General features: G+C 42.9%; 1 protein-coding gene across 2 annotated transcripts; it reads right to left on the bottom strand.

Annotated features, from left to right (window-relative positions):
* Positions 1-21,540: 21,540 nt before the first annotated feature.
* LOC120300360 (cytochrome P450 2K1-like) lies at positions 21,541-68,532 on the bottom strand. 2 transcript variants are annotated; one of them, XM_039326284.1, is made up of 10 exons: positions 68,201-68,532; positions 62,484-62,646; positions 52,905-53,054; positions 39,624-39,784; positions 38,757-38,930; positions 38,126-38,273; positions 26,238-26,422; positions 24,180-24,321; positions 21,849-22,050; positions 21,541-21,716 (listed from the first exon to the last, which is right to left on the bottom strand). In XM_039326284.1, exons 1-9 carry the CDS (start codon positions 68,381-68,383, stop codon positions 21,866-21,868), a joined length of 1,491 nt encoding a protein of 496 aa, XP_039182218.1. In that variant the 5' UTR covers positions 68,384-68,532; the 3' UTR covers positions 21,541-21,716; positions 21,849-21,865. The 2 variants fall into 2 exon arrangements, with proteins under 2 accessions (XP_039182218.1, XP_039182217.1); XM_039326283.1 differs by having other exon boundaries at positions 21,541-22,050.
* Between the last annotated feature and the right edge of the window lie 3,557 nt (positions 68,533-72,089).

The raw sequence follows: 72,089 nt of genomic DNA, 5'->3' as shown, positions 1-72,089 counted from the left end.
GTCCCAATTTCTTACCAGGCAACTTGAGGGGTAAATATTTTGTGGAAAAGTAGACTATTTCCCCAACCTGAAATTATCTCTGGGGAGCCCGTTTTTTGTCCGCTTGCTTTTTATACGTCTCGGAAGCTTTTTTCAAAGCGAGTTTTGTTTTGTCCCAAACCTCTCCCCACCATCTCCCGCCTCGCAGCCATGAGGAATCCCTTTCAGCGGGACCACTCACATGGTATAGGAATGGTCAGCAGCAGCATATTAGTGCTGGCAATCTCTCCCCCTCCCATCACCCCTTCCTGAGCACGGGGGAAGGAAAGAGATGAGAAGGCAAAGGAAGGAACAGAGGGGGGAAGGAAGGAAGGGTGGAAAGGAGGGAGGGAGGGAGGGAAAAGGAGGGAAGAAAGAAGGAATAGAGAAGGAACAGAGGAAAAGGAATGGAGGGTGAGATGAATAAAGGAAGGAACAAAGGGAGGAAGGAAGGAAGAGAGGGAGGGAGGGAAAAAGGGAAGGAGGAAGGAATAGGGGAAGGAACAAGGGAAAAGGAATGGAGGGTGAGAGGAAGGAAGGAAGGAAGGAACAAAGGGAGGAAGGAAGGGAGAGTGGGAGGGAGGGAAAAAGAGAAGGAGGAAGGAAGGAACAGGGAGGGAGGAATGGGGGATGGGAGGAAAGAAGGAAGGAACAGAGGAAGGGAGGGAGGGAGGACGGAAGGAACAGAGGGAGGAAGGAATGAAGATGGGAGGGAGTAAGGAAGGAACATAAAGGGAGGGAGGGAGAGTGGGAGAGACCATGTCCTGGCACTCGCCCCAGTCCCACCCTCCTCCACCGGAGACCCTCAGATCTGCCCCAGTCCTGCCCAGGAACCCATGAAGTGAGTGATGTTGAACTGGCCATGCCCACCCAGTAGACCACACCCACCCCAACCACACCCACCCAGGAGGCCACACCCATCCCAGCCACACACACCTGCCTCCCCAAAGGCAACCACAATGCTGATGTGGCTGTCAAGCCCCTGGGCTTGCCATGGGCCGGGTGATGGGGAGCACGCAGCCAGCAGCCCGATGGACATCCGTGTGGAGTCTTGCACACTGCCCGACTCCCGATGGTCAGCTGGGAGTCGGGTCGGCATCTGGAGTTTGGCGGTGAACCAGCGAGGCCGCTACACACCGCCCGCCTCCCGACAGCCAGCTGAGAGTCGGGCCAGCATGTGCAAGTCAGCTGGGGGCCGAAGGTTGGCTGGGAGCCGGCTCAGCCTCTACGTGCAAGACTGGCTTCAGGGTGTCAGCTGGGAGTCAGCCCGGCTCCCTGCCAGCAGCTGAGGCTCAACATGGTTGTCAGACGCCACGGGTGCCTTCCCCTGAAGAACGGGACACTGGGACTGTTCCTTCCGCTGGCTGGACATTCAGGCCAAGCCAGCCAAGCGAAGGGGGGGATTGTTCCTCACCTTGGCTGCCTCTCCCTCTCACCGGACAGAGGGGGGAGGAGGCAGAGCACTGCCTGCTTGTCGATGAAGGCACCTGGAACAGCAGAGGCTATGTGGATGCATTTGAAGGAGGGGAATGCAGACATTGAACTGCGCCCTTTCTCCATATGGACCAGATGCTGGTTGGCTGATTGGGGTGGGGTGGGGTTGGTGGGTGGGGCACATCCATCACTCCCAGTGCTGATTTTTTTCTTTGCATTAAAGTTTGCTGGTCACCTGTTCCTTTTGTGTCTGGAGTTTGTCGGCAGCAGCAAAGGACATCTGACACTAAGTCAGCACTCATTTCTTTTCCTGTTCCCCTCTTATTGCCTGTCGTTGTGGGACTTTTTACTGAGATGGCAGAGGGTAAACAGGAGGCTCCTCTGGTAGCAGATGAGGCCGACCCAGCTGGAGCAACAGGGCCTGAACCTGAAGCCCGGGACACGCAACCAGTGGTCAGGCCCAAGGTGGAATTGCCACGGCCTGCAGCCCTTGCAGGTGAGACCCAGGGCCCTGGGGCTCCTGTAGCATCGGGGGACTTGTGGCACAGCCCTGTATTGGCCCATGTGGAGCCGGGACGGGTGACCACACCGGGGTTAAGGGCTTCTTTGCTGGACTGGCAGGAGAGATGTCTGATGGGAGAGGATGAGGATGAGTGAAGCTATTCCACCGCTCCCAGCCAATATACCATGGATGTTTTGAGGGACCGTTCGGGGAGGTAGGGTACCAAGACACCTCCTCATGGCCATGACGGATGGCTACAGGAGAGGACATCTCATGGCGTCGGATGGAGGTACCAGTTCGACATCCCGACTCAGGCTGGTTCCATTTGGCTCGCCTGAGACTGTGACGTCCTCCTGTTCCAGATGTCTCCACGGTAGGAGGGTCTACTCTGGGTGCCCTGTAGGCCCAGTCTCAGCCTGCAGGGACAGGCCAGACAGTGCCTGACCCATGGGGGTTGCCTGGTGGAAGGGGCTCCAACTAGCAGGGCATGGGTTCCAGGACCCAGGGCCCACCAACTACAGCTGACACCTTACGAGGCCCGGCCCAATCTATGGGCCCTTGGGGTCAGGGAATGATGTGGGCCCACCACCCGTCCCATTCACGTTCGATAGACATCCAGATCACCTGGCAATGTTCCTAAGCCATGCACTCAGCCATCTGGATAGATATGCTCAGCTCTGGGCCATGGTGGTGGCAGTTTCGGTGGGACTGCAGAGTGAGGCAGCGACATGTGCGGCGGATCTGTATAGCAACCATGCCCGGGACCTGGCTGACGCTGGGTTGTTCCTGGAAACGTTATGCTCCTGCTTTGAAGACACCTCCCGAGTTCAGCGCGCTGAGGCGGAATTGCTCACGCTGAGACAATGCCCGCCGGCGTGCAGCCGAATATGTCCATGACTTTCGTAGAGTTGTGGAGCAGCTGCGCTCCTGGCCTGAACACCTATTCGTGCACCATTTCCGGGCAGGTCTGGACTGAGAGCTGCCCCAGGCTTGTGTGTTTCGGGTGGTTATACACCTGGACACTGGTCTACAGGAATTCCAGGGGAAGGGAGAGGAGCCGGGCATACCAGGAAGACCGGTGGAGAAGTTATGGGAGGAGGGGAGACGGGCTCTGCCTCTTCCTCTTTAAAAATCCCTCCCCAAGTGCCCCACCATGCCGCCAGCGACCACGAAGGCCTCTGGAGCTCCCAACCTCTCTGCCAAATCTGCCGAGAGATCAGCGATAGTCTATAAAATTGATTGCATTTGATGCCAGAGTAATTATAGAGGTGAAACGTCGAAGAGATTAAAAACACGCCTTCATGAACATAAGGAAGGGTGAACAACATTCACAGATTTGGGCTCATGTAGCTGAGTATGATCATTACTTTGCTTTTGAGAACACCCAAATCTTAGCTAATGACGCTACAAAGGGAGGCTGCCTTCTGAAAGAAGCATGGTTCTCAGGAACAGATTCAATCAATCGACATGTAGACTTGTGCTCAGCACACCAGGCCCTGAGAACGTGGAATGCTAAAAGGAGATTCAATCACAAACCATATGGCCAGGTGAAAGACATCCTCCTGAGCCCCCATCCCTCGCTACTTGATTATACTGACGGAGCTCCGATTGACAGCTCCCCACCACCAGACATGCAGTTACCGTTTGACCATCTGCAGACCAATCCTGGCGAACGGTCACTGCAAGACTCCTTGCAACACCCTGAAGGTGGATTCCCCTTAGAACGGAAGGGTAGTATGCAGAGCAATGGAATAAGACTCGTGAGATCGGAAGATGAACGAAACATAGTGAAGTCTGAGGGTGGTGGCGAGAGTGAGCTGTCTTCCAGTCTTCCCGTTAAACATGAAATGACGACCCGATCAGGATCGAATAAAGGGAAACCCCCTCCCTCCCCCAGTATATCCGGCACGAGGACGGTCAGTTGAACAATGATTACAGCCAAGACGGAAGAGCCCCGCAAGAGATGAAGGTGGAAAACCAAAGACAATGTATATGTGTATGTATATGTATATGTATGTATGTATATATGTGTGTGTATGTGCACGTGTGTGTGTATGTGTATGTATAGATAGATAGATAGATAGATAGATAGATAGATAGATAGATAGATAGATAGATATAGATATAGATATAGATAGATATATATAGATATAGATATGTAGGTCTTTGGTTGTTCGGGTTTTCTCCCGCGTAAAATTGGAAGTGTCTTGGCGACGTTTCGACGAAGTCCCATTCGTCATCTTCAGGCTGGTGTTTTCAGCTTCGTGCTTCGAGCAGCAATGTGTGGTCTTAGCTGTTTCTTCCTTTTAACTGCCAGTGGGGGTATGAACTGATTGGGTGGGAGCTTGGCTGTGTTCTGATTGGGTGGAGGTGTGTTCTGATTGGTTAGGGGCTTGGCTGTGCTCTGATTGGCTGGGGGGTTGGCTGTGCTCTATTGGCTGGGGGGTTGGCTGTGCTCTGATTGGCTGGGGGAGTGTTCTGTTTGGTTGTGCTCAGGTTAGTCTGAGTTGCAGAGGGGTTTAAGATTTTGGGCTGCCTTTCTATTTTTTGGCTTCGCATTCGTGGTCGTGCCTCCTCTTCATGGAGGGTGTCAGTTTGCTTCATGTATGGATTGGAGGGGTTTAAAGTGGCTAATGATGCAGCTGTGGTCTGGCTTCTGGTTTGTGGTCGTGCCTCATCATCGGTGTGGCTTTGGGTTTGTTTTTTGCGTGGATGTGTGGTGGTGACATCCTGTGTGGTTTTTGTGAGTGTGGGTCTGGTATCATTTTTTGTGTTAGGGAGTCGTTTGTCAATAAGGGCGGGTTTCCAAATGGCTGGTAGGCGGGAGGTATCATCTCGCTTGTTCATGCTGTGTGGGCGTTTTTCTATCTCGATGGCTTCTCTGATTATTCTGTTATTAAAATGTTCACTTTTGGCAATGGTTCTGGTATTTTTAAAGTCAATTTCATGTCCTGTGGCTTTAAGGTGTTGGACCAGGGAAGATGTTGGTTCCTCTTTTTTGACTGAGTTCTTATGTTCTTCAATGCGTGCACTTATTCTTCTGTTGGTTTGTCCGATGTATGTGGTGGGACAAGTGGTGCATGGGATTTCGTATACTCCTTGATTTTCTAATTCAATTTTATCTTTGGGGTTTCTAAGGATGGTGGATATTTTTCTGTTTGTGCAGAATGCTGTTTTGATGTTGTGTTTATGGAGGATCTTACTGATTCTGTCTGTGGTGCCTTTTATGTATGGGAGGAGGGCTTTGCCGTTTTCTTGTTCTTTGTCTTGGATTTTAGTGGGGGTTTCTTTTTGGATTAGGTTTGTAATCTTATTTCTATGGAATCCATTGGATGTTAGTACATTGGTGAGAGTGTGTAGTTCGGTTTTTAGGTGTTGTTCGTCAGCTAAGCGTTTTGTTCTGGAGATGAGTGTCTTGGCTACAGAGTTGATCTGTGCTGGGTGGTGGTGTGAGAGAGCGTGCAGATAGCGGTTTGTGTGTGTTTTCTTCTGGTAGATGGTGTGTCCTAGGGAGCCATTGGATTTCTTGTAGACTAAGACATCCAGGAAGGGAAGTTGGTTGTTAGCTTCTGTTTCCATGGTGAACTGTATTTTGGGGTGTAGGCTGTTGAGGTGTGTGAGGAAGTTGTCCAGTTTTTCTTTCCCATGTGGCCAGATTATGAAGGTGTCGTCTACGTATCTGAGCCAGAGTTTGGGTTTGTGATCCGATTTTTCTAGAGCTTGGGTTTCAAAGTGTTCCATGTAGAGGTTGGCAATGACAGGTGAGAGGGGTGATCCCATGGGTGCTCCTTCTGTTTGTTTGTATTTTTGTCCATTATAGATGAAGTATGTGTTGGATAGGCAGTGGTTGGTCAGATCTAAGATGTGTTTGGGGGGGTTATATTTGTTTTGGATAGCTGTCAAGGCTTCTTTGATAGGCACTTGGGTGAAGAGGGATATGACATCGAAGCTCACTAGTAGGTCGCTGGGCTGTAAGTTTTGTTTCTTTATGATCTCTATAAACTGGAATGAGTTTTTTACGTGTGAGGTGATGGATTCTGCATAGGGCTGTAGTTGTTTGGCGAGAAATTTGGCTAGGTTTTGTAGAGGTGAGCCTATGTAGCTGACTATAGGTCTGAGTGGGGTTCCTTCTTTGTGTATCTTGGGGAGACCATAGAGTTTGGGGCATCTGGATGATTTCTCTCTGGGAATGATTCTTTGCTGGATCTCTTCGCTAATGGGGGAAGCTTTTATTTTGGATCTGGTGGTTTTTTCCAGGTAGGTGGTGGGATCTGTATTTAGGGTTTGTATGTGGAGTCTTGGAGTAGGTTGGTTAATTTGGTTTGGTAGTCAGATGTGTTCATAACCACCGTGGCGTTGCCCTTGTCTGCTGGTAGGATTATTATGCTGGTGTCTTCTTTCAGGTTACGTAGTGCTGTCTGTTCCTCTTTGGGTAAGTTGCTTTTGGGTGGCTTGCTGGTGCAGAGGATATTGGTGATTTCGAGTCTGATTCTGTTAGCGTCGTCGGGGTTGATTTTGGTCAGGCTGGTTTCAACTCCCCATATAATGGTTTCAGTGGGGATGTGTTTGGGAGCGACTGCAAAGTTGAATCCTTTGGAAAGGACATGGGTTTCGGCTTTGGTGAGGATCCTATCTGAGATGTTATGCACTGTTTGTTTCATGTGTGGCTGTGAGGGAGGAGGGGTTTGTTTCTGGCATTCTTGTAGTCTTCGGAGTTTGTTGGTGTGTGTATCTGTCCTGAGGGTGGTCTGTATTTCGGCTCTCCAGACGGCAAGTTGTTTGGATTTGTCCCAAACTATTGCTGAGTTTGAGGTGGAGTGTGAGGAGATCTTTGTTAATTCGGTCTAGGAGGAATCTTTTTGTGTGAAGTTCATTTCTGATTAGGGCCAATTCTGTTCTTTTCAGGATCCGTTTGGTGGCTGCAGAGTTGGAGTGGAATTTCAGTTGGAAACATGTGGGGATTAGATTTTGATCTCGGCAGTTGCGTAGGAATGCGAGGTCGCATAAAATGGAAGCTCTTTGGACTTCACATTTTTCATAGGTCCTGGTCAGATGGTGGATTTCCTCCCCGTAGAGGTTCGATATTTGTTTTCTGAGGTTTTTGCGGGTGTTTGTATGTAGGTCTTTGGTTGTTCGGGTTTTCTCCCGCGTAAAATTGGCGATGTTTCGACGAAGTCCCATTCGTCATCTTCAGGCTGGTGTTTTCAGCTTCGTGCTTCGAGCAGCAATGTGTGGTCTTAGCTGTTTCTTCCTTTTAACTGCCAGTGGGGGTATGAACTGATTGGGTGGGAGCTTGGCTGTGTTCTGATTGGGTGGAGGTGTGTTCTGATTGGTTAGGGGCTTGGCTGTGCTCTGATTGGCTGGGGGGTTGGCTGTGCTCTGATTAGCTGGGGGAGTGTGTTTGGTTGTGCTCAGGTTAGTCTGAGTTGCAGAGGGGTTTAAGATTTTGGGCTGCCTTGCTATTTTTTGGCTTCGCATTCGTGGTCGTGCCTCCTCTTCATGGAGGGTGTCAGTTTGCTTCATGTATGGATTGGAGGGGTTTAAAGTGGCTAATGATGCAGCTGTGGTCTGGCTTCTGGTTTGTGGTCGTGCCTCATCATCGGTGTGGCTTTGGGTTTGCTTTTTGCGTGGATGTGTGGTGGTGACATCCTGTGTGGTTTTTGTGAGTGTGGGTCTGGTATCATTTTTTGTGTTAGGGAGTCGTTTGTCAATAAGGGCGGGTTTCCAAATGGCTGGTAGGCGGGAGGTATCATCTCGCTTGTTCATGCTGTGTGGGCGTTTTTCTATCTCGATGGCTTCTCTGATTATTCTGTTATTAAAATGTTCACTTTTGGCAATGGTTCTGGTATTTTTAAAGTCAATTTCATGTCCTGTGGCTTTAAGGTGTTGGACCAGGGAAGATGTTGGTTCCTCTTTTTTGACTGTGTTCTTATGTTTTTCAATGCGTGCACTTATTCTTCTGTTGGTTTGTCCGATGTATGTCGTGGGACAAGTGGTGCATGGGATTTCGTATAGTCCTTGATTTTCTAATTCAATTTTATCTTTGGGGTTTCTAAGGATGGTGGATATTTTTCTGTTTGTGCAGAATGCTGTTTTGATGTTGTGTTTATGGAGGATCCTACTGATTCTGTCTGTGGTGCCTTTTATGTATGGGAGGAGGGCTTTGCCGTTTTCTTGTTCTTTGTCTTGGATTTTAGTGGGGGTTTCTTTTTGGATTAGGTTTGTAATCTTATTTCTATGGAATCCATTGGATGTTAATACATTGGTGAGAGTGTGTAGTTCGGTTTTTAGGTGTTGTTCGTCAGCTAAGCGTTTTGTTCTGGAGATGAAGAGGAGGCACGACCACGAACACAAAGCCAAAAAATAGCAAGGCAGCCCAAAATCTTAAACCCCTCTGCAACTCAGACTAACCTGAGCACAACCAAACAGAACACTCCCCCAGCCAATCAGAGCACAGCCAAGCCCCTAACCATTCAGAACACACCTCCACCCAATCAGAACACAGCCAAGCTCCCACCCAATCAGTTCATACCCCCACTGGCAGTTAAAAGGAAGAAACAGCTAAGACCACACATTGCTGCTTGAAGCACGAAGCTGAAAACACCAGCCTGAAGATGACGAATGGGACTTCGTCGAAACGTTGCCAAGACACTTCCAATTTTACGCGGGAGAAAACCCGAAAAATCAAAGACCTTCATACAAACACCCGCGAAACCCTCAGAAAACATATATATATATATATTAAACAATAAAATATACAAACACCAGGAAGTTGTAAAACTATAAAAAGTTTTAATAAAACCAGAATAAAACCAAGCTTTCGCTGGCCTCTGCCAGCATCATCAGGGTAGACTCCAGTCAATGGGAGAAGCTATTTATAGATGTGGCATTCTTTGCGCCCGGCTTCTTGACCTCGTCATGGGTCCCAGCCAATCCACCTGCATTTTGATCATAGTTTCTATGTTGCAAGCTGTAATTTCCTCACTTTCCTTACTTGTGCTGGTACTGCAGCTCTTCCTCCCTTCTTTGCATAACTGTAAGTCAGGGGGACTCCTTAATTCCACGTAATTAGATGTTCGCTGTCTGTGTTTATGTTGTTTATTCTCCTCATCCTCCTTCTTAGTACTCCCTATTTCTCTTCTCCTCCCCCTGTTTCTCTGTTTACGATCCTCTTTCAAAACTATATCCTCATTGTTTATCTCTGTAGCCCAAGATTCCGTTGTGTTTACATCATCCTGTTTCCCGATCCTCCGTATCACTTTATTAACTCCCCTTTCTATTTTCTCTTCAATGGGGGTGATTTTAACACCCTCTCCAGAATTCGTGGCACCCACAAATTGATTGCTGACCCCTTTTTTCGAGGGGGCTGTCCTTTCACTGTTGTTTGTGTATTCGCTCATTACTTGGGGGTTTGCAATCTTCCTTAAAAGGAGAGAGGCGGAATCCTTACGGTCGTGACTTGTATCTCCTTGTGCATTCCTACGGGGAGTCGTTCCTCTCAAATGTCTGTAGGAGCGTGTGGAAGCTCTAAGATTATAGTGAACAGGCTTCTCATCTCCCCATTGTTCTCCTGCGTTCCCAAGGCAATAACAGCTCAAACGGGAAATGTCATTAGTGAAGTTAGTTGCAGGATCGCCGGTGGAATTACACGTGGCATTCCAATCGTTTGAATCATGGGGGAGGGGCATATGTTTCAGCAGGTGGAGAGTTACTCTGCTGCTGATTATTCCCTGTCTGGGTATTTCCAAGGCTTGTCTCCTCCGTCAACCCTCTTTGCCGAAGGCACGTAATGTTACATCGTTTTTCTCCGGAGGGACGGTCGCGCATTGCCCATGCTCTTAATGTTACATGCGCTGGGCATAGGTCCACATGTCTGTTGATGGATTCTTCGTTGGAGAGCCAGGCCTCTTTAAGGAGCTGGCCCCCCTTTGTGCTGTCACTGGCCATCACCTGCACGTTGCTAAAATCGAACCTATGCCCAGATTCTAGCATATGCGCCCCGATTTGGGAATACTGGTCGCCTCTCCTTACCGCCAACTTATGCTCATGAATTCTAGTTTTGACACGTTTGGAGGTCTCCCCCACGTAATTGGCAGAGCAGCTTTCACAGTTGATCCTGTAAATGACATTGGACTTCTTTATGGTGGGGAGTGGATCTTTCAATCTCATCACCTTGGATCACAGCGTCTGGTTGGGGTTATGTGCCACCCTCACATCATAGGGTGCCAATATCCTAGCCATGGCTTCTGAGACGGTGTTAATATAAGGAAGAGTGATACGAAGTCTCTGTGATGTATGTTCTTCTATTTGAGACCTGATGGGGAGGGAGGGTCTGGATGATAGTCCATGGCGCCTGATGAACTTCATAGGGTAACCATTGTGCCTGCACACCTTAAAAAGGTGCTTCTTTTCTTTCATCCTAGCCTTGGCAGTGTTGCAGTGGGAGCCTACTCTCTTGAAGAGTGTTCCAATACAGCTGGCCTTGTGGGCCACTGGGTGGTTGCTATCATAGTGTAGAATTCTATCTGTGTGCGTGGACTTGCGGTAGACCCTGGTCTTCAGGGTTCCATTAGGTTGGCGATGGACCAGGACATCAAGAAATGCCAACTCACCCTGGTGCTCTTCCTCTTCTGTAAACTGCAAGTCCACACACACTGAATTGAGTATGCCCACAAAGCCAGCTTTTTGGCTCCTCCTGATGATGACAAATGTATCATCCATGTAGCGAGCTCAGAATTTAGGACAACACTGGGTCATCGCTACGTGCTCCAATTGCTGCAACACTGCCTCTGCTATGATGCTGGATATTGGTGACCCCATGGGGGTGCCCTTAACCTTCTCAAAGGTAGTGCCCTGGAATGTGAAGTATGTTTTTAAATATACTTCTAATAGATTTATGAGGTCCTGAGGCCGAAGGTGGTCCTGCTGGTGACCTAACCCTTTTTTCTCAAGAAGGTCTTTTATCGTCTTGATGGCCAAATCTTGTGGGATAGAGGTGAAGAGGGAGACGACATCAAAAGATATCATCACCTCATCATCCTCTATCCTCAAAGACCTGATCCTGTCAAGGAAATCCTCAGCAGATTTGACAGTGGTAGAACCACTCTCAACCAAATGGTTGATACGATATTGGTAAAAAAGGATATATGCAGTCAGCTCAGAGACTAGCCAAGATGTTTCTTAAACACATTTACAGACTGCACGGTGTGCCAAAGCGAATAATCTCTGACAGGGGATACAATTTATGGCCAAGTTTTGGAGGGGTTTTCTCAAGTTGATTGGCTGTCATCGGCTTTTCACCCATCTACAAATGGGGCAGCTGAAATAGCAAACTCAATGGTGGAGCAGTACCTTAGATGCTATGTAGATTATCAACAAACAAACTGGACTGACCTCCTCCCTTTTGCAGAGGTGGCATATAATAACACTGTTCACAGCAGCACCGTATTTACGCCTTTTAAAATTGCCATGGGGAAGGAATTCAACCCGATACCTAAGTATCCTCAGGCATCTTCTACCTTCCAGACTCTTGACCAGTGGATGAACGGGTGGGGAGAGGTTTGGGACAAAACAAAACTCGCTTTGAAAAAAGCTTCCCAGACATATAAAAAGCAAGCTGACAAAAAACGGGCTCCCCAGAGGTAATTTCAGGTTGGGGAAATATTCTACTTTTCCACAAAATATTTACCCCTCAAGTTGCCTGGTAAGAAATTGGGACCAAAATAACTCAGTCCTTTTCCCATCACAAAAATCATAAATCCAGTTACTGTAGAGCAGGGATGTCAACATCAATTTCATTGAGGGCCACTGTCAGATGTCCTTTGCTGCTGTCGACAAACTCCAGACACAAAAGGAACAGGTGACCAGCAAACTTTAAGAAAAAGTCAGCACTGGGAGTGAACTGCTCCCAGTGCTTTACATAGATGTGCCCCACCCACCAATCCCACCCCAATCAGCCAACCAGCATACGGTCCATATGGAGAAAAGGCACAGTTCAATGTCTGCATTCCTCTCCTTCAGATGCATCCACATAGCCCTTGCTGTTCCAGGTGCCTTCGTCGACAAGCAGGCAGTGCTCTGCCTCCTCCTTCCTGTGTCCGGTGGGAGGGAGAGGCAGCCAAGGTGAAGAACAATCCCCCCTTCGCTTAGCTGGCTTGGCCTGAACATCCAGCCAGTGGCAGGAACAGTCCTGGTGTCCTGTTCTTTAAGGGAAGGCACCCATGGCATCTGGCAACCATGTTGAGCCTCAGCTGCTGGCAGGGAGCCAGACCAACTCCCAGCTGATGCCCTGAAGCCAGTCTTGCACGTAGAAGATGAGCCGGCTCCCAGCCAACCTTCAGGAGTCGAGTGGCACATGCCATTTCTACCGGCCCCCAGCTGACTTGCACGCGCCGGCCTGACTCTCAGCTGGCTGTCGGGAGCCGGGCAGCGCATAGCAGCCTCGCTGGTTCGCCACCAAACTCCAAACTCCAGACTCCAGCTGGTTCGCTGCCAAACTCCAGACTCCAGCTGACCTTCAGGGGTTGGGCGGTGTGCAGGTTCCACACGGATGTCCACCGGGCTGCTGGCTGCATGCTCCCCATCACCCGGCCCATGGCAGGTCCAGGGGCTTGACAGGCAGCCCCCTCTACCAGGGCCCCTCCTTGAAGGCAAACAGAGACAGGTGAGCATGTGACAACTTTACCGGCCCCTTCTGCTGCCCCACCTCCCGGTTTCCAAGGGTGCTGGCTATGGAAGGCCCACATTAACCGTGGGGCGTTGACATCCTCCTTCCGCACCCATGACGCCTCTGAAACAAGGTACCCCTTCCACCTCACCAGGTACTGGACTCGTCCATAGCAGAGCCAGGAATCTAGGACCTCCTGTATCTTAAACTGATTGCCAGAAACCGGACCTGGTGGTTTGGTCACAGGACCCCTAGGGGAACTCATCAACAGCTTCAGTAGGCTCCCATGGAATACAGGGTGCACCTTCCCAAGGGCGCGAGGTAGCTGCAACCTCAGGTTACTGGGTTTATGACCTGAATCACCTTGAAGGGACCTACATACTTGGGACCCATTTTCTTACAGGGAGCCCCCGAACGTAGGTACTTGGTGGATAGATACACCCAGTCACCCACCTGAAAGGGCTTGTGCTCAGCCCTTTTCTTGTCAGCCTGTACCTTCACTTGTCAGCCTGTACCCCGCTTTCACCAATGCTTCCTTAACCTTGGCCCACAGACCTTCTACTTGCTCCATCCACTCCTGGGGCGTACACAGCAAGGGGGTCCCCTGGGTCCACTCAGTGATTGGAACGAAATCCACCCCATGCACCACCTGGAACGGGGTGAACCCTGTGCTGCTATGCACAGCGTTGTTATAGGCCACCTCGGCAAATGGGAACAGGTCTACCCAGTCTGTTTGTTGGTACGAGACATAACATTGTAGGTAGCGCTCCACCATGGCATTCACTCGCTCAGCCGCTCCGTTGGTGCTGGGGTGGTATGCTGAGCTGAGACCCTGGGATGACCCTATGTATCTAATGAAGTCCCGCCAGAACCGTGTGGTAAACTGCACCCCCCGATCTGATATAATACGTCGGGGGACTCCATGGGGATGGTAAATGTGGTCTATAAACAACCTAACCAGTCATTGGGTTGATGATAGCCCCTTGCAAGGAATAAAATGGGCCTGTTTGGAAAACAGGTGGATTACAGTCCAGATGACTGTACCCTCGGTTCTCTGGTAAGTCTACAATGAAGTTCATGGCGATGTCCTCCCATGGTTGGGTTGGATCTGCTACTGTCTGAAATAAACCTAAGGGCTTTCCAGTATGGGACTTGGCCATGACATAGATGTGGCATCCTTTCACATAGGTCTCTATGCCTGCTTTAACCTGAGGCCACCAGAATTGACGCCGCATGAGATGCAATGTTTTCAGGAAGCTGAAATGGCCTGCCTGCTTGGCGTTGTGGTATTGCTTGAGAACTGCGTGCCTCAGGAGTTCTGGGATGTACAATTTATTGCCTTTCCAAGCCAAATTGTCCCTCTGTGTCAGGAGGCCTGGGTGGTCCCTCAACCAGTGATCGCTCTGAACGGCTGTTTGCAGCTGTTGGTTCAGATCACCCGCCAACTGGCGAGGAACCGCTCAGGCTACACCCTGTTGGTAGGGAGGCGTGATCACTTATATGACCTCCTCCTGCCTGCTGTGATACTGGGGCATGCAGGACAACGCATCAGCCAAGCAGTTCCTTCCTCCCAGTACGTACTTCAGAGTGAATTGAAATCGATGGAAGTATTGAGCCCACCGGACATGTTTAGGCGATAGGCGTCTTGGTGTCTGTAAAACCTCGAGGTTTTTGTGGTCAGTTCACACCTCGAATGGTTTGGTTGCCCCCTCCAGCAGATGCCTCCACATCGAGAGAGCCCAACGTACCGCAAAGGCTTCCTTCTTCCAAATCGTCCATGCCCTCTCAGCAGCCGTAAATTTCTGTGAAGTGTATGCACATGGCTGCAACACCCTTTGCCGTTCCATTGTAACAGCACAGCCCCCACAGCTACATCACTGGCATCAGCCTGGACTACGAAAGGCCTTTCAGGATTTGGGTGGAGTAGGACCGGTTCCTTGGCGAACAAGACTTTCAGGTCCTCAAACGCTTTCCTGCAGGCTGTAGACCTTTCCAGCCGTTGTCCAGGACATGGCTTACTCACAGTGTGCTTTGTACGCAACAAGTCAGTCAGAGGAAGGGCTACCGCAGCAAAAGAGGGAATGAACTGCCCGTAGAAGTTGGCAAAGCCCAGGAAACTTTGTAGTTGGTGATGGGTGCGAGGTGCCTGCCACTCCAAGACTGCTCTCATCTTGTGTGGGTCCATCTCCACACCATCCCCCAATATCCTATAACCCAAATAGTCCAGCCGGGCCCGATGAAACTCGCATTTGGAAAGTTTCACAAAGAGGCGGGTGTCCAACAATTTCTTCAGAACCTGCCTGACCAAGTGGACATGTTCCTCCAAGGTGGTCGTATATATGAGGAAATCATCCAAATATACAAAGACCCTGCGGTATAAATGTTTGTGTAACACCTGGTTTATAAATTGCATAAATACCGCAGGGGGGGCCTGCAGGCCAAAAGGCATAACACGAAACTGATAGCTGCCGAGTGGGCAGTTGAAGGCTGTCTTCCACTCATCACCACTCTTTATATGGACTCTGTAGTAGGCCTCCCACAGATCCAGCTTCGTGAACACATGCCCCATACCCAGGTGGGCTAGAAGATCTTTCATCAACAGGAATGGGTATAGGTGCTCCACACAAACCGCGTTAATCCCATGGAAATCCACACAGAGCTGCAGGGAGCCATCTTTTTTCTCCTTAAACAGGCCTGGGGTGGCTATCTGTGACCAAGTGGGTTGGATGAACCCTCGGGCCAGGTTCTGGTCAATATAACATCATAGTTCCTCCAACTCCCTGGGCATCGTGGCATGCATCCGGGGTTTGGGCAATTTTGCCCCTGGTAGAATATCAACTGCGCAATCAGTGGTGCGGTGGGGTGGCAGAATGTTGCATTCCTGCTCACTGAAAACCTTGGCCAGATCACTGTACACTGCTGGAAAGGGGGCCTCCTCCCTGGATTCCCTCACCTCCGCTTCCTTTTCCTTGCACTGCATCCTCTTTTTCCGGGGGTCCTAGTTAGGGGCCTGAGGTCCCACACCGATACCCAGCCTCTGATATCCCCCTTCCCATCATATTGTAGAGCCCCACTTATCTAGCCAAGCCAAGCCCAATATCACTGTCTCAGTCATGGACTGGACGACTATGAATCGGAGGACCTCCCAATGGGTTCCCATATTCAGCCGGATGGGTTCGGTTATGAGACTAGCAGGTGCCCCTCCCAACAGAGATCCATCCACCTGCTCAAACCGTATAGGGTGGGCTAGCCGCTGTACTCTGATCCCACTCTCCACTGCCACCGCCTTGTTATTAAGCACTAGGTGCACACTGAATCAATGAAGGTTTGATAGCCTCTCCTTTGCCCTGTCTGCGGGTTAGTCAGTGTTATGGGCAGAACAAAGGGCAATATAGGCTCACTTACCATAGGATCATTAGCCACATCCTCCTTGCAGTCGTCAGCCACCAGACAGTATCTCGTTGCTGTTGTTACCTCCTCCACCGGGAACAATCGTCGGGGTGTAACTGCCTCCGGCTGCTGCACCGCCCTTGACCTGTCGGGTGTCCTACTAGCCCTGGGAGTGGGCTTTCCAGGTGTTGAGAAAGGAATCTGTGGGCTCAGGGCAGGACAGTCAGCTGCTCTATGACCAGTCTGGTTACACCAAAAACAGCGAAAGGGAACCCTGGTGGAAGGGGAGGAGGAGCCCAGACCTGCAGGCAGAGCCCGTCTCCCCTCCTCCCATAACTTCTCCACCGGTCTTCCTGGTATGCCCGGCTCCTCTCCCTTCCCCTGGAATTCCTGTAGACCAGTGTCCAGGTGTATAACCACCCGAAACACACAAGCCTGGGGCAGCTCTCAGTCCAGACCTGCCCGGAAATGGTGCACGAATAGGTGTTCAGGCCAGGAGCGCAGCTGCTCCACAACTCTACGAAAGTCATGGACATATTCGGCTGCACGCCGGCGGGCATTGTCTCAGCGTGAGCAATTCCGCCTCAGCGCGCTGAACTCGGGAGGTGTCTTCAAAGCAGGAGCATAACGTTTCCAGGAACAACCCAGCGTCAGCCAGTTCCCGGGCATGGTTGCTATACAGATCCGCCGCACATGTCGCTGCCTCACTCTGCAGTCCCACCGAAACTGCCACCACCATGGCCCAGAGCTGAGCATATCTATCCAGATGGCTGAGTGCATGGCTTAGGAACATTGCCAGGTGATCTGGATGTCTATCGAACGTGAATGGGACGGGTGGTGGGCCCACATCATTCCCTGACCCCAAGGGCCCATAGATTGGGCCGGGCCTCGTAAGGTGTCAGCTGTAGTTGGTGGGCCCTGGGTCCTGGAACCCATGCCCTGCTAGTTGGAGCCCCTTCCACCAGGCAACCCCCATGGGTCAGGCACTGTCTGGCCTGTCCCTGCAGGCTGAGACTGGGCCTACAGGGCACCCAGAGTAGACCCTCCTACCGTGGAGACATCTGGAACAGGAGGACGTCACAGTCTCAGGCGAGCCAAATGGAACCAGCCTGAGTCGGGATGTCGAACTGGTACCTCCATCCGACGCCATGAGATGTCCTCTCCTGTAGCCATCCGTCATGGCCATGAGGAGGTGTCTTGGTACCCTACCTCCCCGAACGGTCCCTCAAAACATCCATGGTATATTGGCTGGGAGCGGTGGAATAGCTTCACTCATCCTCATCCTCTCCCATCAGACATCTCTCCTGCCAGTCCAGCAAAGAAGCCCTTAACCCCGGTGTGGTCACCCGTCCCGGCTCCACATGGGCCAATACAGGGCTGTGCCACAAGTCCCCCGATGCTACAGGAGCCCCAGGGCCCTGGGTCTCACCTGCAAGGGCTGCAGGCCGTGGCAATTCCACCTTGGGCCTGACCACTGGTTGCGTGTCCCGGGCTTCAGGTTCAGGCCCTGTTGCTCCAGCTGGGTCGGCCTCATCTGCTACCAGAGGAGCCTCCTGTTTACCCTCTGCCATCTCAGTAAAAAGTCCCACAACGACAGGCAATAAGAGGGGAACAGGAAAAGAAATGAGTGCTGACTTAGTGTCAGATGTCCTTTGCTGCTGCCGACAAACTCCAGACACAAAAGGAACAGGTGACCAGCAAACTTTAATGCAAAGAAAAAAATCAGCACTGGGAGTGAACTGCTCCCAGTGCTTTACATGGATGTGCCCCACCCACCAACCCCACCCCAATCAGCCAACCAGCATCTGGTCCATATGGAGAAAGGGCGCAGTTCAATGTCTGCATTCCCCTCCTTCAAATGCATCCACATAGCCTCTGCTGTTCCAGGTGCCTTCATCGACAAGCAGGCAGTGCTCTGCCTCCTCCCCCCTCTGTCCGGTGAGAGGGAGAGGCAGCCAAGGTGAGGAACAATCCCCCCCTTCGCTTGGCTGGCTTGGCCTGAATGTCCAGCCAGCGGCAGGAACAGTCCCAGTGTCCCGTTCTTCAGGGGAAGGCACCCGTGGCGTCTGACAACCATGTTGAGCCTCAGCTGCTGGCAGGGAGCCGGGCTGACTCCCAGCTGACACCCTGAAGCCAGTCTTGCACGTAGAGGCTGAGCCGGCTCCCAGCCAACCTTCGGCCCCCAGCTGACTTGCACATGCTGGCCCGACTCTCAGCTGGCTGTCGGGAGGCGGGCGGTGTGTAGCGGCCTCGCTGGTTCACCGCCAAACTCCAGATGCCGACCCGACTCCCAGCTGACCATCGGGAGTCGGGCAGTGTGCAAGACTCCACACGGATGTCCATCGGGCTGCTGGCTGCGTGCTCCCCATCACCCGGCCCATGGCAAGCCCAGGGGCTTGACAGCCACATCAGCATTGTGGTTGCCTTTGGGGAGGCAGGTGTGTGTGGCTGGGATGGGTGTGGCCTCCTGGGTGGGTGTGGTTGGGGTGGGTGTGGTCTACTGGGTGGGCATGGCCAGTTCAACATCACTCACTTCATGGGTTCCTGGGCAGGACTGGGGCAGATCTGAGGGTCTCCGGTGGAGGAGGGTGGGACTGGGGCGAGTGCCAGGACATGGTCTCTCCCACTCTCCCTCCCTCCCTTTATGTTCCTTCCTTACTCCCTCCCATCTTCATTCCTTCCTCCCTCTGTTCCTTCCGTCCTCCCTCCCTCCCTTCCTCTGTTCCTTCCTTCTTTCCTCCCATCCCCCATTCCTCCCTCCCTGTTCCTTCCTTCCTCCTTCTCTTTTTCCCTCCCTCCCACTCTCCCTTCCTTCCTCCCTTTGTTCCTTCCTTCCTTCCTTCCTCTCACCCTCCATTCCTTTTCCCTTGTTCCTTCCCCTATTCCTTCCTCCTTCCCTTTTTCCCTCCCTCCCTCTCTTCCTTCCTTCCTCCCTTTGTTCCTTCCTTTATTCATCTCACCCTCCATTCCTTTTCCTCTGTTCCTTCTCTATTCCTTCTTTCTTCCCTCCTTTTCCCTCCCTCCCTCCCTCCTTTCCACCCTTCCTTCCTTCCCCCCTCTGTTCCTTCCTTTGCCTTCTCATCTCTTTCCTTCCCCCGTGCTCAGGAAGGGGTGATGGGAGGGGGAGAGATTGCCAGCACTAATATGCTGCTGCTGACCATTCCTATACCATGTGAGTGGTCCCGCTGAAAGGGATTCCTCATGGCTGCGAGGCTGGAGATGGTGGGGAGAGGTTTGGGACAAAACAAAACTCGCTTTGAAAAAAGCTTCCGAGACGTATAAAAAGCAAGCGGACAAAAAACGGGCTCCCCAGAGATAATTTCAGGTTGGGGAAATAGTCTACTTTTCCACAAAATATTTACCCCTCAAGTTGCCTGGTAAGAAATTGGGACCAAAATAACTCAGTCCTTTTCCCATCACAAAAATCATAAATCCAGTTACTGTAGAGCAGGGGTGTCAACATCAATTTCATTGAGGACCACATCAGCATTGTGGTTGCCTTCGGGGGGGGGCAGGGTTGTGTGGCTTGTATGGGTGTGGCCTACTGGGTGGGTGTGGCCTACTGGATGGGCATAGCCAGCTCAACATCACTCGCTTCATGGGTTCCTGGGCAGGACTGGGGCAGATCTGAGGGTCTCCGGTGGAGGAGGGTGGGACTGGGGTGAGTGTCGGGACATGGTCTCTCTCACCCTCCCTCCCTCCCTTCCTGTTCCTTCCTTCTTCCCTCCCACCCTCCATTCCTCCCTCCCTGTTCCTTCCTTCCTCCTTCCCTTTTCCCCTCACTCCCTCTTTCCCTTCCTTCTTCCCTTTGTTCCTTCCTTCCTTCCTTCCTTCCTTCCTTCCTTCCTTCCTTCCTTCCTTCCTTCCTTCCTTTATTCATCTCACCCTCCATTCCTTTTCCTCTGTTCCTTCTCTATTCCTTCTTTCTTCCCTCCTTTTCCCTCCCTCCCTCCCTCCCTCCTTCCTTCCAACCCTTCCTTCCTTCCCCCCTCTGTTCCTTCCTTCGCCTTCTCATCTCTTTCCTTCCCCCGTGCTCAGGAAGGGGTGATGGGAGGGGGAGAGATTGCCAGCACTAATATGCTGCTGCTGACCATTCCTATACCATGTGAGTGGTCCTGCTGAAAGGGATTCCTCATGGCTGCGAGGCTGGAGATGCTGGTGTGTGTGGGGGGGTGCTGATCCACAACCTGGTTGTATCCATAAAAGCCAGAACGTGCTCAGCCTAAGATCCACTGGAACCAGCAAGGAGATGCCCTGCCACCTCTGTCCTGCCCCCTGGGTGTGTGCACAGGAGACAGCCAGTGATGGTATTCTGATGAAGTCAGCCTGCAGGGCAAAACAGGCAGCAGGAACGCTGGACTCTACTTGCGCGCGCACCCAGGGGATGGGATGTAGCTGTCCTATGGATTTAAGGTTGAGTGCATTCTGGCTTTGATGGACGCAACCAGATTGTAGATCAATGCCAATCCCCCCACCTCATCAGCACCTCCAGCCTCACAGCCACGAGGTTTCCTTTCACAGGGACCCCCCCCCCATGCGGGATAGTAAGACCAGTAGCAACATGGCAGTGCTGACAATCTCTCCACCTCCCATCACCCCTTCCTGAGCATGGAGGAAAGAAAGAGATAAGAAGGAAGGAAGGAAGTGTAGTGGAGAGGGGAGTTGGGGAGAGATTGGTGCTGGCTGGGAGGCTTTGCCAGAGCTCTGCAGATTTGGCAGAGAGGTTGGGAGCTCCAGAGGCCTTCGTGGTCGCTGGCGGCATGGTGGGGCACTTGGGGAGGGATTTTTAAAGAGGAAGAGGAGATTGACTGGGGGAAGAAGATTTTATTTTCTCTTTTCCGGAGAGACAAGCCAGAAGGAAGGAGAACAAGGTAGGAAGTTTATTCTCTGGAATAAACTTTTCACCAACTTTTAATTCTTGAAAGTTGAGCAGCAGCGGCTTGAGTTTTTCTGCTCCATCTGAGTGGAAAGAAACAGAGGTGCACAGCAGGTTTGTTCTCAATAAGGGAGGCACCCATGTCTTCTTGAGATCAATCCTGCTCTGCACCTCCAGTTTCTTCCTTTTAGACGGAGCAGAGAAAATAATACCAAAAAAGTTAATACAATAAACAGAGGTATAGAATCAAGATCATGTGAAGTATTAGTACCGCTTTATAAAACCCTAGTAAGACCACACCTGGAATACTGCAACCAATTTTGGTCATCACAAAAAAGATCTTGAGACCTTGGAAAAAGTTCAGAGAAGAGTAATTAAGATGATCAAAGTCCTAGGGTCTAAAACATATAAAGAACAGCTACAGGACTTGGGTTTGGCTAGTCTAAAGAAAAGAAGAAATAGGGGAGACATGATAGCAGTGTTCCAGTATCTGAGGGGGCCAGGTTGTTCACCAAAGCACCAGAGGGCAGGACAAGAAACAATGGTTGGAAACTGACCAAAGAGAGAAGCAACCTAGAATTAAGGAGAAACTTCCAGACAGTGAGGACAATCAACCAGTGGAACAGCTTACCCCCAGAAATTGTGGGTGCTCCATCACTGGAGATTTTTAAGAAGAGACTAGACATTCACCTGTCTGAGATGGTATAAGTTCTCCTGCTTGAGCAGGGGGCTGGACTAGAAGATCTCCAAGGTCCCTTCCAGCTCTATTCTATTCTAACTCAAGCCACTGCTGTTTAAACACTCTTTATCTGAACAGAGACCTTGGGGAGATGGGGAGCTCCTTCTGTGATGGGATGGTTGAAAACACAGTGATTCACTGCGTTTCCAAGCATTGCATTCACACACAGAAGACGCTCCCCATCTCCCCAAGTTCTCCATATAAAGAGAATGTAATATAAAAAATGTATATATTGTCAGATCAGCGTAACACAGCACAGGTTTTGTAAGGCATTGGAGGGGAGGTAAGCCCAACACCAGGGCTCAGGTCCAGGTCATCTTTAGAAATTCCCGGGGGTGGCTGGAAGGTAAATTTCTGCAAGAGGCTGGTAAAGAAGAGGAAGAGCTCCATTTTGGCAAGGTTCTCACCAGCACATTTTCTCCGACCTGGAAGAAAGCATACATAGCGAAAACAGTGAGGGTTGATTAGTTTTTTAAAACCATTTCACAGGGTTTCCCAATGTCCTATGGCCATGGAGAGATCAGCACAGAGGTAAACAATGAAAGATCAAAGATATGGAGAGAAGGAAAAATTTATTAAAGAAATGGAGACAGAGTACAGGTATTCTTCGACTTACAATGGTTTGTTCAGTGACCGCTCGAAGTTACAACAGCACTGAAAAAAGTGACTTGTGACCATTTTTCACACTTAGGACCATTGCAGTATCCCCATGTTTATGTGATCCAAATTCTGATGCTTGGAAACTGGCCCATATTTATGATGGTTTCATATGATCGCCTTTTGTGACCTTCTGACAAGCAGGGTCAATGGGAAAGCCAGATTCATTCAATAACCCTCTTACTGTCTTAATTACTGTAATGATTCACTTAACAACTGTGGCAAGGAAGATCGTAAAATGCAGTAAAAGTCTCTTAAAAATTGTCTTGCTTAGCAACAGAAATTTTGGGCTCAGTTGTGATTGTAAGTTGAGGACTACCCACATTTTTCAAACTACCAAATGGCAGGAGATTTTTGGAATTAAAGATTAAGTCAAAAAAGATGGAAAATTAATGCCAACAAGTGGAGTAAAGCCTCTCCTTTAACTATCTAGATATCACATTTCATTCATCCTGCAAATGGAAAAAAGGTGTGGGCAACATCCTTAAGTTTTTGATTCCAGGAGGGCAAATTAAAATATTGTAGGGCAAGGTGATATCTGAGATATTTATGGAGACGAGATATGTGTTGGGATAAGTGGGTTATTACTCAATTGGACATAATCCAAAATAACTTCACAGGGAAGATTTGAGGCCTCCCCAGGGTATCCCTTCTACTTAGCTAATTCTCTGCTCTTTGGGGAAAATTTAGTTCTTGGAATAAAGAAAACTTCAGAAAAAGGCTTCTTGAAAAGGATGCTATTAAATGTTCTGTTGTGGCATAGCCATCCATATTTTCATCCTGGTGCCATTACAGGTAATATTTGATATACAAAAGTTCATTTAGTAACTGTTTGAAATTACAATGGCACTGAAAACAGTGGCTTATGACTGTTATTTCACACTTAACTTCCCCATGGTCACATGATCAAAAGGGTCTAGGATGACTCAATGCTGCTAGTTCAACACGGCCAGCTGGGGGTAGCCTTCTCGCCACTGCCAAGTCCCCTCTGCCAACTGACTGCTGCTATCTCTTTGCAGGACATCTCGACACCAGAAATTTTGCTGTGGGGATAACTTGCTTCCGGTGCTGAATGGAGAGCCAGGTGGGCGAGTGAGCAGGCTGTCAAAGGGGGGCAGTGATGGGTGGAGAGTGGAGGTGGAGGCAATGGCATGGAGGCAACGACAGGGAGTGGGGTGCCAAAATGAGAAACCACCCTGAAGCTTTTTTTTTTTTAAAAAAAAAAGCTGCATCGCTTAATGTTTGAGAGTGTCTTGCTCTGAAATGGGGAAGCAATGAGGTGGGATATCAGCTTTTTAAAAAAACTAAAAAGGTTTCTTTTGAGTTGCATTCAAATCCTTGCCTGTCAAGCACATTGCAAAGTTTGTAGCTGCATTTAACTGCGGTCTGATGCACTATGGACATGGGACTGTGTGAAGAGGAAAGTTCGGAGTCCAAGCTGAAAAAATACCTCTCTCCTCAGCATTACTCCTTTCACAGTGGTGGCTTTGGGGGGACTATTTGTGCTCTGCCACATTGCTTTGACCTAAGAATAAAAGCTTAAGAAAAGCTAATAAATGGTTCAAGCTAAGAAGACCCAAAGCTCTATGTCCATCTGAAGGCCCCAGTGAGCCAGGAAGGCTGAAAGATAAGATTCCTCCTGGACTGCCAAAATGCAGAGATGCTGAGGCCAGCACAGCAGGAGTAACAGTAACTCAGACACAGAGCTGAGGATTCCCCTGGCAGACTCTGGAATCAACATACTCGTCCCTGAATGAGCCTCATGGCCACACATGTTGGCCTAAACTTTTTCAAAACAAGGTCTATAAGATCAAACTTTTATCAACTGTTTTATTTTCAAAGAAGGCGTTAAGGGTTCCTTTTATAGAACATACTTTACGACATCAGAGAATCTCACCTGCGGAAAATGGCATGAATGCATCTCTTTTCACAAATTTTCCTTCAGAGTCAAGAAAATGCTCAGGATAGAAGTCGTGAGGCTTCTCCCACTGAGATTCATCATGGAGCACAGAAGTCAGCAAGGGAATGATGTGCGTGCCCTACAAAATGAAAAGATAAAAGGGATGATACGGAAAGTAGTATGTCCATTTAATGCACATCTACATAAATGAATACAGGGATGTTGTAAAGTGTTTATTGAGATATTGAACCTGGAGCAATATTTTATATTCAAAAAAATACAAAAACTATATTTCCATCTCCATGTTTTCCTCTCAGTGGTTTTTTTTAGACGTACCTCGGTTTTAAGCATCACTTTTTTGCTTTTGATTTACATGTTTAATTAATTATCTGGTTGTACACTGATTTATTTTATACCCCCTTTGCTAGTCTATAAATGTGAACTTGTTATCTCTTTTTACTGCTTTGCTTTGGAGTTATGAAACAGTTTAGCTTTCCAGCTATGGAAACCAATAGCTCAAAGAGTTTCTCTTTGGTAGTGAAAGTTATTTGATCTGACTTATATTTGTATCAGATTTCTACTGCAAGGATTTTGTGTTTTACTAGTTTTTAAAAGAACTTTGCTGTTTTATTTTTCTTTTGTATATATCTTTGGTCTTTCTTTTTATTTCTAAAAAAATGGGATTTTTCGCTTTCTTTTCTATTTTCTCTCCATTGAGGGAAATATTATCTTAATTTTTTCTATGGTCATTTTTTTTAAGGAACATCTACTTCTTTTGTCCTTGAGAGGAATTGCTTTTGTTTTGTTGTCAAAGTCCAAGTATAAACAAAATTTGGATTATATTAAAAATGAAAACTACAATAAATCAAGGATTTTGAATGTTATACATTAGATACTTTTTTATAATGTGCTTATAAAAACATGGATGGGGTGGCACTGCCACAAACAGACCCAGTGTGTAATCTGGGGCTTTTCCTTAAGTCATCCTGCTCAAAGATGACTTAGCTTATGCCCCTTCCTGGACCAACAATCCCTTTTCATGGTCACTCATGCCCTAGTCACCTCCTGTCTTGACTATTGCAATGTGCTCTATATGGATGTGTCCTTGAAGCTCAGTTAATCCAAAATGCAGTGGGCCACATAGTTTTGTGCAGACCTCAATGTGCGCATGTGTCACCTCTGCTGCAGGAGCTGCATTGGTTGCAATTTGCTTGGGACCAGGTTATCTGAGGGAGTATTTCTTGCTGGTTACATCCTTCCAACCTACTAGAGTGGGGAGGCAAGGAATGTTGTTGGTCCCATCTCTTAAGGAGGTACACTGGCAGGACCCAGAAGAAGGGTCTTCTCTGTGGTGGCTCCCTCCTTTTAAAACCCCTCCGGAAATTAGACTGGCCCCCAATCTAAAACTATTCTGAAGGGCCTGAAGGTGTAGTTAAGCCACTGGGCCTGGGCAATCCAGAGTGTGAGGAAGCCCATCAAATGGCTTATTTAATTGTGTGTTTTTTGCTGGGGTGGGTTGGTGGCATCATTGTTTTTTTAAATATTTAATTTAATTTTTATTTTTTCTCTATTATATTTCTATTGGTTGTAAGCTGCCTAAAGTCACCACGAGCAAGTAGATAGCTATATACATTTTTTAAAAAATAAAAAAATAAGAATAAAAAATAACCTGTATTTTACTATATTGAAACATTTTACCTTTCACTTGTAGAATCAAAATGCAGGGCTCAAAACCAATAATCAAGGCTTATGAAAGACAAGGAGGGGATATAAAGCAATAAAGTAAGAGAGAGAGAAATAAAAGAATAAAACAAGGGAGAAAAGCATCTCTCATAAATCAAGAGGTGGGGCAGTTTAGGAATGCCAGATGCCAAAGAAAAACATCTCCCATAGGCAATTAGAGAGGCATCTATGGAAATTGTTCTAATACAATAGCAGTCTGTGGCCTTATACCTTGATTTAGCCAATTCCATTCATTTAAGGACTGTTTTTTTCCCACCACACTGTACATGAAAGCCTAGATCTTACATAATGCATTAATTTTAGACTGATCACCTTGGGGATGAAAAAGCCTTTGAAAGTTACATCCATGGTGGTTGCATATGGCAAAGTGTATGGAGCAATATCACCAAACCTTTGAATTTCATGAATCACAGCATTAGTGTAAGGCATTTGGGCTTGGTGGTCTATCCTTGGCTGGGCATCACCAATCTCTTTTGCAATTTCTTTTTGGACCTTTCCTGGGAAAACAAAAATGATATTATCTAACAAGATGATTCCTTTTTTGAATTTTGCTTCAAATGGGAGATAATGCATAAATTCTATATTCTAAGTGATAGAGTACTCATTAATTGAGATTCTTGGATCAAGGCCCTTCAGAGAGTCATTCATACATTATTTACTTTACAAATAGAGTACTGTAATCTGTAGGCCACTAAAAAGATGATAGATTATGGATTATAGATAGTGATCTACATGCCTCATTATACCCATGTGAGCCTAGACATTGGACTAGTTGCTTCTGAGTGCAATTCAACTGCTGGTGTGATTAGGCAAGAGGGCACACTTTGGGTCCACCAATTAAAGGCATCTAGTGGCACTATGGGAAGCGTGCCTTCTTGGAACTGGTGCCTGCCCTCTGGAAAGGTACCACTTGGAGATCCAAATCGCTGGCACTCTGATGACATCCAGAAAACTATTGAAGACCTAACTATTCCCCTAGACTTTGTGATAGGTTAAGGTTGGAGCCTAGTTAGATAGGTTTTGGATTTTCTAGGTCCTCAGGCCATTTGAGAATCTTTTTTTTTTTTCTTTTTGTTCTGTTCTTTTTAAACTGTAAACAACCTAGAACAACCAGGAGTCATGTGGTCTCCAAATTGCTCAATAAATGTAAAAATAAAAATAAATCTTTGGAGAATTGGTGCTAAAACATAAAGGAACTTTGTCACATATTACAGGAACAAAGCAAATTCATACAGGAGGGAACGCCACAAATATACAGAGAACAAATTCATATATGACAGAACTATAACAAAGATACAGAAAATATCATTAGTGGTAATTTTAAAAGTGTTATCTTTTGTGGAGTTCATAATTTGCTTGGGTACATTCAGAAATATTTCATCTGCGCTATTAGAAGATAAGGTCATGAAGTTTGTGCTGCATATCTCACAATATTAAACTGTTATCTCCTGTGTGATCACTTTTTCCTCTTCTTTCTCCTTCTTTTAAGAATATTTCCATTCAGTTTTATTCTGATCTAGAAGCTCCTTCATTTCCCCTCTGATTTGAGTTACAGCATTTCCCATAATATCTTTCATATCTTGTACAGATATTACTGGCAGAGGAGGAGAAGATGGTGGTGTAGCTTTAGGTTGTTGTGCCGGTAAAATCGCAGGAGAAGAAGGCACCTTAGGAACTGTAGAGGCTGCTTGCCTCTTTGAAGCCATTTTAAAAAAAAGTTCTTATTTCCTCTTTCTTCCTTCTTAAAAAAAACAATAAAAAAATCCTCAAAGAATAAAAAACAAAGGAGAGTTTAAAAGATATTTCAAAAACACAAAACCACCTTCAGAAAAAGAAAAAAAAGTTTAAAAAGTTTAAAAAGAAAAAGCTATATAATCCATAACGTTCCATTTGACTCACTTTTTTTCCCCCAGAAAAAAACTTTCAAATCGCCATTTTACTTTCACTCTCCACACAAGCAAAAAAAAAAGATCAGCCTAAACTAAAAAGCAAATAATACTCAATAAATCCAATCTTTTATCCAGCTCTGTCCGCTTTTTTTTAAAAAAAATCACTCACCCGGTCCCTTTAAGCGCAGAGATGGTAGCGGCGTTTCACTTTGTTCCCAAAGGAAACAAAGACAGCTGGGAGGCGGAGGCAACCCGAACTCCGAGGGAGCTCTCTTTCCACCCCCCCCAAAAAATCCCTGGGGGGTTTGAGATGCTCTACCTCTATTCGGGTGGTTCTCTTCCCCCTCCCTTTGCCCGGGAGGGAGATTTCGAGCCGCGGGACAGCTGGTGACTGCTGTGCTCCGCGGTTCTCACGCTGTCCCAGGAGGACGGCTACAATGTAGCCGCCATCATTGATGGATCATAGTCCAGTTTGGATGGAGTTGGTTGATGAAAGAGAGGAGAGGAGATCGTGGAGGATGAATGAAAATCTATTTAGACAAGAAAAGAATGTTCAAAAATTAAAGGAGCACTTAAAGGATTATTTTGTCTTAAATATGCATAAGGGAACTTCAATGTCAATGGTATGGGATGCAGGTAAAGCTTTCATGCGTGGGATCTTGATACAAATGAATAATGTATTTTTATTATACTTTCTTTTATCTTTTTCTTTTTTCCTTTTCTTTATTCTTTTTCCTCTCAAGTATTATTCTTTTGGTATCTGTTTATATATATATATATATATATATATATATATATATATATATATATATATATATATATATTATTGTTAATTATCTTATAATTTGTTTAATTAATGTATTTAATATTTAGATTTATTCATGGTTTATATCTTTTTTTTAGATTTTTTGAAGAAATTTTAATTAAGCCTATGTTCAGCTCTGGGAAGGTCGGGGGAGGGAATGGGAGGGTTGGGGAGGGTTGGGGATGGGTTGTTTTGTTTTTGTAAAATTTCAAAAATTCAATTAAAAAAAAAAGAATATTTCCATTCAGAGAAGAGATGAACTAATGAGTGACTCTCAGTTTACCCTTTCAGCTCAGAGAAAGAATGAAATTTAAATTGAAGCTCATGGAGAGGCATCAAAGTCTAATCACAATTGAAATGCCATATTTTTAATAGAAAGTCACTTCACTTGCCTCATACTAGGGTGTGAAGGGCAAATTTTCCCTGATTTTATTTCTTATTAATTTGCTAATATAAAAGGGAAAATATATATACATATTTAAAATACATTATGCTAGAGTGAAGATTAAAATGAAAACATGATTATATTTAAAAGTGCAAAACAAATAAAAATGGAAACAAAACATATAAGAAACATTCTAATAATCCCTGTGTAGCTTTAAATGGTTTGAGTTTATTAAAATTCAATTTCATTTAGGAGGTAGGTTTATTTACCTTTAGTGAGTCAATGTTGTCCATTTGAAAAACAACTTAATTCTTGGTTCATCTCTTTCCCTTCACTCAGGTAACATTTCAGATGCCAACAATTCTTTTTCAGTTATTTTTTATAGATGTATTGCAAGCCCATGAAATGAAAGTGCTTTCCGGTGACATAGCTGAAGAATAGACCCAGGGGAAAGATTTTCCTCTTCCTGGGTCCGATTTTTGCCTGCCAGTGGGTCCATTTAAACTGAAAGCTGCCCGGAGAGGTGGCCACCAAGGGGTGAAGTTTTGGGGACTGCGGGTCAGTGTTAGCTGGCTCACTGGAGCCAAAGGAGCCCCCGGAATCAGCAGAAAGGCAGACTGCATTTATGTGGTCTGCCATTGCCATTGCTTCATCAGAAACGAAGAAGAAGCTTAGACTGACAGCAAACAGCTGAGCTGGGTGAGAATACTTTTCCTTTCTCACTGGAAGTGGATTCCTGTTTGGCAAATAGCTCCTTTACAGCCTGAGAGTGTGCTTTTTACTTTTAGGGAGGGGTGGAACTTCCTGATCTTTTACTTTCACCATTTTCCCCTCCTCTAAATGCGTTGGGAATGGATACTTAGTGGTTAAATTGAGAACTATTTCACTTTCCCTTGACTGAAGCTTTTTCAGATTAGAATATTGGCTGCATGCCCAGACAGTATTTATTTGAAAGTCCTTGAAACCTTGCTGGAGAAAAGACTTTATTTTGGTTTACCTGGCTTTATAAGATAGACTATATTTACAAATAGTATTTGGAGCCATCTGCCTCCCTGGATTATAACAAGCTGTCCTAGAAGAATTGAAAATTAAGAAACTTCCCAGAACAGATCTTGGTGGATTATAATTTTGATATTTCTGCTTTTTCCTTTTTCTTCTTCTTTTTCTGGGTATTTTGGGAGCATTTTTGCTCTCTTTTTTCCCCTCCTGTTTTCCTTGTTGCTATTTTTACTTTTGCTTTCTTTTACTATTACTTTTTTAACTACTTCTATGGATTTCCCCTCCTAATTAATAGGAGCCTATGAGATTATAAAAGCTGGCCTTTTGGCTACCTGGTGGATTACAATTCAAGAAGTAAAGACTAAGATGAGTGCTTCAAATCTATCTAAACTTGGGAAAAAGGGATCTTCTGCTCCTGCCTCGACTTCTGCAAGTCCAGTATATCAGAAATCAATTGTGATGATGCTGTAGCAGGAAAAGGTGGGTGTTCACCAAAAAGAGACTCAAGCAATTTTGCAAGCAATTGCAGCCCAAATGACAACTTCAACGAAAAATCATGAAGACTTGAAAAATGATCTTGACAAAATGAATAAAAAAAATTACTAATATAGATTCCCAAATTGAAAAGTTTAACCAGATGATTACAGACAATCAACAAAAATTTTAAAAAATGGAGGATACGTCAATTGAAGTTGACTAAAAATTAGAAGCTTTAAAAGATGAAAATGAAAAATTGGCCCAAATAAATGGAGAATTGGAAGACTCGTTGGCAGTCATAGAAATGGAACGGACCTCATATTTTTTAAGATTCCAAAATATAATAGAAGACAAGGAAGAGGATCTCTTGGATTTGATAACGGAGTTACTGGCAGATGTTCTAGTGATGGGGAAGACCCAAATGGAAGAAGAATTGGATCAGATCTATAGAGTCAACTCAAACTATGCTAGAAGAAATAAAGTGCCCAGGGAAGTCCATGTTAGATTTCTTAAAAGATCCATAAGAGATGACATTTTGAGAAAAGTAAGAGATCAACTGTTAAGATATAAAGGAAAAGAAATAGTAATTCTCAAACAAATTCCTAGAAGGACAAGAGAGGCCCAAAGAGGCTATCAGTTTCTAACCAGGAAATTGGCTGAAAAAGGAGTGAATTTTAGATGGTTGATTCCAGAAGGGATCTTAATCTACTGGGACATGAAAAGATACAGACTGGACACTTAAAGCAATGGATTTTTTTGACAACCACAGAGCTTTCCTGGAAAATGGTGATCCTGAACCCAAGAAGCAAGAAGAAATGGTAGGAGGAGCCACTAAAAAAACAGAGGAGGAAGAAGTCATAAATACATACTGTATATTCCGGCGTATAAGGCGACCCGGTGTATAAGACGACCCCCGTCTTCGGCGCCGAGTCGCATGCCTAGAAAGTTGTCTTATATCCCTGCACAACAGCTACAGTGCCCTTGCTGACCTTAATAGGGACATTAAGGAGACTGGTAAAGGTATTTGTGAAGATAACTCAAATAAGCAGGGGATTGTGGTCCGAGATGAAGAACTAGATTTTGACAGGGAGAAGTGTGAATCAGGTATTGCACATCAGTCATGCAAGAATAGAAAGGCTCCCAAAAAGAGAAGCTACCTTCTGGTAGGTGATTCAATTATAAGGGATGTAAATTTAGGAAAGGACACAGAGGCTTTGAAAGAGGTCAGGTGTCTTCCAGGTGCTACTGCCAGTAGGGACAAGAAGCGTATTTCTAAAATAATCAAGAATGGCAGCAAGGACTGTGATGTGGAGGCTATTGTACATCTTGGCACTAATGATCTGTCACAAAAAGATGTACTCTCTGTGCAGAATGATTTCCAGAGCTTGGGGAAGGAACTTAGCAGAATAAGCTGTAGGCTTACTTTCTCAGAGGTTTTACCAGTGTATAAGGAGCAAAACGGAAAAGGCCAGCGCATAGCACAATTCAATATGTGGCTAAAGGAGTGGTGTAAAGGGGAAGGCTTTGGATATATTAGTCACGATGTCAGTAGCTGGTCCAATCAAAAGATGTACAAAAGAGATGGTTTGCATCCATCAAAAAAAGGGACTGAGTTACTCGGCTATAAATTCACAGATTTTCTGGAGGGAAATTTAAACTAAACAGCGGGGACAGGGAGTTAATTGATACGGAACAACCCTGTCCCCGGCAATTTAAAAACTATAGAGCTATCAGTGCATGTAGCATAGATGTGTGTGTGGACAAGAATACCAACCTTGCTATCAATCAAAATGAAGCCTCTAATAGCGAGTGCCACATAAAGTGCACTAACCAAATAGGTGGTAAGACAATAGGGGAACTCAGGCACCACACAGGTTATGTAGAAAGGAAACACAGGGCCACCCACAAAGGACTCAAATGTTTATACACCAATGCACAGAGTATGAACAGCAAACAGGGTGAACTAGAAATTCAGGTTAATGAGGGCAGATACGATATTGTTGCCATTACGGAAACATGGTGGGATGAAACCACACATGGAACACACAGCTAGAGGGATTTAAATTATTTAAAAGAAACAGACCAAATAAAAGAGGAGGTGGAGTTGCTCTCTATATAAGAAATAACTACATCTCCACAGAAATAGAGTACAACAATGATAAAAACTGTCTTGAATGCATTTGGGTCAATATAAAAGGGGGGGGGAATGACATTGCCATAGGTGTATACTACAGACCACCCAACCAAACAGAGGAAATAGATGAACTTTTTGCTAGTCAGCTAACTAAGGTATGTAGGAAGCACATCACAATAGTAATGGGGGACTTTAACTACCCTGACATCAACTGGGAGACAAACTCCGCACCAAGTGGAAGATCAAACAGGTTCCTGGCAAACCTAGCAGACAACTTTGTCTCCCAAAAAGTAGAGAAGGGAACTAGGGGATTAGCCATCTTGGATCTAATTCTCACTAACAGAGATGAAATGATAGACGGTGTTGAAGCCATAGGAACCCTGGGAGGAAGTGATCATGCAATATTAGAATTCAACATTATAGAAGCACAACCAATAGAACACAGTCAAACTAGAGTCTTGGACTTCAAGAGAGCTAATTTCAATAAACTTAGAGAGGGCTTGGGAAGGATTCCATGGATGAGAATCCTCAAGGGGAAAACAACTCAAGAAGCTTGGGAAATTTTGAAAAATGAGATAATAAAAGCACAGTCTAGCACAATACCAACAAAGAGGAAAAACAACAGCTCTCAAAAGAAACCAGCATGGCTGCATAAAGAACTCTCTGACAAATTGAAAGATAAAAAGGACAAGTATAGAAAGTGGAAAGAGGGGAACATAACTAAGTCAGAATATCAGCAAATAGCCCGAGCCTGCAAAGATGAAGTGAAGAAAGCCAAGGCTCAAAATGAACTAAGGCTTGTGACCAAAGTCAAAAATAACAAAAAAAGCTTCTTTCAACATGTAAAAAACAAGAAAAAAGTGAAGGAAACGATTGGTCCATTAGTGGGTGGAAGTGGCAAGAAGGTGACAAACAACAGGGAGAAAGCAGAACTATTTAACTCGTGTTTTGCATCTGTCTTTACACAAAGGGAAAAAACAGACCAACCTATCAAAAATAGTGCCATAAAAAACAAAACAGAAACACAAGTTAAGATAGGCAAGAAAATGGTTAGGGAGCACCTGTCCAGCCTAGATGAGTTCAAATCGCCAGGACCAGATGGATTACACCCCAGAGTTCTCAAGGAACTGGCAGATGTGATATCGGAGCCACTGAACTATATTTTTCAAAGATCCTGGAACACAGGGGAACTACCAGAGGACTGGAAAAGAGCTGATGTAGTTCCCATCCTCAAAAAAGGAAAAAAAATGGATCCAGGAAATTACAGACCTATCAGCCTGACCTCAATACCTGGGAAGATCCTGGAAAAGATAATCAAACAACGAATCAACGAACACCTAGAGGCAAACAAAGTCATTACTAAAAGCCAACATGGGTTTGTCAAAAATAGATCATGCCAGACAAATCTTATTGCATTCTTTGACCAAGTGACAAAATTAGTGGATCAGAGGAATGCTGTGGACATAATTTACTTGGACTTCAGTAAGGCATTTGATAAAGTAGATCACAACCTACTACTTGACAAGATAGAAAAATGTGGGGTAGACAGAACCACCACCAGATGGATCCGTAGCTGGCTGACCGGCCGTACTCAGCGAGTGGTCCTCAATGGAACTGCATCTATATGGAGGGAAGTGTGTAGTGGGGTGCCCCAGGGCTCTGTTCTGGGCCCAGTACTCTTCAACATCTTCATCAACGATTTGGATGAAGGGATAGATGGGGAACTCATCAAATTTGCAGACGACACCAAGCTGGCAGGAATAGCCAACACTCCAGAAGACAGGCTTCAGATACAGAAGGATCTGGACAGACTTGAACACTGGGCACTAACTAACAAAATGAAATTCAATGGTGAAAAAAGCAAGGTTCTACATTTAGGCAAGAAAAACCAAATGCACAAGTACAGCATAGGTGGCACCATGCTCAATAGTAGTAACTGTGAGAGGGACCTCGGAGTCCTAGTAGACAATCACTTAAATATGAGCCAGCAGTGTGCTGCAGCTGCCAAAAAGGCCAACACAGTGCTAGGCTGCATTAACAGAGGGATAGAATCAAGATCACGTGAAGTATTAATACCACTTTCAATGCCTTGGTAAGGCCACACTTGGAATACTGCATCCAGTTTTGGTCACCACGATGTAAAAAAGATGTTGAGACTCTAGAAAGAGTACAGAGAAGAGCAACAAAGATGATTAGGGGACTGGAGGCTAAAACATATAAGGAACGGTTGCTAGAATTGGGTATGTCTAGTTTAACGAAGAGAAGGACAAGGGGGGACATGATAGCAGTATTCCAATATCTCAGGGGCTGCCATAAAGAAGAGGGAATTAAGCTATTTTCCAAAGCACCTGAAGGCAGGACAAGAAGCAACGGGTGGAAACTAATCAAGGAGAGAAGCAACCTAGAACTAAGGAGAAACTTCCTGACAGTGAGAACAATTAATCAGTGGAACAGCTTGCCTCCAGAAGCAGTAAATGCTCCAACACTGGAAGTTTTTAAGAAGAGACTGGACAGCCATTTGTCCGAAATGGTGTAGGGTTTCCTGCCCGAGCAGGGGGTTGGACTAGATGACCTCCAAGGTCCCTTCCAACTTTACTATTATTATTATTATTATTAACTACTGTTATTTCCGGCAAATAAGACTACTCGGTGTATAAGACGACCCCCGTCTTCGACGCCAATTTTAAAGCTTGCGAAAGTCGTCTTATACACCAGAAAGTACGGTACCCAGAAGAAGGAGCAAGACCGAGAGACCAGAGACAGATAAGATCAACTAGAAGACTGAGACCTAGATATAATTAAGAGATGGAGGAGATTGGAATTTTATCAATAAATATAAATGGACTAAACTCTCCCTTAAAAAGGAGAAATTTTTTTACAAGACTGCAAAAACTAAAAATGAACATAATTTGCCTCCAGGAGACACACATTAAGAGACAACATTCCAAAATTCTAGAACAACTGAAAATTGGCAAACTTTATTTTACACTTGCATCTCAAAAGAAAAGAGGAATATCCCTGTATATTAAAGAAAAGATGAATTCCAAACAAATTTATCCAGATGAAGAGGGGAGAATATTAATGGTGGAAATTATGGTGGATCAAAAACAGATATTGATGGTAGCAATACATGCACCTAATGATAAGGAAGAGCAATTTTATCAACAACTACACAAGAAATATTGGATTAAATTATCAAAATCTTTGTATAATGGGAGACTTTAATGCAGTGGTTCTCAACCTTTTTAATGCCGCGACCCCCAACCGGTCGTAAGTCGAGGACTACTCAACCGGTCGTAAGTTGAGGACTACTCAACTGGTGCAGCACCATTTGCAGAATGGGACTTTTGGTGGGCTCAGACTTTATTCAAGAGAGTCTATTCTATTGGCTTTCAAAAGCCAATAGAATAAAAGGGAGTAGCACAGCTAAGGAAAAGGAGAAAAAAATGGCGGACTGCATTGTTTGGCGACCCCCGTGAAATGGTCGTTCGACCCCAAATGGGGTCCCGACCTACAGGTTGAGAACCACTGCTTTAATGCAATAGCAAATGCGACTTTGGATTATAAAAGCCATAAACAAGGGAAAAAAGGAGGAAATATACTACCTAAAGCATTTTTAAAAATGAAAGAAGAATTGTGTATTCAAGACATATGGAGAGAAAGAAACCCAGAAAAACTACAATATACATTTTGTTCAAATAGACATAAATCATGGTCTAGAATTGACATGATATGGATATCTTTTGACTTGAAAATGATAATACAAGAGGTGGAGATAGAAACTAATGTTTGGGCAGACCACAACCCAATAAAAATGATCTGGAAAGAAGCCAAGAAAAAACTAAGATGGTTTCTGAATAAATCTATATTGAAAGAAAATGAATTCTTACAACTAGCAACAAAGGAAATGGATTTTTTAAAAAAATAAACAAGAAAGAAGAAACATCTCTCCAAAATGTATGGGACATGGCCAAAGCATACTACAGAGGGCTGGCTATAACTTATGCTTCTAAAAAGAATAAAGAAAAGAAATGATTACACTTAAAGCTGAGAGAAGAACTTAAAAAATTGGAACTAGAGTTACAAATAGACCCACAAAACAAAGAAACAAATGGAGATAATAAAGCAATAAATTAAACCTTGCTGAGACGGAAATAATGTCTCAATAGATTAAGCAGACTAAACAGAATTTCTTCGAAGATGCTAATAAGCCAGGGAGATGGTTAGCATATAGACTGAAGAAAAAAAAAGAAGAAAAAAGAATGATAAATAAGCTACAAGATTCAAAAGGAGAATTACAATTCCAAAATGATGCAATGAAAAAAATCATTAAAGACTAGTATGAGACACTTTATAAGGCAGAGAAAGTTCCTAAAGAAAAAATACAGTCATACTTTAAAAAAGCAGACTTGCTAAAAATCCCGGAAAATATTTGAAATATACTAAATGGGAAAATATCAATGATGAAAATTATAGAAGCCATAAAAAGGCAAAAAACAGATAAGACTCTTGGTCCAGAAGGACTTCCTGCAGAATTTTATACAGCATTACAAGATGTATTAAGTCCGACGTTGAAAGAACTGTGTAATGAAATCTCGTTGGAGACTAAAATTCCAAAGTCGTGAACTGAAGCTAATATTACTTTAATACCTAAAGAAGATACTGACCTTACACAAATAAAAAACTATAGACCAATATCACTATGAGATAGAAATATCAAATTGACTAAAGCAGTCTCATATAAAGAAAATTTGTATAAAATGTTTTACAGATGGCATATGACACCAGTAAGATTAGCAAAAAATGTTTAAAAATACTTCAAATAATTGCTGGAAATGTAAACAAAGGCCAGGTACTTACTATCATATCTGGTGGACATGCCCTAACAAAAAAGTTTTAGGGTAAGATACATACATGGTTAGAAAAAATGATTAAAAGAAAGACAAAATTTAAACCAGAACTGTTTTTGTTAGGAATATTAGGATCTAACTATGAGAAGGAGAATGAATATTTAATATTGCATATACTGACAGCAGCAAGAACAGTATTTGCCCAATATTGGAAAAATGAAAACTTACCAGCTGAAGAGGTTTTAATTAAGAAAATCTTAGAATGTGCAGAAATGGATAGATTGACTTTAGAGATTAAAGAGAAAGAAGATTCAGTTTACTTCAGAACATGGGATAATTTTTACCAATGGTTAGGAAAACGAACTAGTGAGAAATGAATGTGATATGTTATTTTGAATATATATTAGTAAGAAGAATGATATGCATTAACTAACTGATACTGTTTATGATTATCGTTTATTACACTTATTGCAGTTACTTATTACTATATTAACTATTGTTAACTGAACATATGTACCCAGACAATGTTTGCTAAAGATTGACCCCAACCCCCTCCCAAGACCAATCCTGATCCCAACCCCACCATAAACCTTAATCTTTATCCTGATCCTATTCTATCCCCAATCCTATAAAACTCAATACAATTTTAAGAAGTGCTTACTCTGGATTTCTCGGTACTTCATCATTAGGAGTATGGCCCAGCGCAGAGTGTTTGCCGTTGTGTCTGTACCAGCAGCAAACAAATCATCCACAAGACCTATAAGGTTTTCATTATGGAAATATCCACCATGTGTCGTCTTCATATTCTCCTGAAGTGTACAAAGAAAATACTAGTAAGAAAGTTCAATCTTCCCACATAATGAATATTCCTAAAATCTAAGAGGACACTTCATATGTGGGTAATAGCCTCACCGAGAGCTTATGGTCACCCCAACACTATTGGATTTCTAGAAGAAAAACTCTAAAGTCAAACAGTTATACAGAAAGAGCAAAGATTGGCACAAAGGGATTGCCCACTCCTATCCCCACTTGGACCTACTCCTCCAGACAGGAATAAATATTTTGGCATTTTTAATGGAGAGAACAATCAACCTGGGTATAGTTTTAAGCAGATGCACATTCTGAAAGTAATGAAGAGGGAATGATTAAAACTGCTTTGGAAATTTGTTTTGTTCTATATTTCTGAAAGAAAGATCTTAATCAACCTGCAGATAGTATATCTGGAGATGCATTTTTAAAATATTTTTTAAAACAAATCAGTAATAACAGACATAGATAAAATAATTCATTACCTGTCTTTGCTGAACAAGAAATGTTTCAATAAAATTTCTCTGGTCATTTTCATCAAGATCTTGGAGATATTCTATGAAGGTGGTCCGTATGAAATCATGGAGCTCTTTTTCATTCTTCATTACTGTTTTATAAGCACCAAAACAGAACCCCAACTTGGGAAACAAATTGTATAGCTGAAAGAATGATAAAAGAAAACAGATATTATGTTATGTTCCCAAAGTCTGCAAAAAAACAAACAAACAAACAAACAAAAAAAGCCCAACCAATAAGAAGCAAAATCACATGAGTGAATGAGCTTTGGATAGTCAATTTTGCTAATTCACTAAGCCCCAAATTTCATGGACTGAACCTCCACAGAGGTTTTGGAAGAGGGAGTGCTTATTGTCTACATACTATTGAATGAACTGTTAAGCTCTCATTGTGCTGATTCCCAAACAAGGAACAGGAATAAAAGAAACTCAACAAAAGACCGAAACAAGAGAGCTATTTAGTATACGTAAAGTTAGATAGTACTGTAAAGAGTAAAAGAACGATGGAAAGATCTTTGCAGTAGAGGCTCCCATTCCTCCAATTTCAGTGTGTTCACAAGCGTTTGCAAGGAAGGGAGAGGAAGTGATGAACCATGCATTATGAGGTTGTGATGCTAAAAAGTGATTTCCATACTTGCATGAGATGTTTACATAAAACTACATAAGGGTAGGATTTGAATCCTGATGTCATCATGTTCATGTTGTCTTTGGATGAAATCTTGCTACAGATGCCCATGTGAAGCAACTTTGCTTTGCTTCTCAATAAAGCTTGAATGACACACATTCTGCTGCCTGTTTTTCATGACATTTTTTTTTTCAAATAAGAAATTAGGTTACCAACACAGCAGGGCTTCCTGAAAGCTGAATATTTTCCCCAATTATCTTCAGTAGTTGTAGAAATGTGGCATCTTCATATTCATAGTGTTTCCCAAATAGAATAGAAACTATAATGTTGGAAGCAGCAGCAGTCAGAATTGTTGTGATGTCAAATGGTTTTCCTAGGCAAAACAATAGATCAAAAAGAAAAACCAGGATTAAATCTGTGTTTTACTACATTTATATTCAAAATCAGCTTGCACAAATGGAGCATTTATCATAGAAAACTATAGTTAGTGCTGATGTCATTGGAAGTATTTAGATTAAAAAAAATATGCAAAGATATTTAAAGGGTAATTCATTTCCTCAGAGGCAGAATTGCAATACATCCGTGATGTTTTCTTTGCAACTGTGGAACTCCCTGAGGATAAAACACTTGGGAAGTTATTGCAATACTTCCTCATTAAATGATTGCAGTTTTAAAGATCAAATGGCTACTCAGCTTCATAAAATGAAGAAAGAAAAAGTAGGTGTATTATATGGGAGGAAATTATAACAGATTTCAGTGCAGATATTTTTGGTTGAATATACCCAATAGTTCCCGAAAGGCAGGACAAAATGATTAAGATAATATTACAGTCACTTCACACTCTCAAATCTCTGAACAGAACAGCCAAAATACTAACATTCACTCAGAATGTTAGAAGGAAAAGACTAGAATTTAACTCTGGAAGGCAGATGCATGTGGACTTTGATTCGTATGTATTGCTTAATAACTAGCTATCGTAATTTTTTTGATCTCACTCCTTGTTTTATTGCAGCTAGTGTACCAAAAAGCAAATAGCCTGATGAGCTTGTAGATATGCAGACATGCTCAATAAATGGAAACGGGGGCGGAGCCAGCTGTCAGAGCTGAAAGAAGCCTCGTAGGGGCAACGGAAGGTGTGGGCGATCAGCTGATCTGCCGTCTGTGGTGACTGGCGAAGGGTAGCGGATAAACCCGGTACCGAGCAGATCGGGAAGAAGACGGCCAAAAGTGGCCGCTGAAGCTGACAGCTGGATGGAGTAAGCGAGGAAATAGCAGAACGATGATAAATTGGACTTAACTAAATTGACTTTTCCCAAAGCTTTGTGAGTGGTTTTGGTAGACGCATCAAAAGAGAATGTGGAAAGGGGAAGCCTAGAAAAAGTGAAGCTGAAGGAGTGGAAAGAAAGCGCGGCGAGTGAAAGTGGAAGGAACAACGCCCAGAAGAGCCTGATGTGGAGGAGCCAGGCTGCACTGTTTAAAGACCTGGCGTTTTAAAAGCCCACAAAAGGACAGGAATTAACCTTCATTTAAGCTAAGAACCTTGTCTTATGACCTCAGGCTTTTGCCTTTGTCTGCTGAGTGGATTGGCCAGCAGAAAGGTGTCTGATCTCTTTCTTTTAGTGTTTTTTTTTCTTCTCCCTGGAAAGAGATAGAGATTGCATGATAGTAGGAACTGGAATGATATAGAGACTGACAACCTTGGAAAGTGTTGCTGAGGAGATAGCAGGTGACTGGACATATAGAACTGTATGGTATGAGACAGAAGAAAGAAGAAAAGAGACAGGATATTAAAGAGAGATTGAAGGGTTTATTGGATTATATAAAAAAAGGAAAGTGCTGGGAAAGCTTAAAGTTAACAGCTGAGATTGAACTGTTAGAATTTGTACTTGCATCAGTATTATATTGATAGAGTTACATAGATAGAATATACCAGCAATATTGTTGTTGTTTAAACACCTGGAGGGGGAATAACGTAAGGGGGGGGCGAAACAGGAAGAACGAAAAGAGGGAAGTGGAAAGTGGATATTTTGGAAGAAGAGTAAGTGGTGGGAAAGTTTATTTAAAATGGCAAGCAATCCAAATTTAGTTAAGATTGGTGGGGGGAAGAAAAACGTAACACAAGGTTCCAGCCCTATGAGCCAAAGATCGTTAGATGACATGCTTCAAAGAGAATGTTCCAATTCACTTAAAGAATTGTAGGCAATGATGCAGACAATCCAGGAAGTCATGATGAAGAACCATGAGGAAATCAAAACGGAGCTAGAAGTAGTAAGGAATGTTACTGGAGAAATGAGAGAGAAGATTCAGGCAATGGATGGAAGTAGTAAGGAATGTTACTGGAGAAATGAGAGAGAAGATTCAGGCAATGGACAGAAGATTTGAAGCTTTTCAGCAGCAAAATGAACAGAAGCTGCTGGCAGTAGAGCAAAGATTGGATAATGAAGAAAAGAAGATGGAAGAGAGGGACAAAAACTTAACTGAAGCTGATAAAGAGTTATGACAGTGGTGACGTTACTGGAAGCGGAGAAGGCGACCCAATATCTTAGATTCCAAAATGTTATTGAGGAAAGAGGAGAAGATCTTCCAGACAAGATGGCGGGTTTGTTGGCAGGAGCTCTGGAGATTGACAAAGAAGAGATGATTGCTGGAATGGACGAGACATACAGGGTGCAGACAAACTATGGGACACGACATAACCTTCCCAGAGAGGTCCATGTAAAGTTTATAAAAAAGAAAATTAGAGATGAATTATTATATAGAACACATGATGAACAGTTAGAATACGGAGGGAAACAAATTATTATTAAAACAGATACCAAAAAGGATGAGAGACTTCTGAAAGAACTACCTCTTCCTGATGTCCAGGTTACATCAAAGCAATGTAAATTTTAGATGGTTAACACCAGAGGGGCTTATTGTGACTTGGCAAGAGAAGAGGTTTAGATTGGATACAGTAGAGAAAGCGGAAGACTTCTACAGGCAATATTGTGCTTCCGAGGAAGACCTGAGGGATCTCAGAGAAGAAAGAGTTATGGTTGAAAAAAGAAAAGATATTGAATGAATGTTGGAGAAAAGAGGGACAGAGCAAAGCATGGAGGAAGTGAGAGGGGGAAGAGGTCAAGATAGGCTAGAACAACAGGGGAGAAGCTCAGAAGAGGCGAAGGAAATAAGAATTACTAGAAGCACAAAGACATGACAAAAACAGGACAATGGGAGAGGAGTATAAGATTTGGTCAACAAATATTAGAGGGTTGAACGCACCAGTAAAGCATAGGAAAGTTACAGGAGGTTCACATAAAAAATGATCAAGAATATCTATTAGAACAACCTAAATTAGGTAGGCTATATGTTTCACTAGACCAGTGGTAGTCAACCTGGTCCCTACCGCCCACTAGTGGGCGTTCCAGCTTTCATGGTGGGAGGTAGGGGTTTTGTCCGATACTGAAACACTTTCTTTTTTTTAATTTAATTGATTTTTTTTAAAAAAAATCATAGCATTATTTAAAAACATTTTCATTAGGTTTTCATAAAATTCCCCGTGACAATTTAAATTTCTGAAAATATACTATTTGTATCGCCCGTGCATAAGTTTAGTTCACATTACGTAAGTGAAACTAAATGGCGCTATAGTGCGACCGCAAACAAGAGTCTCGTTTCAGAATAGCTTGCGCATCTCCCCCCACACCACCCAGCTGTAACAGACAAGCAGAGCTGGTAGCCGGCGCCCCCCAAACCTAATCCACGATGCAATAGATGCATGCGCAGACAACGATACACGGCGCAGGCTCTTTTGTTTGCAGTCGCATTGGTCAGTACACAGTTAGATTTGTGAGAGTGAGCACGTGCCTACAGCTTCAAACAAAATATTGTGAATCCATGTCTCAAAAAAAGAAATACGCACATGGCTATTTGCCAGAGTATCTGAAGATGGGTTTCATAGAATCTGTTGTAAATAAACAACATCCAGTGTGTTTATTGTGTCATAAAACATTGTCCAATGAGGCAATGAAGCCAAGTCGATTGTGAGAACATCTTTTTACAAAGCATCCAAATAATATGGACAAGCCCATTGAATATTTTCAGGAAATATATAAAAAAATTCAAAATCATTTAACAATCATTGCATCATTTAAGAAACAACATGCAGCGAACGAAGATGGATTAATTGCTACTTATTGCATTTCACAATTAATTGCAAAAAGTGGTAAAAGCTATAATATTGGAGAAACTGTAATAATACCCTCTATAAAAGAATTTATCTCAACAGTAATGCATCAGGATATACCTGAAATTTTAAAAACATTGCCCCTAAGCGATAGCACAGTAAAGCAACGAATTGAAGAAAGGCAGTTAATGTTGAAAAAACCCTGAAAAGTATTCTCCAAAACTCTTCATTTTCCATGCAATTGGACGAGTCTACCATTACAGATAATAATGCTTTATTGATGGCATATGTATGTTATTTTGATGAAAACAATACATTACAAGAAGAAATGCTATTTGCAATAAATCTCATTACAGATAGAAGAGGATTATCTATTTTTAATACTGTGAAATCATACTTTACAAAAATAATATTCCTTTGAATAATATTGTTGCATGCGCTACTGATGGAGCACCATGAATGGTACGTCACTATCGTGGATTTGTTGCTTATTTGAAGGAAGAAGTGCCAAATGTTTTATGTATTCATTGTGTGGTGCACAGACAACATCTTGTAGGAAAATATCTAAGTACAAGTCTCCATTCATCATTAACTATAATAATTCGAGACATAAACAAGATCAAATCCAATTCAAAAAATGATAGAATGTTTCGACAGCTTTGCCAGGACAATAATGAAGATTTTATTACATTACATTTGCACACAGAAGTTCGGTGGCTGTCAAAGGGTACATCTTTGGCTTGTTTTGTAGCATTATATGATAGTGTCATACAATTTTTTGAAAGTAATAATGAGACCAATCTGTGTCAACAGTTAAAAACAGTAAAGAATGATGCCTTTTATTTGGCAGATATTTTCAAGAGATTTCATGATGTCAATTTGCAGCTTCAAGGAGCTAATAAAACTCTTATAGTTGCCAAAGTATTGTGTCATTATTTATTGACAAACTTGAACTATTTCGTTATAATCTCTTGAAGAGAGAATTTCATCAGTTTCCTGAATTATCATCTATAAAAGATTATGTAACTCCAGAGGATATTGACAGATTCAGTAGCCACCTCAACAAACTTAAATTGGACATGGAAAAACAATTTGAAGATATTTTGAAATTGAAGGTGTTTGACTGGATGAAAAATCCTTTTACCGCAAATATTGAAGAGGCTGATAGAACTTGCCAAGAAGAACTGTTAGAAATTAGATATGATGAGATCGACCCCTAGGCGCCTCGATTATGGGGTGCCTCAGGGCTCGGTCCTGACCCCCTCCTTTTTAACATCTACATGAAACCGCTGGGTGAGATCATTCGGCGACACGGGGTGAGGTATCATCAGTACGCGGATGATACCCAATTGTATATCTCCACCCCGTGTCCTTTCAGTGAAGCAGTCGACGTGATGTGCCGGTGCCTGGAAGATGTGAGGGTCTGGATGGGGGTGAACAGGCTTAGACTCAACCCTGACAAGACCAAGTGGCTCTGGGTCTTGCCTCCCAAAGGCCAACTGGATGGTCCATCTTTAGTCCTGGGGGGGGCAAATTTACCTCCCTCAGTGCAGGCACGCAACTTGGGTGTCCTCCTGGACTCACAGCTAAATTTGGAACAACATCTATCGGCTGTGGCCAGGGGGACCTTTGCACAGGTTCGCCTAGTGCACCAGTTGCGGCCTTATTTGGACCGGGAGGCTTTACTCACAGTCACTCATGCCCTTGTCACCTCAAGACTGGATTACTGTAACGCACTCTACATGGGGCTACCCTTAAAGGGCGTTCGGAGGCTGCAGTTGATTCAGAACGCAGCTGTGAGAGTGATTGTGGGCGCGCCAAAGTACGCCCACGTGTCACCTATCCTCCGCGAGCTGCACTGGTTTCCTGTGGGTCTCTGGACGCAATTCAAGGTGTTGGTTATCACCTTCAAAGCCCTTCATGGCATAGGGCCAGGTTACTTACAGGACCGCATTCTGCCGCACAGCTCCCAGAGACCAGTGAGGTCCCATAGATTGGGCCTCCTTCAGGTCCTGTTGGCCAGACAATGTCGGCTGGCGGGCCCTCTGGGAAGGGCCTTTTCTGTGGTGGCTCCGACCTGGTGGAATCAACTTCCCCCCGAGGTTCGAACTACTCCCACCCTGCCGGCCTTTAAGAAAGCCGTTAAAACTCTCCTGTTCCGGCAGGCCTGGGGCTGATGTCCCCGGGGGGCCGGGATATGATCGGACTCGCGGTATGACTGGATTATTTTATTGTTTTATGACTGTTTTTAATTTTGTACGCTGCCCTGAGTCCTTTGGGATTGGGCGGCATATAAATATTTGTAAATAAATAAATAAAGTAAACATAAATTCGATATGAAAACCTATGGCAAAGTAAAAAAATGCCTGTCTTATATTCAAATATGTGGAAAATGATATTCAGTTTATTGATACCTTTCCCTACCTCATATCTTGTGGAATCAGGCTTTAGTGCTATTAATCATATTATGACCAAAGAAAGAAACCACCTGAATATTTCCGAAAGAGGAGATCTTCGTTTGTTCCTTACAAAAATTTAGCCAGATATCCAGTATTTAGTTTTGCAGCATCAGCCTCAGGGATCTCATTAATAATTTAATTAATTAAATGTAATTTCATCAAACTTCATGCTTCTATGTATGCAAAGTATAAATAAAAAGATAGATTTAACTACAGTAAATTGTTTTATAAAGATTTATTCTGCCAAACTTAGCGAAAGTCCAACATAAAGTATTTGGTAAGTAATTATTATTATATGCTTTAACTTGCTGTAACTCTGCTTTATAAATTTTATAAAGTAAAGTTACTTCCCTACTTTATAAATCACTATTACTATGGAACTGGTAGGCGCTTAGAAAATTTTACTACTAACAGAGATACAAAAGTGGGCGGTACGTATAAAAAGGTTGATTACCCCTGCACTAGACAAAAAAAAGAGGAGTAGCTCTGTATGTTAAGCAGGAGATAATTTCGAAACAAATCTATAATGATAAAGAGGGAAGGGTCTTGATAGTTGAAGCTAAGCTGAATAAAAAAATATAATAATTGTTGCAATATATGCCTCAAATGGAGCTCAAGTATTCTTTTTAAAAAACCTTCATAATAAGCTGAGTGATACAGAGGGAGATGATTTCTGTATAATTGGAGATTTTAATGCGATTGCAGATAAAACAAAAGACCATAAAAGTACAGAGGCAAGGAAAGGAAACAAACAAACAAACAAAAACACTTCCCAAAACCTGTTTTGAGATGTGTACAGATCTTAGCTTACATGACGTTTGGAGGGAAAGGAATTATGATAAGAGGGAATACACATATTTTTCTAATAGACACAGATCATGGACCAGGATAGACATGCTATGGTTTACAAAAGAATTAGCCTCGGAAATTCAAGAAATATATATTGAACCTAGCCTCTGGGCAGACCATAATCCGATAAGTTTTCGCTGAAAGGACAAATGAGCAGGCCAAGATGGAATTTCCAAAGAGTGATTCTTAAAGAAAAAGAATTTAAGGAAAGAATGGAGAAAGAGATGCACCTTTTCTTTCAAGCGAATGACAATGAGGATATATCCTTGCAGAACATTTGGGATACGGCAAAAGCATACATGAGGGGTGTAGCAATTTCGTACATGGCCAAGAGAAACAAAGAGAAAAAACAATATAGGATGAGGCTCAAGGAAGAATACAGACGACTTAGCATTTATATTAGAAGACCCAGAAAAATCAGGGCAGTAATGAAAGATGCAAATTTTTCCAACGATCTAAATCTACTTTTATATTCTTTACCAATTTGCCATAATTGTCTTCTTTAATTGATGAGCAGCGTGCTGAAATAATTATCCCTAGATATTTTAATTTGGAAACTACTTGTATACCTAATTTTGCCTCGAGGTTTCCTTTTTGTATGTTAGTCATGTTTTTTGTTATAATCTTTGTTTTGTTTCTATTTATTTTCAAACCTGCCAGATCTCCATACTCTTCCAATATTTCGAATAGTTTCTGCCCTGATTGTTCTGGGTCTTCTAATATAAATGCTAAGTCGTCTGCATAAGCTTGAAGTTTGTATGTTTCTTTCTTAATCTTAAATCCTTTAATCTGCTCTTCTTCTCTTACTACTTTAGCAAGAATTTCTAATGTATATATAAATAACAATGGTGAGAGAGGACATCCTTGTCTTGTACCTTTCTGTATGTTGAATTTATTAGTGGCCTCTCCATTTATTATGATCTGGGCCTTTTGTTCGGAATATATTGCAGTTATCACGTTTAAAATTATTTCCCCAACATCCATTAATTTTAGTTGTTGCATCATAAATTGCCAATTAACATTGTCAAAAGCCTTCTGTGCATCAAGGAACAGAAGTGCCACTTGACGATCACTATGCGATTCATAAAATTCAAGAATGTGTAAGATTGTTCTTATATTTCATTTAGTCTGTCTGTTTGGTAAAAACCCATTTTGATCCAAATGTATGAAATCAATTAGGTACTTTTTGAATCTCTCCGCCATTATTGAGGCAAAAATTTTATAGTCAGAATTCAATAATGATATAGGTCTATAATTTTGTATCTGTGTTTTTTCTGCTTCTTCTTTTGGAATCAATATTATATTTGCCTCTGACCAGGACTTAGGTATTTTAGCATCGGTTAATACAGCATTGAAAACTTCTAGTAGGTATTGATTGAGTGCACTTTGTTGTTCTTTATATAGTTTCGCTGGTATTCCATTTGGGCCAGTTGCCTTATTGATCTTTTGTTTATTTATAGCCCTGATTATTTCAGCCATTCTTATTTCCTCATTTAACATAGATTTTATTTCCTCCAGAATCTTCAGTATGTCTGCCTTCTCTAAGTATTCTATTATCCTTTCTGCATTTTTTCCTTCATTTCTCTTATATAGTTTTTCATAGTATCTTTGGGCGATTTCCCTTTTTATAGTCTCCTCCCCCTGAATCTCTCCTTTCTCATCTTCCAAATTAATAATCCGTTGCTTCTCTTTCTGTCTTCTTATACACTAGCCATCTTCCCAGTTTATTCGCATGTTCAAGTTATTTTGCTTAGCTGTCTGTAATTTTTGTGCTAACTTTTCCGAATCCTCTATACATAGTTTATGTTTAATTAAATCCATTTTGTTTTTCAATCCTTTGTTTTCAGGATCTCTCTGAAATTGTGTTTTGGCCTGTTTGTATCCTTCCTTGAGCCTCATCCTATATTGTTTTTTTCTCTTTGTTTCTCTTGGCCATGTACAAAATTGCTACACCCCTCATGTATGCTTTTGCTGTATCCCAAATGTTCTGCAAGGATATATCCTCATTGTCATTTGCTTGAAAGAAAAGAATCATGTTGGCTTTCAGGAAGGCCTGGAACTCCGAAGAAGTGAATTAAGGTCCGTTGTTGGAGACAAGAACATCTGGGAGCCCGTGAGAGGCAAAGATTCTCCTCAGCACCTGGATGGTCCTGGCAGTAGTTGTGGTGGACACTGGAACAACCTCTAGCTATTTAGAGTGACTGTCCACAATGAGGAAGAATTACCTCTGAAAGGGGCCAGCGTAGTCAATATGAACCCTCGACCAAGGAGCATGTGTGTTCTCCCATCTATGCACGGGAGCCTGTGGCATTTCAGGCCTGGACTGTTGGCAAACGTGACACCCATGGACCTTGGTCTCAATCTCTTTATCAAGCCCAAGCCATCAGAGATAGCTGCGTGCAAGCGCCTTCATCCAGACTATTCCCGGATGTCCCTCATGCAGAGACTGCAAGACTCTAGTCCTCAATGAGGCTGGGATCACTACCCTGCTACCCTACAGGACACAACCCTTAAAGGTGGATAGCTCATGCTTCCTTTTCCAGGAACTCTGGAAATTGGGGCCAGGACACGTGTCAGGCCATCCTGACAGCACCCAGTTCAATATGCATGTTAGCGTGTTATCAGTGGCTGTTTCTGCAGCCACATCCCCTGCATTGAGGGGAGACTCAGGCAAATCCTGGATAGCCAGGATGTGGTTAGCTGGAGCAGGATCTGATTCTAAGAACTGTAGAGGCAACCTACTAAGGCCATCTGCGTGGCCCATTTCTTTACCTGGTTTGTGAACCAGGGAATAGTCATAGGCAGAGAGGAATATTGACCACCTCAACATTCTAGGAGAAATTATGTGTGGGGTTTGCTTGTTCGTTGTGAACAACCCCAGCAGTGGCTTGTGGTCTGTAAAGACTGTGAAGTGGAAACCATACAAAAAGTCATGGAACTTTTTTATGCCAGCCACAATGGCCAAGGCTTCTCTGTCTATCTGTGCGTAATTATGCTCAGCAGAAGACAGAGTCCTTGAATAGTAGGCTACAGGAACTTGTGTCCCATCAGCCTTGAGGTGACTTAAGACAGCCCTGATCCCATAAGGGGATGCATCGCAAGCTATACACACTGGCAGCTGCTCATTGAAACGAGCTAGAACAGCATTTGAAGACAACAATACTTTGACCTCAGCAAAACTCCTTTTGTGGATTTGTGTCCACTTATGGGGGAGAAAGGAATGGTAAAAATTTAGAAGTCCAATGAAGGCTTGAAGCTCGCTCTTCGACTTGCGACTAGGGGCCTAGATTCAGCAGGATGGATGGTTCGGCATCTATGTGAAACCCCAGGAATTAAGTGGAGTTACTCCAATTTTGCATTTTTCCTGTTTAAGCTTCAGCCCCGATTCGCGGAAAGGTAGCAAAACGGACTGAAGCCTTTCGGACAGGTTTTCAATTGATTCCCCTGAGATGAGGACATCATTGAAATATGGGCAAACTCCTGGAATGTTACAAAGCGTCCACTTCATTACGCTTTGGAAAATGCCAGGAGCTACATTAACCCCGAACTGCAGTCTTCTGACTTTGAAAGCTTCCTGGTGCGTTACAATCGTCTGGGCCTCTGCCATTGCATCATCAACCAGTAGCTGTTGATAGGCCTGGGCCAAATCGAGTTTGGCAAAAACTCAGCCTATTTAAGTGAGGCCAAAATGTGGCTCACCACAGGCACCGGATAAGAGTGCTGCTGTAATGCTTTGTTTAGCGTGCATTTATAGTCAGCACAAATACGGACTTCCTGTTGGCCTTGAGTGGCATGACTATGGATGTTTCCCATGGACTGCTATCCACAGGTTCCAAAATACCTTGCTGTAGCAGTTTATCCAGCTTGGCATTGATCTTTTGCTTAAGTGCAAAAGGCACCCGACAAGGCTTAATCCTAATTGGTGCAATGGAGGGGTCTAACCATAAAGCAATTGTAGGCCCCTTGTACGACCCTAATTCTGAGTTGAACACATCAGCAAACTCCTTGCAAACTTCCGCAAGACCTGTGGTTTGCAAACTGTAGCCCAGTCACCTGAATTCCAAGTGCCTCAAACCAATCGAGTCCAATTAGACTTGTGCAGTCACCCTCAATCACAACAACGTCCAAAAACCCTTCAAAATTCCTACGCTGTACTCTGAGTGTGGCCTCCCCTTTCACACTGACTCTGGAATTCTGGAAGTCTGTTAGGATAAGATTTGACGGCCTGAGTTTAACTCTCTGGCCGCTTCTACAGCAGATCTGCTTGAAGGTGTTCTGGGAAATGATTGACAGAGCTGAACCCATGTCCAGCTCCATCATTAAGCAGACCCCCTGCAATTTGACATCAATATGCAGCTTCTTCTTCAATGGTCGATGGGCCCCTGTTATCAATACACTCCTTCGGGATGCACAAAAACCCACCCTATTTTGGCTGGGGACCCTGATACCTTTCCAAGGCAATTCTTCTGATAGACGGTCTTTCTTGTGACTCAAACAGATGGTGGCTATGTGGCCTTGCCAGCCATACGCCTGACAAGTAGCAGAGTGAAAATGGCAGTCGGAGCGCTTATGGCACCTCCACATCCGAAACACTAAGGGAATGGATCTGCCTTGTCACACCCCTTGTCAGCTTGCTCTTGGGGCCTTCTCTCTGATGGTTGCTGCAGACAATCGATCTCATTTTCGGATACCTCTCAAGCAACCTCTTGATGGACTGAGCCCGAACACATAGGATTCTTGGAAAGTCACAAGGCCTTAACAGCTCCTCTGGCTGCTTCTTCAACCATGATCTCCCTTAGCACATCTTGGAAGGAAACGTCTTCTTTTGCGAAAATCTTTTGCTGCAGTTCTCGGCTCCTCAAAGGGCCTTGCAGCTTCACACAGGGCAGCAATAAAGTCCACAGCAGACACACCGGGATGTTGATCCCGCTGTTCAAATGCATGATGCCATGCAATCACTGATAGCTTCGGTTCAAAATGTTCCTTTAACATTTTCTTCAGCTGTGCATAAGCGGTGGATTCCAAAGGTGCTGGGGCAACCAAGTTTTCAGCAATGTCAAAAGTCTCTTGTCCAAAGACACAAAGTAACGTTGCGGCTTTGAGCCTGTCCTCCCGAACTTGGTTTACTCTAAAGTTGTTCTCCACTCTGGCAATGTAGGAGCTCCAACGTTCAGGGTGTGTTGTGTCAAATTCAGACAGACATCCAATCGTAGCCATAGTTTCTTCTTGGTGGCCTTGTCCAACGCCTCATGCTGCTCAGGCTTGTGAAGGGGTTCTAGGACAAATCTTGATGAGCTCTCCTCCAGCGTCTTCGTACTGGCAGGCAGAATCACACAAGTTGGAATGCTGAACTTCCAAGCACTTCGGCCTCCCATGGTGAGTCAGCCTAGTATTCTTTTGTTTTTTTCTTACAGTACAATCCCACCCTCATTGCCAATGTTCTGTTCTGTGCTTTGGTAAGGCATTGAAATGAGGCAGGAGTAAAAACAGATGCTTCTTTATTCAACTCTAACAGAACAACACTAAAATGGCATTGATCCCTTTTATACCCTTTTGCAGGGAACAACGTCAGCCAATAAATGCAATGTATTTTCCCGCTTTGCGATTGTGCAATAGGCTGGAGACAGCCTGTCTGGCCCAGGCAGGCCACCTCGTCTGCCCAGGTCTCTCTGCAGCTTCCTGCACCTGCTCTGTCAATCACAGGCCAAGGACATAACACTACGGAAGAGTAATTCTAGAAGTGTTATTGACTAGAGACTGTCGTGTTATACCGAATTAACAATTCAAGTCCTATGGAACCATTTTGCCATCCATAAGTCACATTTCTGTAAATATACTTTGCATAAATTGGATAAGGAAGCATATTTATGGGAAGAAAACAATGTGTCTAAGAATTGTTGGAGAGAAGATACTTCCAACACACTTCTTGTTAATTTGAAAAATCTGACCCAATTATTTTCCAATCTACATTTATTCTGGAAGCTGCTGCAATAGAGCAATAGGAGCAAACGCCAACTCACCTGCATAAGTCTCTATTGTCTTTGTTAAAACACTACACTCTTCAGTGATTTTGTCTTCAATGGTCCTCTTGCCCATTCCATAGTCCCGTAATGTGGATAATGTAAACCGTCGCATTACTTTCCAGTTCTCACCACGAGCAGAAATAATACCTCAAGAGAAAAGGGATAAAATAGTGAAATATTATTTTACTATCTGTCACAACTCATTCTTGTTTCACAGCTTCATTAAAACATGTTCTGTTAATTTGATCAAGTGTTTCATCCATTCTGTGCAAAAACATGGCCGAAAGGTATTTCAAAATTTGTGCTAAGGATTTCCACTCTGTTTTATTCATCCTCTGCCTTTGGTGTCCAACATTCAATACCTCATTATCCAGACAAAATAAACAAAATAAAAATGAAAGCAATCTCCATTTTTCCATGAACACATATCTTCTAATTTATTCAAAACTATAATTCCAAATCCCTCTGATCCCTTAATCTGTTATTAAATTTCAAAAATTCATATACTAGCCATCCTTTTGCTGCATAGTCCAAAAATCACATTTTGACCATCAAATTTACAGTAACTTTTAAGGATGCAAAAGCTCACAAGGCATTAGACTGCCATGGAGCTTAAAGGAAGTGAAAAGTATTTTTACAGAGTACAGTTAACAGCATAGCTAATCTTCCCTCACATATTGTCTTCTCTTGTGGATGTGTAAATTGAAGGACTTTGAAGGGCTCTAAAACTTGCCCAATGAAAGCAGCCACTTTGTGAGCCCATTCCATGGGATTTCCTGCTGGCCAATATTTTGGCTCTCTGCATAGCATGGGAAAAATTGCACTGATGCCGTAAATATTGGGATTTCATTAATAATGTTTTATTAATGGTAAATATCTGGTGTCTTTTGTCAGTTGCCAGAAGGAAAATGTTTAAGTTTCTTATTCAGGTCACCTATTTCCAACAAATAATATTCTCTCTCTCTCTCTCTCTCTCTCTCTCTCTCTCTCTCTCTCTCTCTCTCTCTCTGTGTGTGTGTGTGTGTGTATGTGTGTGTATACTGATATAAATATATAACATAGAGTTTTTGTAATGCAAAATTCTCTGCTATCTGTTGTGTCCTGAGCCTGCAAGAGCAGGCTCGGGACTTTGCTATGGTCCCGAGCAAGCTGCCCGGGACCAGACAGCGCAGTGCCTTTTCTTTGGGGCCTATCTTAATTCACCTAGGCCTCATTGAATCCAATAGATCAACAGGCAATATTTTTGTTTCCCACAGCTTAATCATTCAAGTCCTGGTTATCGCAGGTCTGGATTACTGCAATACTGTCTACAGTACATGGTGCTACCCAGGACTTTTTTTTTTTCATAGAACGCCCAGAACGGAGTTCCGGCACCTTTTTTGGATGGAGTCTTGTAAGGTAGGCAAGGTGGGTTGTATGACATGTGTGAGTTCTGGCACTTTTTTTTTTTTTTTACAAAAAAAGCACTGGTGCTACCTTTAAAGAGCATTCAGAAGCTTCTTTTTTCTTTTTTCTTAATAATTTTTTATTTTTCCAAACTCTTCCCCATACATATACCGTAATACTTATCAGATATTAACATACATTCCCTCCACACTCACATACAGATACTTTTAACAAAATGAAATAAATACATACACATGACTTTTGGTGTTGCTCACCCATTTCCCCTTTCACCGTATCCACACTCCTTCTTCTCTACCTTCTTTCTCCCTTTCTTCTCTTCCCTACTTCCCTCTTCTTCCTCTCCGCTCCTTCACCACTCTCCTCCCCTTTCCTCTTCTTCCAACCTTCCTACTTCCTTCTCCCCTCTTTTACTCTTTTCTCTCTCCTCTCCTTTCTTCCCTCTCATTCCTCTTCAGATACAGTTCAGGGGTAATGTCCGAGCAACTCCTCTCTCCAAATTTCCCTATCTGTATTATATACAATAAGATTAATACTTCTATTTATCTAACCTTCTCGGTATATACTTCTATAAACATTTATACAACCTCCAGTTATTCAATACTGTGTCACCTGGGTCTCCCTCCTTATCTGTTCCTTCTTCTTCCATCTAAATTGATGTTAACTATCTTTTAACCATATTCTCTTTTCAGCCAATCATAAAAAGTTCCCCAGATTTCATAGTAGTCTGACTCTGTCTTATCTTTAATTGTCATTGTTAGTCTATTCATTTCTGCACATTCCAGTATTTTCCCAATCACCTCTCCCTCTGGGGGGGGCTTTCAGTGCTTTCCAATTTTGTGCAAACACAATCCTGGCTGCCGTAATTACATGAATAATTAAATATGTTTTTTCTTTATTGTATTTCTCTGGTAGAATACCCAACAGGAATATTTCTGGTCTTAGTTCTATACGTTGTTGTATCATCTTTTCTATCCATGTTCTAATTATATTCCAATAAGTTTTAGCTTCTACACACGTCCACCACATATGGTAGAAGGAACCTGGTATCTGATGACATTTCCAACATTTCATAGACCTGTCCTTAAACATTTTAGCTAATCTTTCAGGAGATATGTGCCATCTGTAAAACATTTTGTACATATTTTCTTTATACACAGTCGCCATTGTCAATTTATAGTTTCTTTCTCATAATTGCTGCCATCTATCTACTTTATTTATGTATCCAAAATTCCTTGTCCATTTTATCATTGTCTCTTTCACTTGTTCCTTCTCTAACTCCATATGTAGTAGATAACTGTACATTTTTAATCCATTTTTCTTCCTTTCCTGTGAGTATTTCATCTAACTCTGTTGTCCCCAAATTAACACCATCTATTTTAACATCTTTTTCGTATCTAGATTGTATTTGCATTCTCATGTACCAATCCATCTTTATTCCTTGTTCCTCTAATTGTTGTTTGGTTTTCAACTCCCCCATATCTGTTAATAAGTCTTTATATCTTATAATGTTTCCCATGTTAAACATATTGGGGTGCATTAGCGCCTCCATAGTTGAGAGCCAATTTGGAATCTTCAAATAATGATTTCTCTTTACTTTCTCCCAGACCACAAATAAAGAATTCCTTATATAGTGTCTCTGGAAATAGTTATGTATTCTGTTTTTTCCATACCATATGAAAGCATGCCATCCCTACTGTAAATCATGTCCCTCTAATGTCAATAATTTTGTATTCCTCAGTAAGATCCATTCTCTCATATATGATAATGCTGCAGCCTGATAGTACAATTCCCAATTAGGTAGACCAAACCCACCTCTCAATCTTGTATCTTGTAACATTTTTAGCTTAATTCTTGCCTTTTTCCCTGCCAAATATATTTCAAGATTATTTCATTAAGCCCTTCAAAATATTTCTTTTCTAATCTTATTGGTATTGTTGAAAACAAGAACAATAATCATGGTAATATATTCATTTTTATTATCACAATCCTTCCCATTAATGATAGTTGTACATTTTTCCATTTATCCAAATCTACTTCAATTTGTCTTTTCAATTTATGATATTTATCCTCTTTAATTGTTGTGCATCTTGCTGTCAGGTGGATCCCTAAATATTTTACCTTCTTTACAATCTGTATATCTAATTTTCCCACCAGTTCTTTTTTTTTGTTTTTCACTATATTTTTCACTAACATTTTGGTTTTATCTTTATTAATTTTCAACCCAGCTACCTCACCATATTTTTCTATTTGTTCTATTAATACAGGTCCTGTCTCTAATTGTTCCTCCAAAATAAATACTAAATCGTCTGCGAATGCTTGTAGCTTATATTCTTCCCTCTTAATTTTCATCCCTTTTATGTCATTATTCTGTCTTATACATCTATTTAATACTTCTAATGTCAGAACAAACAATAGTGGAGATAGGGGAAAGCCCTGTCTTGTTCCCTTCATAATGTTGATCTTCTCAGTCATATCTCCATTTATCATTACTTTGGCTGATTGCTTATTATAAATTGTTCTAATTACGTTTATAAATTTCTCCTCACAATCCATAGTCTGTAATTGGCTTATCATGAATTGCCAGTTCACATTGTCGAATGCCTTCTGAGCGTCCAGGAACACCAATGCCATCTGTTTCTCGGGATGTGTTTCATAATATTCTAATGTGTTCAATATAATTCGCATATTGTCTCTAATATGTCTTTTGGGTAAGAAGCCATTTTGATCCGATTGTATAAATTCATTTAAAAACTTTTTAAGTTTTTCCACCATTATTGATGCAAATATTTTGTAGTCCACATTCAGTAAGGAAATCAGCCTGTAGTTCTTTATTTTCTGTGTTTCCGTTTCTTCCTTTGGTATGAGAGTAATAAGAGCTTCAGACCACGAATCTGGTATCTTAGCTTCAGAAAGAAGTTCATTATAAAGTTCCAACATTACATTACCTAGTACTTCCTGCAATGTCTTATATAGCTCTGCTGGTAGTCCATCCGGTCCTGGTGTTTTACCATTTTTTTGTCTGTTGATTGCTTCTATTAATTCCATCATTGTTATTTCCCCTTCTAATAGCTTTTTAAATTTCTCCGGCATTTTAGGTATCTCTGTTTCTTCCAAAAAATGTTTTATCCTATCATCTGAAACTGTTTGTTGCTTGTATAGGTTCTCATAATATTCCCAGATTATTTTTTTCTTTTCTTCATTTCGATGTTGTAAAATCCCCTCAGCATCTTCCAATTGTTTAATCCATCTCTTCTCTTTCTCCTTTTTAATTTTATATGTCAACCATTTCCCTGGTTTGTTTGCATGCTCAAAAAAAGTTTGCTTAGCTGCCTTTATTTTCATTGCCACTTCTTCATTTTCTAGTAAGTTCATTTTATGTTTGTTCAGTTCCATTAAATTTTTAATCTTTTTGTTTTGTGTATCTTTCTGTAATTCTTTCTCAGGTATCTTATATTCTTCCTCCAGTTTCCCCTTATTTTGTCTTTTCTATTTGTTCTTTTTCCCCAAATAAGTGATAGCAAGTCTTCTCATGTATGTTTCGCCGTATCCCAAACATTTTGAAGTGAAGTATCTTCTTTTTTGTTTTCCTTAAAAAAGAAAAATATTTCTTTTTTCATATATTGCTGAAAATCCTTTTCATTCAATATAGTTTGGTTTAATGTTCATCTTGTTCTCTTTTTTTGTCCTTTCCATATGATTGTAACTGGGTTGTGATCCGCCCATGTGCTTGTTTCTATGGCTATATTTTGTATATTTGTAAATAAATCTGTTGACATCCATGTCATATCAATTCTTGACCAGGACAGGTGTCTGTTAGAATAGAACGTATATTGTTTCTTTTCCAGATATTTCTTCTCCAAGCATCAAGTATATTTAATTCATCCACCATATTATAAGAGGATTTAGGAAGTGTTCTTCTTAGAGTCTTATTTTTTTTGTTGTATTATAATCCAACTCAGGCTTTACAATAGTATTAAAATCTCCAATCATACATATGCTTTCATATTCCAGTTCTATTATTTTCTTATGTAATTTTAGATAAAAATTCTCTTGATTTTCATTTGGAGCATAAATCGCTACCAATAATGATTTTTTACAGTTCATAATTACTTCTACCATTAAAATTCATCCTTCTTCATCTGAATATATCAATTTAGTTTGTATTGTTTTCTGAATATATAATGCCACACCTCTTTTACTCTGGTCCGCAAGTAAGGTATATAATTCTCCCAATTTTGGATATTCTAATAATTTTTTATGTTGTTTCCTAATATGAACTTCTTGTAAACAAATTATGTCCATTTTTAGTTTTCCTAGTTTATTTAGTGTTCTTTTCCTTTTTATGGTTGAATTTAATCCATTTATATTTATCGAGATTATTTTTATTTCTTCTTCCATGATTATTTATTTAAGGTTTTAGCTGATCTCATCATTCTCATCTCTCTTTGCTCTTTTGCCTCTTTTGTCCTTACTCCTTCTACCAACGCCCTTTCCTCCTGTTCTTTACTATACTCACTCTGTTGTTTCTCTATCTGATCTCCTTGATGTCTAATTCCTCTTTCCCTTCTCAGCCTTTCTTCTTCTTGCTGTCCAAAGTAGTGATCATAAAAAAGCTCTGCTTTCTCTAATGTGTCTAGTCTGTGTCTCTGTTCTTGCCAGTTTACCATTACTCCTTCTGGTATTAACCATCTAAAATTTATCCCTTTTTTCAATTAAGACTTTTGTCAAAAATTGATACTCCTTTCTCAAGTCTCTCACTCTTCTTGGAATCTGCTTTAATATCACTATCTCTCTTCCTTTATATTTTATTGTGACATTTCTCAGTTTCTGTAATATATCTGCTCTTAATGGTTTTTTAGTAAACTTTATATGGACCTCTCTAGGAAGCTTATTTCTCGTTGCATATCTAGTATGTATTCTAAATGTCTCTTCTATATCATTAATTATCTTTTCCTTCCTTTCCTCTTGTGCGTCTGCTAATATTTCAGTCATCACCTCCACTAAATTCTCTCCCTTTTCTTCTTCAACATTTTGGAATCTTAAGTAATAATCAGCTCTATCCATCTCTAGAGAGATAATCGTTTTTTCCTGGTTCCTATCTGTTAATATCAGTCGATTGTTCATCTCCTCTACTCTCTTATCCATTAATTCAATTTTCCCTTCCACTTTTTGCAGTCTTTGTTCACTTTTCCCCATCAATTCTTTGACCTCTTTTAATTCCTCTTCTAATTTACCTAATCCTTCCTTGAAGTCTGTATGTAATACCTGTATCATATTTTTCAGTTCCATATTAAATTTATCTTGTTGTATTGTAGAGTCCAGTATTTTCTGCACCACCAGACTCTGTAGTATTGAGGGGGCTGTTGTTAGATGTGTTGTGATCTTCTTCATCTTATCCAATGATTTATAATCCAAATGTCAGTGTGCTATTATAATCCCAAAATGTTCCAAGAAGAGGAGGAAAGAAACAAAAATAGGAGAAAAATCCCACCTCAAACGTCCAAGGGCAATTTACACTTCTTTATTTCAGGCTCTTCATGCCTTAATCCAAAAAAAAGAAGGAGATCAAAAATAAAACCTCCATAAGGCAATCCACCAGTCTCCAAAACAAGAAACAGTTTCTGTGTTAAATGCAATTAATGTCTCACTTCTTATCAGTGAGGCCAGCAGATGTTGTTCAGGGTCACTTAGTCTTCTGCTTTAGAAGAAGGAAGCTGAAGAAAAAGAAGCAACCCATTTAAAGGAAAAAAGCAAACAGTTTACTTTTACAGTTGTTTACTCTCAAATAGTTCTATTAGTCCAATTGTTTTCAGTAGGCTTTTTAAATTCCACAGTCTTTACATTGATTTATTGATTTATTGCCTTCCGCTTTTTCGCTGCTGAGATTCCAGAGGAGGAACAGGAACAGCTTAAGGGTCTGCTCCCTCCCCTTTTCTCCACGGCTTCAAATTCTTCTAATTCCACCCCTCAGCATTTCCAGCATTTAAGAGAGAAAGTTTTCCTCCTTTTAACAATCTCTTGATCAGCTCACCCAGGCGATTCTCCAATTTTCTTTCTGATTCTTGGAAGCAAACGCCCGGCTTGTGACAGCTCGCAATGGCTGTCTGACAGCTGCTGGTCTGGGAAGCTTCCATTCAGCTCTTCAGGAGATTGCGAACTCTCCTGTGTTGCCAAACTATCCTTCCCTTCTTCACTGACCCTACAGGACAGTTCTGGTCTGTCTGGGACTAGGCAGACCTCCCCAAACAGCTGGAAAGCGACGATTCTTAGGGAGCCTCCAAGGAATATGTCATGCCGCCGAGACGTTCACTCCTCCTCCTGGCATTCAGAAGCTTCAACTACAGACAGTGGTGGCTCAGGCAGTTCTTGGGGTCCTTTGGGGACCCTAGGATGACCCAGGTTACACAAATGCTCTGGGAGCTGTCAGTCTGCTTACAGGTGCAATTGAAGATGCTGGTTATTACCTTTAAGGCCCTGCATGGCATGGGTCCAGGTTATTTGAGGAACCATCTCACCCCGCCAGCAGAGGAGGCATGCTCCGGGCCCCATTGGTCAAATAATTCCAGCTGGCAGGATGAAGGAAAAGCACCTTCTCTGCTGTGACTCCTGCCCTTTGGAACATCCCACCCATTGAGATGAGATTGACTCTCACTCTTCTGACCTGAAGACCTGGCTCTGCCAGATGGCCTGGGGCCTTAACGAGGGGACATCTCCCCACTTGCATCTTGATCTCTCCCTCCCCATCTTTTAACTATAGTTTTGTCTTGATTGGGATTTCCATTTTTATTATTTTAAAAATATTTTGTTAGGATTTTAATGTTTTAATACTGTAAGCCACCCAGAGTCATTTAGTTATGAACAGAACAGAACAAACAGAGTTGGAAGGAATCTTGGAGGTCTTCTAAGTCCAACCCACTGCTCAAGCAGGAAACCCTATATCATCTTAGACATCTTAAAAGCATCCAGTGTTGGAGTAGCCACAATTCCTGAAGGCAAGTTGTTCCACTGGTTGGTTGTTCTTACTCTCAAGGATTGTCTTCTTAGTTCTAGATTGCTTCTCTCTTTGTTCAGTTTCCATCCATTGCTTCTTGTCTTGCCTTCTAGCACTTTGGAAAATAGGTTGACCCCTTCTTCTTTGTGGAAGCCCCAGAAATATTGGAACACTGCTATCATGTCACTCTTAGTTATCAGTGAAAGTTATGAGATGAGATAGTTATGAGATAACTATCACTATAAATATCACTTAATTATGAAAGGGTGGCAAATAAATTCAATTAATCATAACTTATTTTTATCTAATTTAACCTTTCTTTCAACTATAAATATGTAAACCAATAACAGACACCTCCTTTTAAACCCAATTCCCCTTTCAATTTGAGGGTAGGTTGACCCTCAAAATTAAAATTAAAAATTATTAAAATTATTAATTTTAATTAAAATTATCATAATTAAAAAGTATTATTTGACCATAGGTCCACCAGTCTGTCCTCACCACTATCTCTTTTTGAAAGAAAGATTCCTGGGGTGACATCTAAACAGGCATATTTATGGAGAACTTTGCATTAATTCTAAACCTTTAGAATAACATGTATAACAAAATGGATGTTGAAATCGATATTTATTTTATCCTTATCATACCATAAGTAGGCAATCCATTCAAATCTTACTTCATAACCCTCCAGATCAAGCGATGATTTGGAGAGTGACCCACTCTTTAAGCCAGACCAAACAACAGACATCAATGTACAGTTTCAAATCCGATAAACTCAAACTCCTCTTTTTTTTTTAGCATCTTGCAGTAATTTATATGTAATACTTGGTTTTTTTTCTCTTGCTATATGAACTGTCCATTTGCCATACTTTAAACAGAGTATGGGTTATAAGTATTCGCAAAGTCTGAAATAGAAATAGCATCTTTGGTAAATCATTCATCTCGCCACCGTTGTTAAGCAAATCACTGCAGTTTTTAAGTTAATACCACAACCATGATTACTGAAACTGGCTTGCCCATCACATGACCTTGCAACTGTCATAAATACATGCCAATTGCCAAGCATTCCACTTTAGATCATATGACCACTGGGATGCGGCAATGGTTTTAAGTGTGTAAAATGGTCATAGGTCACTTTTTCAGGTTTGTTAACTACAATACAGAATGAAATAATTTACCAAATCCTTTCACTGCATCTTCAAAAATGGGGACGATAGGCCTATCTGCAAATGCATCTGCCTGGTTCACTAGAGCTTCTTTGACCGTTTCATAGCCAGTCAGCACCACCATCTCCTGGAATCCCAGTTTGATGCGAAAAATGGGACCATATTTTTTTGACCACTGGAATTAAACAGAAGGAAAACAAAGAGACCATTTTGATCAATAATTAGACTTACATACTATATGTAGAAGATGTTTAAGAAAGTAAACTGCAACTGCAACAGGGATGGCATACATTTCTAGGGTATGAGGAGTAAAAAACTCATAGATACTTTCAAAACCACTATGTAAGAAATTCAATTGAAATGCAATCGAGATATGATAAAGATGTGAAAATATATGGCTTCTATAAAGTACAGTGTTTGTTTGTTTGTTTGTTGTTTGTTTGTTGTTCCTAGAATGTGAAGTGAAATGGGCCTTAGAAAATCTGAGCAACAACAAAGCTAGTGGAGGTGACAGTATTCCAGCTGAGTTATTCAAAATCTTAAAAGACGATGCAGTAAAAGTGCTACACTCAATTTGCCAGCAAATTTGGAAAACTCAACAGTGGCCACAGGATTGGAAAAGGTCAGTTTACATTCCAATTCCAAAGAAAGGCAATGCCAAAGAATGTTCAAACTATCACACAATTGCACTCATTTCACATACTAGTAAAGTTATGCTTAAAATCCTACAAGCTAGACTCCAGCAGTATGTGGATCGAGAACTACCAGAAGTACAGGCAGGATTTCGAAGAGGCAGAGGAACTAGAGATCAAATTGCAAACATACGCTGGATCATGGAGAAAGCTAGGGAGTTCCAGAAAAACATCTACTTCTGCTTCATTGACTATGCAAAAGCCTTTGATTGTGTGGATCACAACAAATTGTGGCAAGGTCTTAAAGAGATGGGAGTACCAGACCATCTCATTTGTCTCCTGAGAAACCTATATGCGGGTCAAGAAGCAACAGTGAGAACCGAACACGGAACCACTGATTGGTTCAAAATTGGAAAAGGGGTCCGGCAAGGCTGTATACTGTCACCCTGCCTATTTAACTTATATGCAGAGCACATCATGAGAAAGGCAGGGCTAGATGAATCAAAAGTTGGAATTAAGATTGCCGGGAGAAATATCAAAAACCTAAGATATGCAGATGATACCACTCTAATGGCAGAAAGTGAAGAGGAACTAAAGAGCCTCTTGATGCGGGTGAAGAAGGAGAGTGCAAAAGTTGGCTTGAAACTCAACATTAAGAAAACCAAAATCATGGCATCCGGCCCTCTCAATTCCTGGCAAATAGATGGGGAAGAAATGGAGGTCGTGACAGATTTTATTTTTCTGGGCTCCAAGATCACCTCAGATGGGGACTGCAACCAAGAAATTAAAAGACGCTTGCTCCTGGGGAGGAAAGCTATGGCAAATCTAGACAGCATACTAAAAAGCAGAGACATCCCCCTGCCAACAAAAGTGCGTATAGTCCAGGCCATGGTTTTCCCAGTTGCAATGTATGGCTGTGAAAATTTGGACCATAAGAAAGGCTGAGCGCAAAAGAATTGAGGCCTTTGAACTATGGTGCTGGAGAAGACTCCTGCGAGTCCCTTGGACTGCAAGGCGTTCAAACCGGTCAGTCCTAGAAGAGATCAACCCCGACTGCTCTTTAGAAGGCCAGATCCTGAAGTTGAAACTCAAATACTTTGGCCACCTAATGAGAAGAAGGACTCACTGGAGAAGGGCCTAATGCTGGGAAAGATTGAGGGCAATAGAAGAAGGGGACGACAGAGAATGAGATGGCTGGATGGAGTCACTGAAGCAGTAAGTGTGAATTTAAATGGACTCCAGAAGATGGTAGAGGACAGGAAGACCTGGAGGAACATTGACCATGGGGTCGTGACGGGTCGGACACGACTTCGCAATTAACAACAACAACATAAAGAACAGACATTGTTTGATCAGATATTGTTGACCTCTGATGAAAAACTGTTTAAGAAACTATATAACTTTCTATTAAATTTGAAAATGGAGGATGAACAAGTGAAAGATACAATGGGCAAAAAAACTTTGGATATAAAATAGAATTAGAGAAATGGCAAAATCTTTGGGAAAGAAATTATAAATTAACCATGACAACTTCTTATAAAGAAGACTTATATAAGATGTTTTATAGATGGCACTTACCACCTGCTAGATTAGCAAAAATGTTTAAAAATATGTCTACTAAATGTTGAAAATGTAAATCTGGCACATATTATTATTTGTGGTGGACCTATGTTAAAGCAAAAAACATTTGGACTAAAATACATATCTGGTTAGAAAAGATTTTAGGAAAACATGTAGATTTTAAACCTGAACTTTTCTTACTAGGTATAATATCAGAAAAATCTGATAAGGAAAGTGTATATTTAACATTGCATGTACTAACAGCAAAGAGGATTGTATTTGCTCAGCACTGGAAGAATGAAGAAACACTACTAGACGTAGAGATAATCAAGAAGATATCGGACTGTGCTGAAATGGACAGAGAAAAGGAGAAAGAAGATACAGAATATTTTAAAACATGGAATTTTCTTTATCAATGGTTGGAAAAAAGGGGTAGAGACTAAGAATGTAACTTGTATTATTAAGCAAACAAATTAACCCAGACAACATGATGTTTATTAAGCATTAATCAAATGTAATAATAGAAAATTAATATTTTTTGGGAAAAAAAAGCAAGTATGAATCAAAATTCAAAGGCAGAGATGTTATTTCCTTTTTCTGTTCTATTGAGAATTGTGATGATATAAGCTTTTTTATAATTTTTAATATTTATATAGACTACTTTTATCATATATTTAAAAATGCTCATCTAATAAAAGATCCTCATGCAGTAGAAAAGCTGTGAAAAGGTTTCTAATATGATGGAACAAGATTGTTTGTACAGTACATCCTGTGAATCATAGAACCATAGGACTGGAAGAGACCGTGGTGGTCTTCGAGTCGAAGGGTCCAGAACTCCTGGGCTGTGGACTGACACTGGTCCACGCCCCACCAGGAACCATGCTGTGCAAGTGAGCAAAGTACCACCTGTGCATACACAGAATCCAGGCAGTGGGCAAAACCACACCTTACTGGTCCACGGAAAAACCACCCTCCATGGAACTGGTTCCTGGCACTCAAAAGGTTGGGGGACTCTGTTCTAGTCCAACCCTCTGGTCAAAGTGGGAACCTTATTCCATCCCACTCAAATTGTGGTCCAGTATATTTTTGAAAACCCACAACCCCAGAAGGTAAGCTATTCCATTGATTACTTGTTCTCACTGCCAGAAAATTTCTATTAACCTCTAGATTGTATCTACCTTTAAGAAGCTTCCACCCATTACTTCTTGTTCTGCCTCAAGTGCTTTGAGTATAGCTTGACTGCTATTATGTCATCTCTAGTCCTTCTCTTTGTTTGAATATTTGTTTGTTTATGTATTTATTTATTTATCTATTTATCACCTTTATTAGTTTTACAAATAACTCAAGGCAGCAAACATATCCAACACAACTTCATTCTCTTATTTTCCCCACAACAACAACCCTGTGGAGTAAGGGCTGAAAGAGAGTGACTTGCCCAAAGTCACCCAGCTAGCTTTCATGGCTAAGGCAGGACTTAAACTCAAATCTCCTGTTTTCTAGCCTGATACATTTTAATGTCCAGTTCCTTAATCATCTTTGATGTACTTCTGAACTCTGAACTCTGAACTCTTTCTTGAGACTCAATATGTTGGATCGTGGTGACCACAGTATTCCAAATGTGATCTTACCAAGGCATTATAAAGCGGTACTAACACTTCATGTAATCTTGATGTTATTCCTCTTTTAATGCTGCCTAGGACTACATTGGCTTTTTTGCAGCTGCAGCACATTGCTTGCTCATATTTAAGTTGTTGTCCAATAGAACCCCTAATCATCTTTGGTCCTCTTCTCTGCACTCTTTCTAGAATCCCAAAATCTTTTTTGACCAGAACTAGTCATGTGATATTAGTACTATTCTCTGTTGATGCAAGCTAGGACTGCACTGACATTGGTAGCTTCAACATATGCTGGTTCATACTCAGACTTAGACTCCTAGATTCCTTTCACAGTTGCTGTTGTTCAACCACTTATTCTATGCCTGTGCATTTGATTTTTCTTGCCTAAATGTAAAACCTTACTCGCCACTGAATTGCATTTTTTTGGGATAGGGCCAAGTGTTCAAGTCTGTCAAGATTTTTTTGGAACTTCATTTATCTTCTAAAGAGTTGGCTATTCCCCCTAGATTGGTGTCATCTGCAAATTTGTTGAGTTCCCCTTCTATCCCTCATCTAAATTGTTTATGAAGATGATGAAGAATACTAGGCCTAAGACAGAACCTTGGGGTACCCTACTGCATACTTCTCTCCATGTAGATGTTGTTCTGTTGAGGATAGGTATTAAATGCAGCCAGCTAGTTACAAATCCATCTGGTGAAGATGCTATTTATCACACTGCTTTAGTTACCAGTGGTTGCATTGTTGTGAATTAAAATATGGTTGTTCTCCCACAAAGTTCCTTCTACTTCCTTAACCATTCCATCTCTTAAATAAGTGCAGTCCCTCTAAGTCCCTCTTCTACCTCTTCTACCTTTTGTTACCAGGTAGGCTTATTGGGAATCTGTTTGATCTCCCACTCCCTGCACAGTTTGTTTCCCCATTGATATCAGGGTAGTTAAAATCCCCTATTACTACTATGGTGTGTTTTCTGCACACCTGACATACCTGATAGCAAAACATTCATCTATTTCCTCTGTTTGGGTGGCCTATAGTACATACCTGTCATTTTTCTTTCCTCTAATATTTATCCAAATATTTTCAAGAAGGCTTTTATCCCTACTGCAGTGATGGCGAACCTTTTACAGACTAAGTGCCCCAAAACTGTCCTGACCGCGGTCCACCCCCACTCCACCCCCACCCTGCCCACTCCACCCCCACCCACCCACAGGGCCTCCCACCACGTCCATGGTCCACTGCAGATTGCCCAGGCAGCCTGCAACGCCATGGTGGCCATAACCTCCACCCATGCCCTGGAGCATCATCTGTGTGTGCAACAGGCACATGCCCACAGAGAGGGCTCCGAGTGCCACATATGCCATAGGTTCGCCATCACTGCCCTAGTGTTTTGTATTTCTGTAGAGGTGTAGTAATTCTTTACACACAGTGCAACAGGATTCCCCTCCATCCCATTTTGTTAGATATAGAATAGAATAGAATAGAATAGAATAGAATAGAATAGAATAGAATAGAATAGAATAGAATAGAATAGAATACAGAGACCTCTGAATTTAATAAGAATTTGTCATGTTTATCATGTTCACCACTGAAGCTCAGAGCAAATGGAGTTTTAGTGCTTTGGCTTGCCTCCAGTTTTTCCTCAAGTTATCTAACCACTTTATATTTATGGCAAGTATAACTTGAGTCCTCCATTTTCATGATAATTATGCCTGCACAAGAGATACACTTATATTCCTCAGTTTGGAAAATGCCATTAATCCTTTTGTGCTGGAATTTCGTAAAAGAGGAACTGAGCCTCCGATATGTTGTGGGAAAGATCACTTTCCAATGGTGTCCCTAGTAGCTTTTGAAAGTAATCATAAGAATTCATTAAGGACAGAATTTAAAAGATATTCTACAAATGAATCTGAAAATCAGGGTTTACCTCTGTCATTGTTCTGTAAGGCCTCGTCAGATCCATCATGTGCAGATTTCCCAAAATAGGTATGGTCCTGGGTCCCGGAGGGAGATTGGGGGAGTTGTTATTCCTGGAATTGTCCTTTTTCAAAAGGAACATAATTGCAAGAACAAATAGTAATAAAATTAAAGTTGCTCCAGTCCAATCCATTTCCTTTTAGTAAGTAGTCTTCAGTAAAAATTACAAGGAATTTTGAAAACTGAAATGATCCCAGCATGTATTTGAAAGCAAGGTATAAGCAGAGCCCAGCTTCTCTTTCTGCTGAATCCTCAGACTGCTCTGTTCAATAAAGGGCTTCTGAACTTTACCCTTGTTTTTTCCACAGAAATTTGATCTGTCCTTGCATGTATTACACAACTAGTGAAATCGGCAAAAAACATACCAAACCAGTTTCACATATTTGTACTACACAATAACCCAGATGTTTAGACGTATATAAATCTGTCTATCAGTCAAGTGGAAATTAAGGATATGCTTTTCATTTTTGCAGAACGGAATAGTTGTGAGATTGAATATTTTGGGAAGACGGGCTCTCTTTAGTTCAGCGCCTCTTGTTCTCAGTCCTTGATTCTGTTCCCTGGCTTTGACTGATACAGTGCACGTTCTATTCAAAAGTAGAGAGACTTTGGAACACCATGTTCAGGGAACTCTGCCTCAGAACAGTCCTCTTCGCAAAAAGACTGTGGTTCGCAAAACAGCAGTGGGTGGATCAAAAGCTAGATCAGTGGTTCTCAACCTTTTTAATGCCATGACCCCCAACCGGTCGTAGGTCGAGGACTTTCCTGCCCGGGAGCACCATGCATGTGTGGTGCCACCCCCTGCGCCGCCTGAGGCGAAGCTGGCAAAGGGCAGCGATGGCGCAGGGCGACCACCGGCTAGCCCACCAGCTGGCCCAGCCCAAGGGAGGTAAGGCACCTGCCGGGCCCCACACACATCAGCAACCCTCCCTGCACCTGCTGGCCTCCCACCTCCCACCCCTGGCCCTCTTTTACTTACATTTTTAATAATTGCTCAGCAGGGAAGGGTGGAAACTTCCAGACAGCTCGCCTTCACTGCAGACAACTTGCAGCACCGTTTGCAGACTGGGACTTTTGGTGGGCTCAGCAGGGCAGAGACAGCCTGGACAATTCCTATTGGCTTTTGAAAGCCAATAGAATTAGACCCTATTCAAGAGAGTCTATTCTATTGGCTTTCAAAAGCCAATAGAATAAAAGGGAGTAGCACAGCTAAGGAAAAGGGGAAAAAATGGCAGACTGCGTTGTTTGGTGACCCCCGTGAAATGGTCGTTCGACCCCAAATGGGGTCCCGACCCACAGGTTGAGAACCGCTGAGCTAGATCATTTTACTTTCTCTGTGTAAGGGATAATAAGATCAGAAACTGTTTAATGATCTTATGATCATTAAAGTAGGGGGGGGCAGGACTTACCCTTGGGCTTGGTCTGTATGGAAAGCGAGTCCGGTCAGGAAGGGAGAAGGCTGGTGAGGGTGGGGGTATTCCGGGGAGGGGAGAAGGTCGGAGCATCCCGGTCATGACTGGAATGGGCAGATATGGTGGGAGCCGAGGGGCAGGCCATCTTTGGGGAACAAGGACTCGCTATGTTAGAGTGATTCCTTGTTCCGGCCCCTCAAAAGGCTCATCCTGTAGTACTGGTGACAGGGGAGTACAGGGCCCTAATTGTAGGCTGCTGTTGCTTAATGCCAGGTCCGTTGTCAGCAAAGCCCCCCTTGTCCGTGATTTAATATTGGACAGTGGGGCGGACCTGGCATGTATAACCGAAACCTGGCTGGGCCCTGAGGGGGGTGTTTCCCTCTTGGAGATGTGCCTGGACGGGTTTGTGGTGCTTCATCAGCCTCGACATCAGGGCAGGGGTGGGGGAGTGGCAGTCATCACTTGGAAGTCCTTGAGTCCTCGTGGGATTCCTGCCCCGGAGGTTGTTGGGTGTAAGTCCCTCCTATTGAAGTTGGGTTCACGGGTTCAGTTGGGCTTGCTGCTGACATACCTACCTCCCAGCTGCGTTGCAACAGCCCTGCCTGCGTTGCTGGAGTCAGTAGCCGGGTTGGCGGTGGAGTTCCCCAGACTTATAGTACTGGGGGAACTTTAACCTACCATCACTCGGCGATCGCTCAGAGGCGGCACAGGAGTTCATGGCTTCCATGGCAACCATGGACCTGACCCAGGTAATCCAGGATCCGACCCATAGGGGTGGTCACACACTCGACCTTGTGTTTCTCTCAGGGCAATGGAGACATGATCTGGAATTAAGGGGAATAGAGATCTCGCCCTTGTCATGGACAGATCATTTCCTATTGAGGCTGGACTTCAGAGCATCACTCCCCCATCGCAGGGAGAGGGAACCGACTAGGTGGTTCTGTCCCAGGCGCCTAAGGGACCCAGATCGGTTCCAGGAGGAGCTTGGGGAAATACCTGACTCCCTTGTCCACAACTCGTCCGGGTCCCTGGTTGTGGCCTGGAATGAGGCGGCGTCCGGGGCCTGGATCGAAGTGCGCCTTTGCGACCTCTCTGTGGTGGTGGTCCCCGGAGGGCGCCTTGGTTTACTGAGGAGCTCCGGGAGATGAAGCGCCACAAGAGACGTCTAGAGCGACGTTGGTGGGCCAGTAACTCTGAATCTGACCGATCACTATTAAGAGCCTATCTTAGGACTTATTTAGTGGTGATAAGAGCGGCAAAGCGTGTTCACTTTTCCACACTTATTGCGTCCGCAGAATCTCGCCCAGCCGCCTTGTTTAGGGTGACCCGCTCCCTTCTTAAAGTGGAGGAGGCGGAGGAACCCTTGCAGGGGAGAGCTGAGGAGTTTGTTCAGTTTCTTTCGGACAAAATCGCTCAGATTCAGAGGGACCTGGACTCTGACTGGGCAGTGCCAGCCGAGTTGCCAGGGGCTGGTCTTAGTCATATTATCTGGAGTGAGTTTGAACCTGTGACCCCTGATGAAGTGGACAAGGCTGTGAGGGCAATGAATGCCGCCACCTGTTTATTGGACCCGTGCCCCTCCTGGCTGCTTTCTGCCAGTAGGGAGGTGACACGAGGCTGGCTCCAGGCGATAATCAATGCTTCCTTGATGGAGGGGTCTTTCCCGCAACCTTTAAAGGAAGCGGTGGTGAGGCCCCTCCTCAAGAAGCCTTCCCTGGACCCAGCTGTTTTGAAGAACTTTCGTCCTGTCTACAACCTCCCCTTTGTGGGGAAGGTTGTAGAGAAGGTGGTGGCGTTTCAACTCTTGCCATCCTTGGATGAAACCAATTATCTGGACCCTTTTCAATCTGGTTTCAGACCCGGCTACAGCACTGAGACTGCTTTGGTCGCACTGACCGATGACCTCTGGCGAGCCCGGGATAGGGGTCATTCCTCTATCCTGGTGCTTCTTGACCTCTCAACAGCTTTCGATACCATCGACCATGGTATCCTTCTGCGTCGTCTTGGAGAGGTAGGGGTGGGTGGCACCGTATTGCGGTGGTTCTCCTCCTACCTCTCTGACAGGTCACAGTCGGTGTTGGCGGGCGAATAGAGATCGACCCCTAGGTGCCTCGATCATGGGGTGCCTCAGGGCTCGGTCCTGTCCCCCCTCCTTTTTAACATCTACATGAAACCGCTGGGTGAGATCATTCGGCGACACGGGGTGAGGTATCATCAGTATGCGGATGATACCCAATTATATATCTCCACCCCGTGTCCTTTCAGTGAAGCAGTCGATGTGATGTGCCAGTGCCTGGAAGATGTGAGGGTCTGGATGGGGGTGAGCAGGCTTAGACTCAACCCTGACAAGACCGAGTGGCTCTGGGTCTTGCCTCCCAAAGGCCAACTGGATGGTCCATCTTTAGTCCGGGGGGGGGCAAATTTACC

Source organism: Crotalus tigris, unplaced genomic scaffold (assembly GCF_016545835.1).
Source record: "Crotalus tigris isolate CLP2741 ecotype Arizona unplaced genomic scaffold, ASM1654583v1 scf7180000024340.7048381, whole genome shotgun sequence".
NCBI classification, from domain to species: domain Eukaryota; kingdom Metazoa; phylum Chordata; class Lepidosauria; order Squamata; family Viperidae; genus Crotalus; species Crotalus tigris.
Note: the sequence above shows the minus strand (reverse complement) of the source record. Positions and strands in the feature narration are given on the sequence as shown.

Bases quoted from the DNA above. Each gene is read 5' to 3' on its own strand.
- LOC120300360 (XM_039326283.1), bottom strand. From the start codon at position 68,383: ATGGATTGGACTGGAGCAACTTTAATTTTATTACTATTTGTTCTTGCA. The intron at 53,055-62,483 runs GTAAATTATTTC...TTTTCTCTTGAG, and splicing joins AGATGCAGTGAAAGGATTTG to GTATTATTTCTGCTCGTGGT. The intron at 39,785-52,904 runs GTGAGTTGGCGT...TGTTTTGCCTAG, and splicing joins GACAATAGAGACTTATGCAG to GAAAACCATTTGACATCACA.